The sequence below is a fragment of the Hyalella azteca genome, unplaced genomic scaffold (genome assembly GCF_000764305.2).
Source record: "Hyalella azteca isolate HAZT.00-mixed unplaced genomic scaffold, Hazt_2.0.2 contig16140, whole genome shotgun sequence".
Lineage (NCBI taxonomy): Eukaryota > Metazoa > Arthropoda > Malacostraca > Amphipoda > Hyalellidae > Hyalella > Hyalella azteca.
Window position 1 is genome coordinate 1 of NW_025945967.1, and position 60,378 is coordinate 60,378.

A 60,378-nucleotide genomic window follows, 5' to 3' on the forward strand; every position below is an offset into this window, starting at 1 on the left:
ATCTTCTGAATGATCGGACAGGAACTCCTTGCCGATTACGGCCTCTCAGCAAGTCGGCCCTGTTTGTTTGTTTCGAATTTATTTGTTTTACACTATAGAATTGCTCAATAAGCCCTATATACTTAGAGACAGACTAGCTGAAGCTACTGGGATCTTTATAACGATTTTGAGGAGGACAATTTTTTTTTAAATTGATCTCAAAATCGGCACAAAAACAACGTCTTTCGCGACAGTATTTACATTTTGGGCCCACGGTGACGTCACAGTCGGAACAACAAACGACATCCGCAAAGAGCAGCTGCGCGTGGGTCAACCTTGTATTAATTCAACCATGGTTGCAGTCATGGTTGAATTAATACAAGGTTGACCCACGCGCAGCTGTTCCTTGCGGATGTCGTTTGTTGTTTTGTGACGTCACTTTGACAAAATGTAAATATTGTCGTGATAGACGTTGTTTTTTATCAACTCTGACAGCACTTTATAAAAAATTTACCACCTCAAAATCTTTCAAAAACTCCAGCCTCATGCTGCCTCTCTAAGCATATAGCTCTTAAGGAGCAATTTTATCGTGTGAAATAAATATAAATTGGAAAGTAACCAACGGGGCCGAAAGCGACTTGCTGTCGCTGAGAGGCCATAATGGATGCCTCTAGATCATTCAAACGATGATCAGAAAAAATACAGCTCTCTCCTCAACGAATCCCGGTTGTGTCAAGTGAGTTGATTTTTACATATCACTAATTAATTACGGTAATTCAATCATGGTCATGGTTGCAGTGGTAAAAATTTCGAGGTTCATTGAGATTCAACCATGTAATTTAAACTAACAATTTCGTGGACTATTTTTTGACTATTAGACTCAATGCGTCATCCCCTAGGCTTGTGTTCCTCAAACAACACTGTCATGCTTCCATGTATCAATATTTTGCCTCCATGCATCAATTTAAAGATATTTAATTCCTTCCGTTTTTTTGTGGCCGTTTTACTATCAAGTATGGGTTGGTTAAATAGTGACTCGTCGTAAGCCCTTAATTCTTTTACCAGTGAACGATTACGCAGGACGTCATGGAAACACGGCGAATATATATAAGAAGCACATTTATAGGTCAGACGCAGACACAATATTAGTCACCCGTGGTGCTAACGCCTCTATTGGAAGATAAAGGCGCTTGCGTCACCACTTTACCTATCCCGTTTATTTTGCTTGGAGACATCCTTTGATGTCCCGCATGATCATCATTCCTCTCAGAAAATTTTCTCCCAGGTCGACTAAACTCGGTAATATTTCTAAATCACTTTTTCGGAGGGAAGTATTGTTGCCGAAAGCGACTCCACATATTCATTTTCTCCATAGTTGAACTACATAAGGTTGACCCACGAGAAGTTCTGACATGGTTGAACTACTAGTTCAACTATGATTTTCTTTACGTATAGAAAGATAAAGTCGCTGCCCTTTAGAAGGAAACTCGCTAATTAAAATAAAAGTGTTATTGCAGCGTTCTTGCGGAGACTGACATATGTAACGCTGTCACTCACATGCTCAACTGGAGGCCACACTTGGCAAACCGTAATAGTGATTTAGTAATCAAAACTGTTAATAAACGACAGTTCAACTCCTTAGGTCAAATAGCAAGAAATTTTCACTAAAACAACAAATTTACATTTTAACCAACAATATGTCAAAATATACTACAGCAAGATCGTCAAGCAATTTAAATTAGAGCTGCTGCTCTCCCCTCGGGAATTTTCTTATGATAACATCTCGGTAAGCTGGTTAATCATGCAAGATTTGCTTTTAGATTATTCCCTGCGTACAGATGAGATCTGGGGATGATACAAGCTTTCTTTATAAAGTCATTAGTCTCTTCTGCCAAAGGTTGAAACTTACATTCGGGTCAGGTCAAATCGAAAGATCCGACATTAAATATTCGCCTCGTCACACCACTCCACTCGTGACTACAGCCATGACAACACGTCGCTGCCCCGTCACACCACTCCACTCGACGTCTCGGACAAAAACGCGGCCTGTCTCACGGCCGGTCTCGCGAACTCGTGACAGTTGCCCGGACAACACGTCGCTGCCTCATCACATCACTCCACTCGTGACAGTTGCCCGGACAACACGTCGCTGCCTCGTCACATCACTTCACTCGTGACAGTTGCCAGGACAACACGTCGCTGCCTCGTACACTCCACTCGTGACAGTTGCCAGGACAACACGTCGCTGCCTCGTCACACCACTCCACTCTTGACGGTTGCTCTGACAACATCTCTTGTCGCTCATTGCGTGGTCGCGGACACTACCAAAGGAGTCTGTTAGCTCCAGAGGAGTCTGTCAGCTCCTGCTGTTCTCGGCGCAATTTGGCACCGGAGAAGCACCCCCCTTGCAGTTCACGTGAGGCTAATTGCACTTGCCAGCAAATTAGTTATTTTCATGCTCATTTTAACGCTATCCCTCTTTGAATCCTTTTAATTTGTATCACAAATGTTCCTTGATTTTTCACCTGCTTTCAACGATATGACAACGGACGATAATAATGTAAGGTTTTTAGCTTGAAAAAAAAAAAACTAAGGATTGCTTAGCTGACACCAAGATTGTATTTTTTTATCAACCTCTTTTTCAGTGAGTTTTCACTAAAATGAAGTCAAAGACTGTGTTTGGTGAGGAACCATCACTCACACAGTGAATAATTATAATTGGGAATAATAATTCTGGAAATAATTTGGCACTTTAGAAAATATTTTAATAATACTTATTTAAACCTCATAATGAGAACTGCATCAAAAATCATTCAATGTGTTAACGTAAATGTAGGTATACCGTATAAAATGTTTTTCAGTACCGGGTATCTGCTGGAGGTTCAACATTTTAATTCATATTCTCGCATCGGTTACGCAAGTGTGTATAGTCACGTACATTTAAGTTCAGCAGCACAATATTGCCTTATGTTTTTCAGATATTGGTGACATTTATAAACATGCACATTAAAAATTTATCCTAATCAATTCATAATGATTCAAGCCGACGATTGTTCGTAATACTCGCAATTGACCCACGTATGAAATACTGTCAGAAATAACTTAAATATTACTATAATCGAACCAATTACAGTATTGTAAGCACCAAATAAATTAGCGAAATCTGAAAATAAAAACTGTTAATATGAACTGAAACTTTAAACATTAAAATATTGTAAAATTGGAGACTTCCTGTGAATATTTTTGAAATAAAGATTGTAGGATGTAGGGATTTACTAAAAATTTGGCAGGGATGAGATATTTTATTGAAAAACATCTTAACATGTAACAAAGATCAACTGTACATTATCATATACAAAATGAGCTGAAGTATTGTTTCCTCGCAACGGATTACAGAAGCTACGAGTACAAGGCGTTGAAACGTAACACAACTACCTGTTATGAAAATATTTAATAATTAAAATATTGTATCGTCTTGGGAGTTCCGTAAAGCGAATCACCTATTCTTTATGATCCAATTCATAATTGGCCGTTACATGCAATTTTGTTAGATAAAAAGCGGGGTAAAAGAAAATACTTAGAGTACAGGGTCGAGAGCTCCGTTACCGAGAGGGTCGTAGAGCCAGGGGTAGGCGTTGGGACAGTCCTCACAGGTGTACAGGAACATTCTGTCTTCATTCGCGTGTTCACGAGGAGGCTTACTTTCACATGGGTTGGGCAGCGAGCAGTACGGCAATCCTTTGGGGTCACATTTGTTCTTCCATTCGGGGAAATTATTCAGGGCCGCGATTTCTGTGGGAGCTTCCATCCAGCTGATGGCTTGCAACATGGTCACGAAGTAGACGTCGCCACGACCAGCCACTTCAGCAACCCAATTGGCGAATTCACGCAAGAAGGACTTGCGAGTCAAGAAGTAAGCAGCTTGAAAGTGTAAACCCAACGGAGCACGGTTGGTGTTGTAATGGTGAGCCAAGTTGATATCCAAGAAGTTACGGAACTGCTTGGGATCAACAATGTTGGCACACTGATCGACCAAATGACAACCTGTAAGAGCCTCGGAGAACTCAGGGTCGTCACGACGGTCCAGCTCATTAAGAACCATTTCCCAGGCAGTAAAGTTTCTGGTCGGGCAGTTCTGATCAGTACCCAGGCACTTGTGGGGCATGCGGTGCTGCAGAGTGTACGGCCACAGCGGCAGTCGGCCACGAGGGGCAGCGAGTGACGAGTCGTACAAGAAGCCCCAGTCAATCATCATGGAGAATTGCTCGTTGCCTCCAACACGTCCTTGAGGGACACGCATACCAAGAATCTCTCCTTGACTGATATTAGCGAACTTTTCAGTTATGAGTCGCGCGCCATCGAACTCAGCCTCGTAATCAGCAGCAGTCAAGTTGCTCCAGTAAGTCTTGCTGGCACTGTTCGTGATAGAACCAACAGCGATTTCGTGACCTCGTCGGTGTAACTCCTGTACCGCAGAATAGTTGGTGAATGCGTGCGACACGAAAAATGTACCTTTAGCGGTACAGTCGTTACCCTTGTTCTTGGTAGTCTCTTTGAAAATCTGTTCGTAAATCCTGAAGTTTTCTTCATTGACAGCACCGGAAAATGTGACGAGAATCATTTGAGGAGTCTGGCTTGGTAAAAGATCGCCCGGGATGCGCGTGCCATCGATGGAGCAGAAGCAGCCTTGTTCCCAGAGGCATTGGCGGACGTCGCATTTGGCCGCCGCGTTTGGGTCGGTCTCGGGGTCTGGGGACAAAAAGTGCGTGTGCCCTCAAACTTAAATTCATTCTCGCACAACGAGAAGCACTCAAATGATATATATATATAAAGGTAACCAAGAAAACAAAATCACGGTAAAAAATACGAGCAATTTGGCTCAATCATTAAAATGTGCACACGTTGGAAAAATTTCACTTACCTAGCTTGTGAATGAACCATAAGAGAGAAAAAAAATCTTGGATTGGATTATTTCACTTCATTTAACTACAGTCTAAAATCGTGCAGCATTCCGTGAAATAATGTTTCGTTTAAAATTGGTGCTCAACTCCCTTAAAGTCGAAATTTTACTCAGTTCTTGACAGACGAAGGAAGGAATTTAAGTCATTTACTGCTGTGTTCTATTATTAAGCAAGCCTTGGCAAAAAGCCCCTACCGTCTAACTTGCTGGAAGGGTGACCGGCAAATTATATTCAGTATTGATAACGCAATTATATTTGTTGGTTATAGAAGTAAATGAGGAATTAATGTTCGTCTCGTAAGCTCACCATTGCAGATGTTCTCGTCGGAACCATCACGGCAGTCAAGAGCGCCGTCGCAGAATAAGCGCTGGTTCAGACACTCCTCGCTGCCGCACTCGATCTGGCCAGCGGGGCAGTTCGAGACCTCGTCGTTCGCAATCGGCCACTTGGGCTTGGGCAGGGAATGCTCTGCACCAGAAATAAATGCGTTACAAAATTATAAGGAGAAGAAATGGTTATCTGCTTTTGAAAATCGGAATAAATCATTAATGACATCATTAGGCATTAATTGTTACATATTTATGTTTTGATGAATTTATTTACAGGGAATAAGGTAAATTATAATCTGGTAGATTAATACTTTGTTCCAGAATTATTTTTCATAATTTTTGAGGCAAGGAATCGTTTTAGTCATGGACCCGAAAATAATCAGTAAGCAAGTATGCAAATAAAATTTGAATCAACACTCACTCTGCCAACGGGCGCAGTTGGTGACTTTGCTGCGCACTTCACAGATCTGCAGCTCGACATCGAAGAACATGCCGAACCCGCACTGACTCTTGCTCACCAGCTTGAGGTTGCCCCCGCCCGGCACGCAGCGGTAGTACGTTTGACACGTCTCAGTAGCCTGCACACATTACATACCAAAATAAATCCACAGCTGATAAATAATTCTTTATTGAGCGACTAATCGAGGATCTAACCAAAATAAAGTTCAACTACTACAGCAACCATTCGTGTTGCCTCCAAAATTGATTGATGACCTGGCATCGACTGATGACCTGGACTAGTAATGGTAGTTCCCGAGGACCATTAAAAAGTGCGTTATTAAGTTACTTATTAGTTAAAGAGGAGGCATAGAGAAGCGAATAGTTATATTATGTTTTAGGGGCAGCAAGCCGTTAATAAATTCTATCCATCTTGTCTGGTTTCTTCAACGTAACTCAAAAGTTAAAGAATAATATTTATACGGTAATATGAACTCACAAAAAAATTAAATGTTGAGAAAAACGTCGCAAATTAGAACAAGGTTTTAAATTTTTTTCATGGAGAAAATCATTAGAATAAAGGCATTTAAATTGTATTTAAAAACGCACCTTCTTTTCGGTGATGTCAGGAGGGCTTTCCTTCCTGAAGAACTCGTTGTCGGAGCGCCCCTTGCAGTAGTAGTCTGGGTCCATCTCGGACACATCCACCCGCTGGCCGAGGGCCCCGGCCCCTACAAAAAATTTAGCGTCATTGATGAACAGGACTCATCCTTATTTTATTTGAGAAAATCAGTTTTTATTGATACTCAACTTGTGCATCTTTAAACTCTAGGATATATGAATATATAGTAGGAAGCTCATATCAGTCGGAAGTGTTGCGAGCTAGAATAATAAAGTAACCTCAAATATATTCTACCACAACACTTTCCTATGGGTACGCGAGTATCATCACAAGCGCCATCAATGTTATTTGTATGTTAAAGCTGGGTTTCTATGAGGTACCCCCAGTAGAAAAAGCGTTAAGAAACGATGGTCACCCACATTATTAGATGAAGAACTCAATGATATATGTATGAAAGAATAACAACCAAAGGCAAGTCTTTGTTTAAAATTTGTGCCTAACCGAGGTTATCTATGCTGATGTGATCTTAATCAATGCAGGCACTAATAAGGTTCAGCAGCGATCGTCTTATAATCTGAAAGTAGTCGGGCGCTGCCGCTGAGGCGACACCTCGACTGGTCGCCCTTGAGAGACCGCTCAACTAAAAGAAGCTGCCTGCCACTTTCGCCGCTCACAAACTTTGCCTTTAACTTGAGTCATGTGTTCTAATAATTTGTTGACTTTAATATTTGTATGATTTAGTGCCGGGAATACTGAGGTTAGGCATGCAACTATGTCAATGAGGAACTCATACATCAACGTAATTAAAATAGAACAGTTACCAAACACTGCCCCAGAATTTAGAGTTAAAATTTCACAGGTAGAAAAATTTAATACTAACTAGTCTAACATCCCAAATTTAATACTAACTAGTCTACCATCCCAAGTTAACCAAAAATTTAAAAGCAGAGAAAACGCCAAGTAAATGCATCATATCGTCAATAATAACATTTCGGAGACCAGCTACGAAACAATTAGAAAAATTCATGTCACAACTTCTTTAGTAAACCAGGAAAGAAAGGCCCGTACCGGAGACGACTGTTGTAAATGTTGTGTAATGCACGCGAACATGCATGTAGTAACGGAGGTATTTGTCGTGCCAAAATCGCAGAATTGCCGATTCTATGGAATCGGCAGCCAGTTTGCCGATTCTGTAGAATCAGCATTTCGTTGCTGATTCAGAAAATCGGACGTTAAAGTTAAGAGTTAGAACATAAATCGACCGTTCGAGTTATAAAATGCTAGGTCATGTTCGGTCAAGTTTCTAAATATTTAAATATTAAAAAAAACTTGGCTGACTGACCAAGATTATACAGAATCGGCAAACTGGCGGCCGATTCCATAGAATCGGCAATTCGGCGATTTCGGCAACGACATTTACATTATGACGCTACCTAAATCATCTATTAGAAAATTGGTGGAAGTTCAAGCTAGGATATAGTTTTATCGACAACTGAAATGCATAAAAATTACCATGAAGTTAAGATTGGTCTTTTATTAATTTTTTAAGACGTTTTGGTTATTTAACTACGCAAATGGCTCCACAATAGCATTCGCTATTCATAAAATCAAAGCCCCTAGTGAACATTCGAGCTACAATAAGTTCATGCGAGCGACTTACAAGCGTAGCTTTTAGATCGATAACGCATGACTATAATTTTCTAAGGCATCACTTAAGAATTAGCTTCCTATTATATTGCTTTGTATAGGCTCATGATTCAGCAGAGCACAGATGAAATTGCAGTCACACGCGGTAACTGATATTCAATGGATTTATCATGTCTCACAATGTGTGCACTAAAACAGGGCTCAAAACAATAGTTATTTACTTGAACAACTAGAAAAGTTAGAAATTATGTAAAATTAACGGAAATTCGTCAACCATTACCTGAAATTTATTCGTACCTTGCCGGCATTAGAACTAGTATTTCGTTTGTCATTGAGCAGGACATCAGAAATGGTAAGAATTCGAGCACGCAAGCTAACAATAACTCTATAAAATGGCAAGGGCGGAAGCAGAGAGAACAAAGAATAGGAAGCAATAGGTCGCATGTTCAGGAGAAAAAAAAGGCAAATTTCACTCGTACATTAAGGTCACATGTTCCTCGACGCAACCGCCGTCCGCGATATAGTTTTTGCTCGGCTGATGAGGTGTCGCACAAGACGTTTTTCCGGAGCCATTACAGACATCAAGAGATTGTCTTCCGGATTGTGCACAGGAGCTTCGATGTTCAATGTCTCATGCTGGCAATCTATTCATTATTCTAAAGCTCCCGTTTATCCACTTAGGCAACAAAAGTCGTGATCCGTTTCGAAGCAATGCATCGTGTTCATCAAAAGGGTAATTTACACAATTATTAAACAAACAATAAACTGTAAAAGCTACCTAAAAATTAAGCCCACAGAAGCTACAGCAATTGCTTCAAGATTGCACCCAATTACAATGAATTTGAACTTAGGGAAATAAAATACAAAAATCTATCTAATAAAATCTATCTAAAAAATCTATCTATCTAAAATCTACAAAAAGCTAAATAATCTATCTAATAAATAATCTATATTTTGATGCCAGGTTACTGCATGCGCTGGTAAATCCAGGACGTCCCCAATCTCGCAAAATCTCATTGGCGCCCATCGCTTGCGGTATTTTGCCTGGGCGCCCGAATGGCACCACTTCCCTTTCACTTGAAAGCAAAAACTTCCAAGCTGTGCGCGGGAAAGGTGACCGAATGTAGTACATCTGCACCGCGAATAAGAGCGAGTCCGAAGAAACAGTGTTAATACATGCAGAAACTTAGAAAGGAATCTATAAGCTTGTTTTCAAGAAAATTTTTGGCTTACTTAAAATACCACGCATGAAAATATTACAGGAATAAAAAAATTCTAAGAGGAATAACAAAACCATTACTAGTAATAAGTCTAGAAAGTACTGCTGTATTGCATTTCACGAGACGGTCATTTTTGAAGCAAGCTCAAAATTCTTGTGGCCGATTCTTTACAATCGCTCACGTCAACATTCGTCTCGGGACTTAAAATTAGACTTCCTCCCACTCATCCAAGCTTGGTCATCGTAGCCGATAAGGGAAGATTCAGTTCCTGGTCCAGCAATTGTCAATATAGTTCTGGTCCGTGCTGGCGTCACCAAGCTTTACCGAGTAAAAAATATTGTCTAGAACCATCCGAGTACAGCCATGCACAAATGATAAATGAAAGGCAATCATTCGTCACAGTGGGGATAGGATCGCGATGAATGACACAATCTTATAATAAAGCGCTAGCAGAGAAACTGAGTAGCACGCTGTATAAACGTGTTTTGCTCCATAGCATTTCTGCCACAACGAATCACCGCAGGTGGACACAGAAACCATTGTCTGCTTCAGACGTGATTTATTTTTGGATCGGGCCATGTTATTGTTTTATTATTCAAGTAGCTCCCTATGGCCAGAGTGCTACCATTGTTGGATATTATCTTAATGATTGTAGGAATGAATATATTTTCTCGAAAACTCTCAATTATTCCTAAATATCGAAAAATTAGGCCGATAAGAAGGCACTGCAGCAAGAAGCTATAGGGTTCAAAAGTTATTAATTTTCATTTGCTTAGTTCGGTGAGTAAGTGCTACTTAGAATGCTACCTTACGTGTACTCCAATGTCGTGTTCACCTAAAACTTGTATAATCGTAACAGGGGAACTCAAATCACGGCTCGGACACCTCCTGCTGTTCCAGTTGCTGAGGCTTATCATAAATGATAGTAAAACTAAAGTAACAGATCATTTTTAAGTGATGGTTGTGCACTCATAAATGACATCGACGGCAGCTGTGAAGTGACAGCTTTCATAGCGAGAAGTCACGACAGACTCGTTCATTTATCGTTCCTCCCTTTCGAACTTTCTCTCGCTCGTACTTACGCTCGTTCAAGATAATTATAAGCCTTGACAAAATGCTGAGACATATCATCAAGACATGAGCGTCTAAATGCAGAATCCATCACGCACAGATACATTAGACGAGATGTTACACTGTTATGCAGGCGTTTTGGTCCCGCACTAGACAACTAAAAGTTGTAAGTCGGACGCGAACTTGGGTGATTGCAATAAAACTATTTCAAGCCTGGGTGTAATTTCATGAAACAATTTCTGATACGATTGCACCGATGGTTCAAAATTTCAAAATGCCGAAAATCTGTAATAAAATTCTCGAACACGTCTGCACTGCCGGGCATCGCAGTAGCAATTATAGTTGTCTTCTGTTAGGAGGCAGAGGTCAGCATCCTACCCTGCAAAACCTTACTGCGCCGGAAGGCAGTTAGGCATGCTAGCTCACGTCGACATGCTGCTAGCATCGAGCGACCTATCTGTTGATACAAAAAGGTTTCCTACTGTTTTTATTGTTGTCATTCATTCAAGATAGATACCTATGTGAATGACAACGTGTGTAAACTCAACATGCATAGATATTAATACATTCATATCAAGGAAAAGGACTACTACGTTAGACTGAAACGCTAAATTTTAATGTAACTTTCAAGATAATCTATGGTTTAACTTTTTTTCAAAACCCGGACCAAGAAGTCCTTAGGCATAAAAACAAAACGTCGTTTTTAAAGCAGCCATGAAGGTTCTCTTCCGCGAACGAATGTCGCAACAAATCCAGTTCTCAGGGACAATCTAGAATGCTCTGAAAATTAGCCGTCAAGGTTTTAGACACACTTACCCGGAACCTGGAATTATTTCACGCATGATTAGGATAATCAAGGTCACCAACGAACTCATGAGTAATTTCATCAAGTGCACAATCATCTATCTTTCTATAGGTGTGAAGCTGAAGTTTCCAAACTATCTTATTAGGTTCGCTCAACCTGTTCGGCTGTTCCCACTGATGGCTGCAGTTTTACGCCGTAGGGGAAACACGTTTGCCTCAACAAAACCAACGCTCGTTCGTCAACCCTGCCTGGATGCATCGAGTAGCCTTTTTGACGCAGTTCTTAGAATTGCGCTGTCGCTGAGCGGATCCGAGTCAGCTGAAGGTGACTTTGCTGGAATAGGAACACTTACTCGAGTGCCAGTCTGAACGTGACGCGGCTGGAATAGGAAACTCGTAGGCCGACTTATAAAGTTATTTTCCAATGTCGCCGGAAACCTTGCATATTGTAGAGAGATATCAATGCTCTATATGTGCAGAGCTTGCTAATCACGCGGCACTTGAGGCCGAGCAGTCACCGGCACGATGCTCTCGCAAATCCTTGACATTTGAATGCAGCAAAGCCTGGCAGGCGAACATTTTTTGAGCCGCAGAGGTCAGGGACTTGTCTGTCCGAACTTCAAAGCAAAGCAGGCTGAAAGCGTCTAAAATGTAAATCATTAAACATGAATCGATTTCTAAGATTAACCCCGACATCTCAGAGATACGACGGAACATATACAAGACGAGCGAGGTTGAGAGTAAATTTGTACTCAGGTTTTTAAATAATCTAGTAGCTCGATAAATAGTACTAAAATTATGTCCTAGTCGATAAAGCAAATAAAGAACTATGTCTGATCTGACGGTCCTGCGAGTACTTCGATGAAGAATCTAGCAAGCTGTTGTTTGTCGCACTCGAGCGCCCGCACTTAAAACGCCGTGTGGTTCCCGAAATTTGACTAGGATAAAAATTTAGTCGAGTGTCCAAAGCCGTGCAAAAAGGATAATTCCAGCCTTGAAGGGTAAACCTTGTGAAGAAAGATTTATGATTATGAAGCTTCTATACCTGAGTTACCAACGTATACGTGGCGAAAAGTATTCTAAAGTAAACAAGTATTTTTATAGTAAAAAATATCAATTCCTTTTTATATAATATAAAATCAATTCCTTTTTTTTTTGTTGGAATGGTGAGTATGGGAGGCCTTTATAAAAAATTTTTTATAGTTAATACAAATATCCAGTAGGATTGCTACAATGTGAAACAGGAACGAATTCCCGGGACCACGGTTATTATCTAAAAAAGCGGTTTAACTCAACCATAAGACAACATTACCTCGTAAAAGTGGCAAGTACCAGACTGTCGTTAGTTTCCTAGTTTGAATGTGAATGACAAGTTTTCCTAACTAAGAGTTCAGCGCCTAGAGAAAGTGTGTGGTATGGCAAAGGTTAAATGTGATAGAGAAAGAAAGTGATGGACCCTTTAACGTTCAAATTCCGTTCGTAGTCATCACGCCCTTCTCCGTTCCCTTTCAACTTAGACCTAATCTCTCATCCCTTCACGTATTTATCTCGCCCCCACAGTTAGTTTCCAAGTCTATGCACGTCTATATTATTTTCATGAGTCATTCTCTGGTACTCGCAAGTCCTTGTTTAGCGATGACATTTCCTATCCCAAACGTGACTAATCTACTTAAGTCTCCTCGTGTTTTTCTCTAGTTGTAGTTCTTCTGTCTTTTATTTTCACTTGTCCTTCTTGTCTTCACGTTTCCTCTAACCTTAAAGTTTTCATTTTTTGTTTTGTCTATACTAGTCTTAAGAACGAAATTTTTTAGCTTCGTGAGTCTCTTTCTATCGTTTACGTGCCTCCTTATTCACTTCCATTACTGAACATTCTTAACACTCTGCAACGTTCATATTGATGGAAAAGCATTCGATGACGCGCGCATAAACGCGATTGACCGACATAGCAAAGTTGAGCCGGCGCCCAGACTCTTTTTGGCCGCGCCGAGAGAGAACGGTGAGCTTGACCGCGTTTCTGTGTTGCTTTCTGCAGCACAGCTTTCAAGCACACGAGCGCCCTAGCAACGTTCGAAATATCGACTGTGCATTGATGGTGTGCCCGATTAGAGAGCAGCCCCAAAATCGTCGTGTGAATTAAGTGATATCACGTGTATATTAGCATCCATATTCTTCCCGATATATTTTATTATAAATGTAATTTGAAGCACGGAAAAAGCTATCGAAAATTCAGAATTTGCACACTCCAAGTTACGAGATTTTGACGAAGATTTGTTATCGGAACATGGACTGTACTTCGACACGTTTTGTCAAGTCGCAATTTTGAACAAATATATAGCATTTTATGTTAAGGTATCTATATGGAAAAAGAACGTGCCTTAGACCAACATCGCCATCGTAAGTATCCGCATGATCAATCAGCAGTTGAGCGGCATACAAATCAAGTAAGAGGGTATTATCATCTACGTTCAGAAGAAAAGTAACATTAGAGGTCTGCATCATTTGCAGTTAGTCGACAAGCGTTTGACGTAGGCGTTAGCAGTAAACATCGCAACTATTTTCCAGCCATACAAGAGATCAAAGCTCTCAAACCAGTTTACTGAACAATTTCCATGAGAATGATGTGTGTAGAACGTCAGTACATCGCACGTGTAGCTGGAAAAGACCGCCGAGCGGTTGACCACGCAACGCCAGGTGGCGGTGGAGGTCTCGCAAGAGTTGCGCAAAACGCAACACCTCTGCACGGTTATGTAGCTTGCACCGTCTCACCATTATACCTCCTCACTGCTGCACGATTTTGTGGCTCGCACCATCTCACCATAACCGCATCACTGCTGGACGATTTTGTAGTTCGCACCACCCCACCATTATACCGCTTCACTGCTGCACGGTTTTGTAGCTCACACGGTCTCACCATAACTATAAGCGCTTCGCTGGCCTGGACGTCTCAGCTCTTTAATGCATGAATAAAAAGTATAGTCATTTTAAATTTTAGGCATTGGTAACTTGGCTTAACGAAAATTTAGTTAATCGCGATTTTTAAATTAAAAGTTGAACCGTGAATATGATTGATTGAGAAGAGATGACTGGAAAATTCAATTTTAAATAAAAGGTTCTAAGCAGAAGTGTCATTGAAATCAAAACTCTGCATGAATATAAAAAGGGGGTGAAGTTTTGGAATATTGATGTTACTATTGTTTAATGATGATTTAGTTCATCTTTTTAAATATTCAATTGATTTAGTTGACCAGTTTAAATTTACAGATATAACAGATCTTTTTTAATAATGCATTTGGTGCATGCAGCCTCCCGCATCGGTTAGTGAATGTTTTCAAATGAAGTCGAGGGCAGCGGCTCACAAATGAGCATTACGTCATTGACAGGAAATAATGCTTGATGAATGCTCATAAGTATTTAATATTAAGATCCTAAAGATGATTTTCTTGCAATGCAAATTTGACTGCGACTGCCTTGAAATGAAATAAATTATACTGTGCTTCATTAGAATTGAGATTAATCAAAAGATTCTCTCAAGTAAATATGTGTTGTACGATGTTTAAGCATGATATCGAGTACTAGTAGATCCTACATACATAATGTTCACACAAAGTGGACACGGCAATTCGACGATTAATGTGTGAAAGGTTGGCCACACGAAGCGGTGTGAGCTACAGACAAAGAATACGCCAGCAAACACCGTTCATTTTACGAACTTACCGTCAAGCTGGCGAGAAATTATAATATATCAAACAAGAATTGACTGACACTGCGAAATACATTTAAAATTAATAAAAGCAAAGCACCACCGTAAGTGAAGCAAGAATTTTTGGAAAAAACGTAAGCACGCGGGACACTCACAGAGAGCTAGGAGGCAGCTAAACAGAACGGTACGCTGCATGGTTGCTTCTGAAGCTCCAGCGGGGCTGCAAGGCTGCTTATATACGGCGGCAGCGACGCGCATGCGCTACGGAGAACACTTTCACTGGGTCCAGGGTCACGCTGATGATAGGAGTCCAGCAGAACCCAGCTGAGTCTTGTCCGTGCGCTGCAGACATCACTCAGCGACAGGCGTCACTGAAGGGACAGGCATCCTTCTCCACGTGAAAGATTAAGAAACAGTCTATCATGAAGAATTTATGATTGCTAGGCACACTACAATTTATATCGACAACATAAAAATCTTTGCCTAGTGTGTCTATCATAAAGAATTTATGGTTGTTAGGCACACTACAATTTTATATCGACAACATAAAAATATTTGCCTAGTGTGTCTCATCAAAATGTATGATTGTTAGGCACACTACAATTTTATTTCGACAACATAAAAATATTTGCCTAGTGTGTCATCTGTTTAAAGAAATTGACCTTTCATTTCCTATCATAATATTTATGTAGCAATTCCTTCGGTATAGTACTTCTTAATATGGAAGACAACATTTTACCTGGTTGACTGGCAACAAGGACGCTCATGATGCATCTAACTGTCGAGGACGTGAGACGAAAGTGTGTTTGAAATGATGAGTGAGGTAATTGACGGAGATCTAGAATGAACTCAAAAATTAATATGATTAGTCAGAGTTCAGTTCCAGAATTTGCAAGATTATAATAAGTTTATATTGTATTTAGTTTTGCAAGATTAAAATAAACATTTCCAATGGCATTTCGGACAGCGGCGCCTGTATATAAGGACCATGAAGGTGCCGTCGAAGGTGGCAGGGATCGACCCTTGCTCAGCTGCACTCCCACTGAACAGGTAAACAACTTTCAGCTGAGTGAGCGTATCGCCCGCACACGCTCCAAGCGAGGCATGCGTGACACCAGCCCATAACTTAGCAGGATAAGCTTGTCACCAGCTCATCCAGAGTAATATAAAGTTTATCATATGCATCGATGCATGAACATTTGATCTCCGACCGCATGAAAACGATTAGAAAAAGTTTCATAGACTTTCGCAGTGCCAGCACGAAAGACGATAAGCAGGACTGCGATATACCGAGTTTCACTGTAATGTTACTGATCACCATTGCAGATGGTGGCAAATTAACGCTATTTAACAGCCACGTACAGAAGTGCAGTACAAAAGTTGAGAAGCTGTGCCCCATCATCGAACAAAGTCTATTTATAGGCCCTAGGACTGATGGTGCCATAATATATTGCATATTGGTTCCGATTGAATATTCATATAAATTCATGTCAGATCAGCCAAATTATATGCCAGGAGGTTTCTGGCACACAGACATAGTTTTTCTCGAAAGTGAGCAAAGGAGACAATATCCTGGAAAAAATATGCGGTATAAAGTAAACATGTAAACAAATTACTGAGGTATAACGTAGAATACTGTATACTTTCTACTGTATATTATACACTAATAAAAAACACTATGTAATAATCATGAGTCATTCAAGTTCAGGCGCACGTACGTTTCCAAGAAGCAATTTTACTCGTGAAGAAATTTTGGCGGATGTACATGCGATCGACGCACATGATATTTGGCTTTGATGTGCGGCAGCCGTTATACGTGCACACACGGACACGAGCCTGTGGCAGCCGTTATACGTGCACACACGGACACGAGCCTGTGGCAGCCGTTATACGTGCAACACGGACACGAGCCTTTGGAGCAACACGGACACGAGCCTGTGGCAGCCGTTATACGTGCAACACGGACACGAGTCTGTGGCAGCCGTTATACGTGCACACACGGACACGAGCCTGTGGCAGCCGTTATACGTGCACACACGGACACGAGCCTTTACACGGGCTGCCGCCCAAGGCCGGTGGCCAGAGCACCGCCAGGGGCGCGTTTCTTGGAACGCAGTCCTGACTCGCGGAGCTCATGTAGTCATCCGCAATCAGAAAAGCTCAAATAATCAGAAATCAGAAATTTGGAGCTCTCAACTGCGGGGCTATTCAAAAAGAAAAACTAAAAATTTATTAGTAGTAAAATTTTTTAAAGTTTACGAGAAAAAATGTCGACCGTAATTTGTAAATGCTTGATAACATTCTTTTTGAGAACGGGTTGTAATTTGTTGGTAGAAATGTCGGAAATTCTAACTTTAAGAAGCAACAATGGGAGGTGCGAAACTAAATGGTGAATTTAATTCACAACGGCGTGAAGAAATTTAAAACTTCCAAAAATTTGACTCTGGAACAACGAATGCATGCATGCAGTGATTGAAAATATTATGAATTATCCTGCCATTTCTTTTCTATAAAATCCTTAATTCACTGTGGACGTTATCATTTCATCCATATTTTTAATGACCGTGGTTCAGACGTTTCAAATTGGTCGTGCTGAATATGAAACTATCCCCGACATACGAAAAATTACTATCCCCGACATACGAAAAATTACTATCCCCGACATAAATTACTATATAATAATAATAATTGCGGTTTCAGCGTTATTAGGCCGTAGGCCTGTCGCCGATTCTTAACATCGCAGAACATTCACAGCTTGTTGCGGTCTCGAACTCGCAACTCACTGCTACAATTCTGCTATGCTTAACCGCCCGGTCTCCTTGCCGATTCTGACCAGAAACTGGCGCACAGAGCTGGGATCGAACCCGCGCCTCTCTGCGCCAATCTTGGTACTCTGAACTTTAACCACTGGGCCACCCTGCCCATATACTACCCTCGACATACAAAACCATCCAAATTCAAATAGAATATATACATGCGTGAAACTATGAAAATAAACATTTTATCTTCACCAACTAATTACTACATGAGGGGAGAAAGACGAGAATACCGATTGTTTCTCTTTAACGCAAATTGATAATAAATAATTTACTGACAATTTCAGAGTAATCGCCTTCGACTTAGGTGCGTCCGAACTGCTAAATTTGGTCAGAAAATTTGCCTTATAAAGTATTGCAAATTTTGGGGGAGTAGTGTCGATATGGTGCATGGTTTGAAGAAATCTTTGGAAGCCTGCCAGCATTTAGGCGCCTTCAAACCTAAAAAAAACAGCCTAAGACTGCATCGTGCGCAGGCCTCGGGGTTAATAACTGCAAACAATTGTCATACTTTACCTCGATGAACATAAAGAAAACATACATCAATTGCAATAGTAAAATTTCGCAGAATTTAAGTCAAATGGCAGTGGTGTCGCCTTTTATGTCATGTGGTTTTATTTTCGTATGTAGTAATTTAACAAACGCCAGTCAATTACTTGTTCGGAATTGGCGATTTAATTCTAGCAGGTTCGCCGCAATTGAATTCTCGTCAGCATGTGATCTGAAATAAAGTGGAGGTCGTCTTGCATAATATACAATACAAAAACATGAACATGTGAATTGACAAAATCGTCTCCACGAGAACATCTGTCACAGGAAGGTGAAAATGTAAAGTTAATTTAAAAAATGTTACGTAATCATGTAATGTGCTTCCACCGGTGATGCACCGTGTTAATCTCACACGACAAGGAAGCATCGTTTTGTAAGAACAACTATAAGCGTATAATTTATCCGCTGTGTAAAATATGGACTCTGAAATAAAGTTCAACATCGACTGCATTCCGTCACATACGGTAGTTTCATGGCCCGAGGAAATGCCACTTTTAGGCTATCAATTCCCAGCTCGTACTAATTTGATTCGTTTCAACACGCTCATCAAATAAGGCTAACGGAGTTTAGTAGCAGACCAGTTAGGTGAGCTGGGCAGACAAGGTGAACCACTTCCATGACACTCGACGCGGTCTGCAGGTGGACAGGCCACAAGCGGCGGCCCATCCAACGAACGGCCAACTAAAGGCCACTTGGAGACTCAAGGCGGGTCAAGTCCAACATATAGGACTTGACGAGTTCGCATATAGGACGTATAGGAGATCAGGGGACCTCGCTTCCAATGTGCCGTTTATTCTGAGTCTAAATAGGATGCCTTCTATGGGGAAATAAGAAACTCAAATAAAGAAACCGATTACGAATTTGCATTTAGCTGGAATAGATTAACTTAGCTGCACGGCTTAGGTCACAATTAAGTTCATTGAATTCCCTAAATAGTAGCGAATAATTTCAGACTGAATTATTTATTCCGCTAAAAGCGGCAGTATTTTCAATATTTCTGTTTAGGACGAGCGTTCTTGAAACGTCCTACTAAGACGAGCATAAGCAGTGGGTCCGAAACCCGCACTTATAGATGTTCAAATTCTATGATGCTTAAAATCGGCGACTGGACAAAAAAAAACTATTGTTAATTTATCCCGGTTACGGTCATGATTTTTTACATGAAATTATAGGTATATATGTATACAAATTATACAGACATTATCAAGTTGGTGTAAAATCTGATTCAGTCCAGATTTCAACATGACCCTACGGCTTCTGAGGTGCATTTATTAGAAGCAAAATGAAAAGTATTATAGTCGTCAAAACCAAAGAAAATCGATAAAGACCGCGGATCGAGGAAACGTAAGCTGGCTCAAGATATAAGTTACTATTGATAAATAGTAGGTAGTGTCGATCTAATATATGTATTTTGGCGTGGAGTTCCGTCTGAATGTTTTCATCTCAAATAATAACTAAGCGACCATAACCAAGATCTAGATTTATCGCTAACCCTACATTAGCCATAACTCGGTAAGTATCCTACAGCCATAATCCTTCGATGCCATGTAATTAAATTACGGAAGATGGAATACCAACCTGATTAAGTTAAGCCAAGATTGAAAAATAATCACGTGATGTCAGCCCTAAAGATTGTCATGTGTTACCTGTCACAGATCCTCGCTATCGCAGAATTAGAACAGTGAGCTGCGAGGCTCGAGCCCGAAACCCGTCGCTTCAATGAGGTGCGTATCTGTGCTTAACTACTTCACCACCTCGCCGATTTTGAGAATTTTCACAACTGTCTGCGAGTCTCAAACCCCGAACTTGCTGCTATTTTACGATTCGGCCACCCAGTGTTGTCAGCGTCTGGGTTAAGTTCGCGAATTTTAATTTTTTATTTTAATGAGAATCATGACCACGTGTAAGCGCTCTACAAAATATAACCAAACTTGTGGACGCAAGAAAAGTTTTAATAACCGCTGATTAAAAAGAAAATAAATGCTGGTAAAAGGTTCATGTAGACACTTTTATAAATTTGCGTTAAGAGACACGGAGGGCAGCTAGAGTGAGCTTGTCGGTCGATCTGGTAGCAGTGGACAAAGTTGGCGACATGAGATTATCTTTATTAACGTGTCGCGTGAAAGTTAGGCAGAAACCCGAGGTCTACGAGGTCGCAGTGCGGCCTTCATATACTGGAGTCGCGGCCAATTGTCAGCCGCTTGAGGAATAAGGCGTCTAGCAATAAATTATAACATGGAGTCCGCCGGTTTTAGGAAGTTGCAAATCCTGATGCAACTAGAGACTACTACCGACTATGCGCATAATTTATACAGATGAGGAAAATGTATTCCACCATGCGGCTGAAAAACTCGAAAAACCGTACTCTAACTACATAACATCGCTGCCCCACATACCAAATGTCAATGGTGGCGCGAGTTGAGCGGAGAAGTTGAATATTTGATCTTTCCCTGACCTGATATTATTACAGAGCTAGACTAATATTTACCGATCAAGTTATTTTACCTACTATTTATATTTTACTTTTCCAATAAACTCGGTTTTGAGAGGTTGAAACGAGTGGAGAGAATTTGGAGCTTTATTTCTACTCAATACAAAATGACACTCGGGCGACTACACAACAGAGAATTCAACGCAGGTTTGGCTCTAAGCTTCCAGAAAAAGTTTCTGTTGTCCTGGGTACGAAATTTCGTCCCAGAAAGGTACGATATGAATCTTGCATGCAAGTAAGGCTGACGTACGAACCATTAAGGAAATGAGACATTAGCACCTAGAGCAATGATAAATTGATAAGACTTCATAATATGAACTATAACAAGGAAAGATGCGATACTAGTAAGCCTGCACACTACTGTACTATAATACATATATCTCGAACTAGCGATAATTCTGTTCTAATGTCCGCGAATCAGGCGTCAGATTACATCCTCGATGCAATATTGTGACCAGCATTGGTGTGAGATGGAGCAGAGCGTGGCGCCATCATTTGCACACGTTACACATTAAATTCTGGCTGTTCTCCACACGCGACCCCCGCGTAGACTTAACACTGACGCGCGCTGCCACCTTTCATCGCGGCAGCGCAGGCAATGCGCAAGATACGAAGATAATAACTGGTTGTGCATTATACTAGAAAAACGCATTAACTTCTATTCGTAGTAAAGCTCTCAGTAAAGTTGTATATATCATCAATAACAGAAGGGTAGATACGTTTATAACAACTCAAATAAACTTCTTTACAAAACAACAATTTTAAAAGAGAGGTAGAAAGTTAATTCTTACCACAAAATACAACGAAATACTAATCATAAATGTACACTACGCAGTTAACAATTAAGATGCTTCATACCTACTCATATATGAAGAAGACTGGCTGAGAAAAATATTAAGACTAGAATAATCACGGGTATATAAGGAACAGAGAAAGGAATGTGCAAGGCAAGAGTAATGTGCAGCAACGCGCTAGCAGCAAAAGAGAATGTTCGCAGAAAACAGATGCTCGAGAAGGGCGAGTTTTTTAAGGAACCGCGGGAGGTTCAAGAGGCGTGTTGTACTCGCAGCCAAATGTCACGTGAGAGCCGCGGCGCTGGGCTCTGCCGGGCCGTCCTTGTAACGCTTGTGTCTGCACGCTCAGATGGAGCGCTCACATGAATGAGTCATGTCGACGAAATAGTGATGTTGCTGAGCCAGACTAGGTTAGGTTGACCCATACAGGGGGTTTAGTGCATCGCTATTTTGACATCGTCTCACTCATTTCTATGATTGGGATGCTGAAGAAGTATGATCAACTGCAAAACCCTTTTAAAGCCAAAATAATTTTGCCACTCTATGCCCCATAATTTCAAGCACATCTAATTTCTTCGACAAAGAACTAATAGAACAATGGGACTGTAAAGTACTACAATCTGGGAGGAAGCTATGAAATGCAGAATCTATGAAATTATTTACACAGAATTTAATTTTAATTTGGAAAAAATATATCAGTACCAACAAATTGATACACAAAAGCTGGTCATACCTCAAGCTAAAAGGTAGGAATGTACTATAATAAGACGTATTATTATTCATGTAACGAACGTATTTCATCTTTAATTTGTGCGTTCTCTCCACAAGCCCTAACTGGGAACTACAAAAACATCCTAAAATTGGGATGGTCATGCAAATAGTACACCATCATTCTTTAGTCGGCTGCAATAACATAACACAGGTGGGATGTTCACCCCACAAATACGCTCCTTCGTTTCAAATGAACCATGTCATTATCAATAAACCATGCACATGGAGATCAATCATAATCTGCATACAATCACTCGTGCTTCTTTCTCCTCGTGTACATCCGCTAGAGGAAAAAATTACGAGTAGATTGAAATTATTCACAACGCACCTCCAAAGTCGAATAGGGAGCAATAATGGGACCGCAATGTAAAGAAATTACAGCAAACGCAATATAAGCTCGAGCTTTTCATCAACTTTCGCAATAGAAGTAATGAATGTTGAGACTGCATATGCACCTGCTTCTAGAGTATGTGCTAGTATGGCACAAAAATTACTCCTCACGACATTGTGCGACGTTACACCGCAGGAAAGATTACCAGACGTAACAATGAGTCCTAAGTAGACGAGGCGAGATGAAAACTCTCCCGGAAGATTGCACACCGCAATCAACTTTCCACATTACCACAATTAACAAAGAAGGTATAAGAAATGCCCCTACGCCGATCCAAAACATCCTCTAGTGTAAATACTATTCACTATTGACATCTGACGTTGAATCAAATTTACGTTGAATTAAAAGCGTTTGGTAGGATCAACATTATTTCAACGTTATTTTTTTATGTCAGATGTCTGGTACAGGTAAGGTCGATGCCAGAACCTCTTGATCGCACCGGAATACATCGTTAATCTCATTGCAGGACACGAACAAGAGATTCTGCTTATACCGTGTATCCTTTTGTTCACAAGCTCATTGCTCAGGTTACAAAGTTTTGGTATCGGTGCCAGGAGAAAATTTGTGCTTAGACAAGTTAATAGACAAGAAACGAAGAAAAATAATGGACACGATACTTAGATAATAAAAAGAAATACGGTATGCACCTTGTGCAGCACGCATGGTTCGTTTTCGGCCTTCAACGATCATGATGCACTTGATGGGTACAGAAGCTTTAAGACTCACAATTATAGCCAAGATTGTATTCTTATAATTCCTAGCGCGCAACCTAAATAAATTTGTCTTAGTTCGATCATTTTCTGCGTGTTTAACTCAACTTCAGAGTGTTTGACTGATAATAAAACGCAATAAACTGAATCAACATGACTCATACGAGCAATAATTGAATCGCTATTTGGACTAAATCTCCATATTCCTCTGAGTGTAATCTTTGTAATCTTCAGCAGCAACAAAAGACAACATCAATGACACGGATATACCGGAACCTGACAAGAATCAGCGAACTGGCGTGCATTTTCCTGATCTTAGAATGTTCTGAAAGAAGAATAAACAAGTTTCGTGGAGTTGTACGAGTAGTTGTTGTGTAGTGGACACATTTTTCTGTTACAGAACAATTTTAAAATGCAAGGCCTAAATATATCTATTGTTGATTAAAATGTTTATATATGCAAGGCCTATCATAAATATTAATCAGCAACGGGTGGAAAAAGGCGGCAAATGGCCATCGCGCTGAGGCTGGCGAGTATGAGTAGCAACGAAGATGCTTGTACTGTACTTAATGTCGCAGCAGCGCCAAAGAGACGAGAAGGGAGTGAAAGAAATGCCAAGTGAATAACAACTGAGGCCACCCCTGGGACTCGCCGTTAAGATACCGCAAGCTCTGGCGAGGCGCTCAGCGTCAATGCCTCAGTTACGCCAAAATTCATAGGTCTTTGGAAAAGATTAGATACGTGACAAGAGACCTCAAGGTTTCGTTGGGATTCAAATTTTTATGAGTTCAGATTAGAGGTTAAAAGCAGCAATAGATATCCAAATGAGTATTTATGTCGCACAATTTTTTTCTAAAATAATCCCTCCATCTGCCCATTAAATCTAGCAAGGTACAGACTAACATATTTCGAACAGTTCAGATATATAATATAGACATTGTGAACACAAGGTATAGACGTACACATGACGTGGCTCAGCCGGGAGAGCCGTGAAGTGATCACAGGGCTAATATGTTAAGATTATCTCGTCACTACGCAGCAACAACGCTGCCTTACAGGAATATCCCTTAGAAATAAAACGAATTCACCGTAATTAAAGTAATTTATACATGAATACGATTTGCACAGTAAGTTTAAAATATTTAGAGCGAGCTAATAAATTATAGGTTAACAAGAAGACGACTCGAGCTAGACCAGATTGTAGCGACCGTTGCGCTAAACGTCATCAGTGTGCGAAATAGCCAACCGATTAAAATTGTCCGTGCAACATGCCAATTTGTCCCAAAATATGTATTATTTTAATCCGTCCACGATTCAATGTAGTTGGACTTGTCTTTCTAGCTTCTTAACACACATCCGCTGAGAACACAACGGAGCGGTTGTTAGCAGTGTGGTAAACGTTACACTGCTTCACAATACGGCGCCTAGCGAGTCCAGCGTGGACAACCATCATCACTCAAAAAATAAAAAAATAAACTCCAAATAACAGTTAAAGAATCTCTAGACTCAGCATAATAGTGAGATATAATCCCGGAAACAGCTAAATAGAACTTTATCAATACTGATGAACCCAATTTGGTTGGTAGTTTCGGTGAACCATTACTCACCATTCAGAACGAACTGGGCTGTTGCAAGAGCGGTATCGCGTCCCGCACATCCGCCCAGCGTACAATGCCAGTCGTACAGCACCAGAATGAGCGAACTATGTGCCTCAACACTCATCTTGTGATGCGACCTCTCAGCCGCAGCGTCACTATAAGTGCCATCTCAATATGGATGGACCGAGACTAGCTATGGTAGTTGCGTGGAGGTGATCGCAGACGTTGTGCGTGGTAATGTTATCAAGCAATTCATATAACTCATTGAGAAGTTTACAAGTGAATAGTTGTACGTTTAAAGAACATGCTTGACGAATATTGATATATACTTACATAAAACAAAACGACCACTGCGTAACTGATAAGTTTTATCTTAAACAAACCCACTTGTGTTGGGAATATTGCATTCTGTCCATGGTTGTAGGGCGTCCCTCTCTCTTCCGGCACCTCTGCTGGCTTGACGCTCGGGCACCACCAACACAGCTGGCCGCACTTCACCAGCATGTGTACCGAGGCTAGTATGGCCGATGATATTTCACTAGTACAAAGTAGATTAAATTCGCTGGTACGAAGCTCACGACCGAGATTTGGTGCAGGAGAAAGATATGATGAAGGAGATGCGGGCATAGAAAAGTAAGGCATATGAGGACATAGCATATAAAGGGCAACCGATTCGTGCAGCTCAAGTTTTACATAGAATAAAACTGCGAGACATGGCATTAGTAAATCTATGAAGATAAGCGTAGGTTTGTAATGGGCAATTTTATACCAGTAAGCAATACCAATTCAAACCTTAAAATGCAGCTGGCCCATAACAATCAGACGAAATATGAAATACTGTTAAGTCCTGCAGAAAAACTTGATAGAAACTGACCCCACTTCAAACAGAGGCGAATTATTTGAAGACTGAGCGCTAGTAATGTGAGAAGTGATCACGTAACGAAGATGAGGTTTGTCTCTACATGAAGATTTGTCAGTGGTTGTAGAACAGACGAAACGACCTGCGAGTGCTGGAGCGCTTCTAGTTACATTCTGGCTTGCCTTCATGCCGTCCAAGCACGAACCTCGCATCTTTGCTTCACCTTTACGCTCCTGATATCTACCTACGTATTTAACAATTATTACGGGGGAAAATCTCCACTATCATTTCAGAGAAAAAATCTTACAACAAGATATTAATATAATCTGTACATGTTTTGCTTTTGAACGCTGGGTTGGTATTAAATACATTGTAAAAATAAGCTACGAATGATTTCGACTTCAGCGAGCCTCTTGCGCCAATGCCTACCTACAGACTGTTTAAGTTCCCTGGAATTTCTGCTGCTTTATAATATAGCCAACTAATTTTAAATATGAGGAACATTTACATTTGATGAAAATTTCGTGAAGTGCCAGTATGCATTTAGTTCATAACTAGCCATCTTGTCCGAGAAAATAATCTATAGCCTTAGCAATAATAGTAATAGGTGCTATAACCGCACAATTTTACTACCTCGGCCGCCCACTCTCTGCCGTACTACACTTAGTTTCATCCATGCAATTAATGCTAATGTCAAGTAATGCTGAGAATACGGCGGATTATATTGGGAAATTCTGTGCACCTACAATAGTTAGGGCAGAACCGACCCATTCTGGTTTGCAAAGAAGGTGAAGGAAAGACTCGCAGCACGTCACTAAACTGCGACGCAAGGCCATAAGCCAAGACTTTAGTCGAGCCATAGCGCTACCCACGATTGCGCGCGCCTCTATCAGCGATCCCAGATCCTAATTAAAGCTTCTTCTGTTACTATCCTCAAGAATCCTTCTTAATTATTCCAGTTAGAAATCACATATGAAAATAATAATTTTTTGTCAAGTTTTTTGTTACGAAGATAACCCCAGCCTAATATACTCAAAGAATACAGAGATCAGACACGACCATCAACACGCAACATCTCACAATAAAGATATTTTATCAATTATTTGAACAAAATGCCAACAAAAACTAGCTTGTGGTAGATGATATCTAAGTAAAGACACAGACACTAACTATAATTGAGATAGCAAGTGGTTCATAGAACCTGCCTTCAAAAGACAGAAGATATGAGCTTGAGATTTGAATTACTAGTGAAACTTCGGTGACAACATTATATAGAATTACTTTAATTAACAATGAGTCAACGGTAAATACTTGCACGGCTAATAGCTTAAATAAAAATATTTTACATATGCGGCATTTGACATCGCAGCTTTTGAGTTCTCGACTGAGGATGATCCTGCGCGGGGTCAGCAGAGACTACAGCTGGTGTTGCACTTCCAGGGACTTGCCTAATTCTAGCAACACCAGCCTAGAGATGAAGAGCAACACCTAAGAGTTGTTGCCTAAGAGCAACACCGGCCTAGAGACTAGAGCTGGTGTTGCTCTTCCAGGGACACGACTTCCAGTCGGTCAGACGCCGTGCGCCGCGCCGTCTTCAGACACGAGGACCGGGCACACGGAGGAGGTGACAGTTGGTAGTGCTCGGTGCCCGGCGGGGGCGAGGCCTGGTAAGGGGAGACTGGAGTGCTGATCATGCCCTCACTCCTGTTTGGCTTGCACAGCGGGCTGGTCACCGCACTCTGTATAACTGAAGGGCGTATAGAGACGCCTGCGTGCGTTTCTAGTCCATTGAGCTCAGCAGTAGAGCCATTCTGTACGACAAGGTTTGGGTTGCTGACGTTCGTTTCCACTTCATGCGTGGCCAAATAATCATTTTTGGAGTGCGAATCGTGAGAACTGTCAGACGCTGTAGGGGAGCTGACGGTTATGAGAGGCAAGGGAGGAGAGTGGCAGGGGATGGGAGGGGGATGCAGGGTGAGGGGTGAGTGCGGAGGGCGAGGAAGACTGCAGTCCAGAGGACCCAAGGGAATGGTGAGCGGGTCGGGCAAGGAACTCGACCGCAGTGAGAGCCGGTGATGGTGGCGGCCGGTGAGAGCGTGGTCGCCTCCGTTGCTCGTGTGGTTGCCAGCGTCTTCACTGACGGGCGTGCTGAAGTGGTGGTGGCGATACCACAACCGCCGGCGTCTACATGCTTTGTCGTCCTCGGGGACGCTGGCGTCGCGCAGCACCGAGCATGGCAGAGAGCCTCCTTCAGATGCCGACCTCTCGTGATGAAGCGCATCTCGGGCAGCGGAAACGAGATTAGTTTGCTCTGAGCTTAGATTTGTCAAGCCGCTACAATTACTGACTTTAGAGGGACAGCGGAACATGGAGCTCTCATCGAGCTCATCACCGAATACGCTGTTGGTCTCGCTGTCCTGACTGTCATCGCGAGGTGCCCACTCCGTCTTACGGTGGCCACTACAGTTGCCGATGGTCGGCGAGCCATCCACGCTACGGTCACTCGGGGAACCTTTCGATGGTTGCACAGACGATGGGTAGGAGGCCGGCGACTCCAGTGAAGAAGAAGAAGGATCGTCTCCAGCTATAGAGGGAACAGAGTTGGCGCAAGAGGATGACTGTTGGGGCTCGCCTTCGAGGCTGAGAGAGCCCTTCATATTGCCACGAGGTGTAGGCAACGCCAGCAGCAGCACGTCTTGCGTCATGTTGCCGCTGTCGCTGTGGCGGCGCCGCTTACTGGCGCTACTCATAGACGGGTCATCGAGCTGGCGTTTGAATGCGCCCAGACCAGCATCACTCTCGCTGCTGCCCACGTCAGACTGGTAAGAGTTTGCCAATTTCTTGAAGAGAGGAGGCAGCGTCCCGCCCCCGGCGCTGCGCCCGTCGTACTCGATGCTGTAATGATCACCTGACTGGCTCAGCGCCTCGTGAAGCAGCGACAGCACCTGATGAGAAGAATAGTCTTCATCATATAAGAAATAGAGAGAGCAACGACTTGCATTGTCCCTGCACATCAATGACGACAACTCCATGAAGGAAGTTATTCTAGGTCATATATACGAGCCAATAAATATTTATCACAATATATGATATGCTAAATTATTGAAGAAGTAATCATATTAATGATAAGTCAGGAGTCAAAAACATTTATGGTGGATAATAAAACTTGAGTATCATTATTTTTTGATGCACCCTTGGATGAAGCCACTTCAAAAAATATGAATATAATGGCATCCACAAGAATGAGATTTATAACTTCATGTTTTCTGCAACCTTCAAATGCATGAGGAAGAAAAAAAAATGTCGCTGCTCTTGTCTAGCCAAATAACTGTGATAGAAACAAGACGACTGCTCTCGTCTAGCCAAATAACTGTGATAGAAACAAGATGATTATTGGGCTGCAGTTGCTGCAGGTGGAAGCCCCTGCCCTAACATAATTTAGAGTCGCCCCAGCTTCTGGTAATCCAAATCAGAAGCTGAATTTAGAGTCGCCCCAGCTTCTGGTAATCCAAATCAGAAGCTGAATTTAGAGTCGCCCCAGCTTCTGGTAATCCAAATCAGAAGCTGCCGCGTATGTAAATTTTCGCGAACCTCTTGCTTGGAGCTGTTGGCGGGTATGACGTTGGGGTAGACCTTCCTAGGCCGGAGGTAGGCTACCATGTCGAGCACCTCAGAGCAGCTCGCGTGCATAGACAGCAGCACGCGGCAGAACGTTCCGCCCTCCGAGACCTGACAAATCTCCTGCAACACAAACCCAAGCTAATGTCAACAGCACGCCACTCAACACACAATTATCATACAATTAATCACCATATTTTGTTAACCAGTGCAAATTTAACATAATAGTGGCTTTACGAAGACTGAGAATATTCCCATCATCAGTTGCTTGATTAATTTATTATCAATTATTTTGATTGAATAGAACACATTAGGGGGAAATAGGTAATTACCTAAAACTCTCCTGGGCACAAATTAATTGATAACAACCGAGTTTGATGCTTGGCTGGCCATGCAGATGATTAAAAATGAATGGAGCGGCTATAAATTAACTTAGGAAATGGTTATGACTATTAATTGGTGGCCCTATTAAAAAGTGATAAAAATATAACTCAGTACTCACTGCAGTGAGTGACAGAGAGCGCATTTTCTCGTCAACGAAAACATGAAGTCACGGACGGACAGGCATACAGACGGACATGGCGAGCACAATAGCGCCTTTTTTTCATAAATGAGAAATAGCGCTAAAAATATCAAGACTCTGAAACTGTTTAAGCAGCAAATAGATAATTCATTGATTTGTGTTCAAAAACTGTTGAAAATGAAATAACTTTGTAATTGAAGATCTGCTTCTATCGTTTCCAACAAATCAGTTAACTTAATAAATATTCCCATTACTGTTGCTGGACAAGCTATTCTCATCCATCTGGAAGAAGAGCAGGTCAGCACGATAATGAACTTGAACATAAATGAAGACCATTGAATAATTTCAAATATTATTCAAAGCGTCAGATAAAACTGTAGCATGGGCTAATAAATGCGTTAAGACTTGCTTTGCTATCATGATGAGCAAAAGCCAATATTAATTGCAAGTAAAATTGGTAATTCTACAATCATTCAAAACCGAAGTAAGATGGTGGCAAAAAGAGACCTACCCTCCAGTCGCAGGCATGTATCCACGTCTCCGTAGCGTCAGTGGTGAGACTGTCCTGAATCTCCGGCACGGTGTCGTACATACGGTACGTCCAACGGTTCACGTGGATGCGCATGTTGAAGCGCTCATGCAGACTCCGGTACACAAACTCGTAACCATACTTGGCTGCAAGTTCAGAATACATAACATCAATGACATGCTTAATATTTGTCATAATTAATTCTGCACCTGAGATCAGAACATATAAGATTTTTATAGTCAATGAGGCATACGTTTTTTGAGACAGCATTACACTAAATATTTGTAAAGTTCATGGGTTTGAGTGTGTTTGAAACCTGACACCGCAAATATGTAGGAGCTGCTGGGACGCGTATCCAAGATACTTTATTTATTCTTAGAGAGAGAATATAAAAGTTTTGCAAAACTGGTAGTAAAGGATTGGATCAAAAGTTGAAATTTGATTTTTGAATGGATTTATTAATAGGTAAATTCAAATTCAACGATGCTAAATATAGTTTTACTACTTTGATAATATGCGTTTAAAAATTAGTTTTTAAAGCCAGACTTCTAAAGAGGTCGGTTGTCTCCATTGTTGCAAGTGTATTTAAGGGGACCGACTACCTTCCGGAAAAACTTCTACAGTTATAATCCGATCATCATGAAACTTCACATACATACGTAAAATGTAAAAGTAAGAACATTTTGCTTCTATGAATTTTTCGAAAAAATTGATAGAAAACGTAAAATTCATAGTAAACGGCTAAAAAGGGGTACTTTAGAAAATCTATCTCCTCCTACAAATATCATCCTACAGCATCGAGACACGTATCATTCGGTTCGTAAGGACCATACCTAAAAATTTGATGATCACTTTTCTCATTTTCCCCTTAGTTTTTTTATGCGCGTTTTAAGAACGTAAATTACATCGGTTTGACCAGCACGACTTTGAGCCGCCGCCTAACATGCCACCTCCAGACCGGAGGACCGAAGAACCACATGAGGGAGGCTCATAATGAGACCCTCACTCGCGCGACATTGGAGACCCACACCAGAATCATCATGAGATGCCCAGACGCCTCAAGACTGGCCATAGCTGAGGCTCTCATCATCAAGCAGCAGTCTCCAGCTATTAATTTACAAACTACCGGATTTGTCAGGACGTTGAAACTGTTCTCGTAATTTGAGCTTTGAATTCAATCTGTGTCCATAATACCCATGTTTGTACTAATGTCATTTCAAAATTTCAACTTCAAGCGTTGCAAAACAATTCATTTTCTACTTGATAATGAATGAAGTTGCATTCGAAACGTCGTATAGTTAAAATTATAATAAAATGACCATTTGAAACCTGATATTTGACTTTTCAGTTCATATCAAGAGCTCAATTCGCCGAATAGAGAAAAACAATGAGAAAATTGTCAATAAGAAATACTCTCTGGTCTTCAATGAAACCTGCATTAAAGAAAATCTGCCAAACTACACCAATGTCATACATAAGTATATAGTAGAAGACCAGATAGTATTTCTTATTGTAATTCAAATTCGACAACACCATATATAGTTTTACTTCTTTAAAAAGAGAGTTAAATAGAAGTTCATGTAAAGTCGGCGTTCCCGTTAAAATGTCGATTGCTTAAATTAGCTTTATCATTACCGTGATTTAGGATAAGAGGAATCTAAAATTGCAAATATTTTCAACCCAGACAACGCCGGGCAATCCGGCCGGTTTCTCATAGAAAAAACAAACAATGATATTAAGAACGTCAAGTTGCTGCGCAGTTCCTTTTTTGATCCTCAATAAAGCTAGTAGGTACAAAACCAAAATTGTGAAGGAAACACTTGATTTTCCATCAGTGCTCCTTGTGTCATGAAGTGTTGAGTATTCTACCACTAGTAAATATATCCTGCAAGAGATATTAATATAAATAAAAACTTGTATGTGATACATGAAAGATGGAAGTATTAAATTCCAAAAACCCTCAGCCAATAAGAATCAACCTCATTTGCATTAAAAAAATAAGGCATTAATGCTAAAAATAAATGAACTTGTGACAATAAATGCTGGAATCTTTATAGATGCAGCCATTCTCTTCCATTAAGACTAACATGCAGTAATGATCAATTGGCAAAAGAATTCAAAGAAACTTGCGCCAACATTCCCATTCATTAAATAAAAATAAATAATTACATTAACCAAATTAAAATATTCAAGCTAAATTTGGAAAAGATTTCATGCTGACCAGGACAGAGCAGGTGGATGAGATGGTTGTTGCCCTGAGCCAGCCACTCCTCAACCAGATCACCAATAACTTGAGCGCTGTCCTGACGTGAAGGGAAGCTCAGCACTCGCCGGTGACAGAAAGTTGTGTCGATGTGCAGTGAGTGCAGAGTCTTGACGGAGCCATCAGCATTGTGCAGCGCGCGCAGCTGATTGCTCTCACCAACAGCCAACCGAAAGTCGCCGGTGTAGAGCACAGTACCTCCTCTGCCTTCCAGCAGCAGCCTGCAAATCAATGAAGATCAATGTAGTGAATATAGGGAGTAAATGAAGCATCCCAAGAGCCCCTAGAGGAATTCTATAAATAATATCACTATGATACACTAATGATGGCTAGAGGCAAATTGAACATTATTTTGAACTTGTTGGTGCAAGAAAAGTTTACTTTTGATAACAGAAATCTTCCAACTTCAAACTTCAATGAAGTCTAGAAATTTAAATCTTTCAGAGGCATTTTGCTCCAAGGATCTAATACTGCAATTGCAAGTTCTCTATCACTGGTTTTTGTAATCAGTTTCCACTTTCTTAATCTAAGCAGTAGCAACAAACAGCTTCAAGTTGCTCACATGACAGAGCCTGGGCAATGGCCTGCAGGAATGAGCGTCACAGTGAGGGAGTGAGGAGGCTCGTTGGCCACAGTAGGAACAGATATCTTGACAGGCTCGTCAGGAGGAAGTGGCCGCAGATAACTGCTCAGTGGCCGGTGTCGTATGGAGGCTTGCAGGAAGCGTGCCGTGATGAAGGAGCAGTAGAGGTAAACTCCTTGGTTGCTCTCCAGGTGGTCCAGGAATTGGGGGGATGACAGGCCCACCATGTGGTCTGTGCATACAATTTTACATTTAAAAGAAGAATTACAGTATATATTGCATGAAAATAAATTAAAGAATGTTCAAATATGATGAATCTAGCTTGATGCACAACTAGAATTAAACAATTTTAATTCATTCAGATGATTTTATGAGATCAATAGAACAACACATTGAGATATATCAATTATATCCAATATTATTAAAAAAAGGTAATATTGCTATTCATTTAATTTTTTCAACAAGAAAAAATGACTTATATTGGTAAACCTGTCACCATTAGACAAAGACAGCAAACAAAAAATATTTTATCACACAAGAATAGAGCAAAAAACCCTGAGATAACATATCATCCACATGAACAGAGTTTACACATTTTAACTACTGATTTGAATGATATTTCATCTATAAAAGAACAAGTCACTGTGGTGAAGCCTATAATTTTAATATATTTCAATCAGATGAACTGAAGATTGTAATTGGTTGATTCTGCTTGATGAGACAGAAGCAAGAGTTGTTTTCACATGTGAGACAAGCTTGATCACTATATTCATTTATGACAGTTATTTTTCTAAACAGAATGTGAATTGCAACATAAAATGTCATATCCAGAAGATGATCAATATTGTGGACTCACCAGAATGTGCATGACTGAGGAAATAAGCTGTACTGGCCAGGTTCCTACCATCAAATCTGTCCACTGATATGTGAGGATATTCTTTGACTTTCCCAGAGAAAGAACTCATTATTGGAAATTTTCACTTAATATATCTGGAAAGTATTGAACTTATTATTATATTATAGATTAAACTAAACATGTTATAATTGTTTCTATCATATTATGACAACCAAGAAAACAAAGAGCAAATAAATGTAGTAGCATTGACTCACACCACAATTTGTTTTTATGTCACTGGCCATAGCTGTTACAAGCCAACTGAACATTATTAGTGACTATAATTCACTAATGTCAGGGGTGGATACTTGCAGCTCAAAGCAAAGATGATGTATAAATTAAATACAGGCACTACGCTCATTCATTTAACCTTCAATGCCGTCCATAACTCTCCCTGTTATAAGTCAGTAGTACGCTGGTTCAGTGGCAATGGATCACAATCACAATTTCATAAATTAAAATAAATTATTATACTCAGACTTAACTTCATTAAATCACTTCACAACATTTAAAACATTAGGCATTCAACTGTCCCTTTTGCACAGCATTAAAGCACATAAATCAGGAAAAGCAGTGGACACTGACTGTAGTCAGCGTGACAATAAGGGCAGCCAATGTAGGCAGTCAAAAATCACTGCCATCAGATACTAGCTAGTCTGCTAGCATAGCACTCAGCTGACAGCTCATGATCAGTTAACAACCTGCCTAACCAAACTAAGGCAACTGCTGATCTTGGCTAGCTACAGCACATCCAGCAGCCCACAGGTTCAACGGTCATGTGTTTGACTACTTGATGCGTGCAGTCTCCTACATTTTTGTGAATAAGAAGGATCCAGCAGATAATACATTTCAAAATCCTACATGTGAATAGTTAAAAGCAAGTAAATTTTAAGATATGTAGTAGTTTCCCGTTTGTTAATACTTACAATAATACACGTTTAAAAATTACTTTTTATAGAAAACACTTCTAAAGAATCCAGTATCTCCAGTGTTACACATGTACAATGAATTTCTAATTTTATTTTCAAATATTAAAAAATTAATTTTTAATTTTGTTTTAAAAATTAAAAATTTTGTATAAAATTTTTAAAAAATGATTAATTCTGTCAATTGATTCATGCATTGTCTCCGACTTTACGCAAGTGTGCAAAATTTCAGATCGATTGGAGAGGTAGAAGTGTGTTAAAAAAATCCTAATTAGTTTGTGACGTCACATGACAGACGAGTAGTGCGTAGGTAAATAGCTCACAACCGTCTTAAATAATGATTATAAGATTTGTAGCAGACAGACAAACAAACAAGAAGTGAAGTTAAAGAGAAGTGTTGTAATATATAGTCCAATATTGCACAGAATATCTCGATTTTGCTATGTATGAAAGTTAAGATTGTTTCCCTTTGAAATTATGTACCTATATACATTTTAAAGTCTATGAAATAAGGAATATTTTGACCAAGGTAGCCATTAACTGGAAATTAATTACTGCAACTTGTGACTTCAGTACACAAAATTCTAATGAATGCACTCAGGGATATACATCTTAAAATCTATTATTATATATCAAGTGCAAGTTTGTTTGAAGACTGAAATGAGAAATTTATGAGACCAATCTCACTTCTGTCGCCAATTGTGAAGATCCTGGAAAGAGTTCTATTGAACAAAATTGAAAGAGATATCCCCAACATCCAACACTAACATGGATACAAAAGATTGCATTCAACAACATCAGCACTGCACAAAATAAACGATGTCATCTGTGCCGGTTTTTATGAAAAGGCGCCTCCCGAACGAACGATAATGGTAGCCTTAGACATGAGTAGTGCTTTCGATACGATCAATTATAAAAGCATGATAGATAAGCTATTGCTAACACCTATACCTAAACAGATTGTTAAGTTCCTAGCAAACTATCTAAGAGGACGGAAAGGTTATGTGGACTACTACGGAAGCAAATCAAGACAAAGAACTTATCATGGAGGAGAACCTCAAGGGGGAGTGCTGTCCCCAGTACTGTTTAACATATACATGTCGGACCTACCAATGCCGCAAGAAGGAGTGGGAATTGAAGTGGTGACCTATGCCGACAACATCACGGTATTGGCAAGTCATAAAGATCTACAGACGGCCAAATCCAACATCACTACATACCTTAACAGCCTTACAGAATGGATAGAGAACAACCACCTGTTGCTCAACACAGAGAAAACTCAAGTCACACTATTAACACCGGATCCCAAGCAGTACAGTGTCAACCTGGAGCTCATTGTAAGAGGAACAACGTTGGGAATGGTAAAACATCCAAGAATCTTGGGAGTGACTTTTGATCCAAAGATGACCTACTCTGAACATGTAAGAAACACTGCAAGCAAAGCAAAGAAAAACATTAACATATTAAAAGCCCTATCTGGAGCTGACTGGGGAAAGAACACGGAGACTATTGTGCAAACCTACAAGGCGCTGATACGTCCAGTTCTGGAGTATGGAAGTAGTATATGGGGTCCCATAACATCGGAAAGTGGCTGGCAGAAAATACACACTGTTCAGAACTCTGCCTGAGAATTGCCACAGGACACACATGCGACACCAATGCACAACATCTTCACAACGAAACATCTGTCCTGCCCCTGAATAACCATGTGCAGATGACAGCCTCGCAACTGAGGGAGAAGAGCAAACTGGAAGAACACCCACTGAGAAGCCTGATGAATCAAGAGCCAACCAGACTCATGAAAAAGACCATATACAACAGTGAGTATAGCATAAAAGTGTATGACTGCAACAACAAAAACAGTGATAGCAGCGTGGAGGTGAATAGAAACATGAAGACATTGCATACCACCGCAGTCGAGAGATACCTAGAGTCGAGAACACATAACAAGATTCTAAATGCACCTGCACCTAAAGTAAATGAAATAGAGAGGACTTTGGACCGAGGCATGAGGCGTACATTGGCGCAGTTAAGGGCGGGGAAATGCCCAATGCTTAGAGAATACCTTAATAAGATCGATGAGGCTAATTACCCAACACCATCATGCCCTCTATGTCAAAACCACACCCACAACACACAACATCTGTTTGAGTGTGCTGAAATTCCAACCAGTCTGTAGCCTGAAGATCTATGGAATAAGGCAGTGGAAGTGTCCCAACTGATCAGAGCGTGGCAAGACCGGCTCGGCGCTCCGGAGGGGGGTGGGCCTGGGCAGCACTCGACTCAGTCGAGTGATGTTGTGGTGATCATCATCATCATCAGAAATTTATGAGGATGATTAGGGCATGATTCCATGATAGTGTTAGCATATTAACTAGGCCTAATATTTAACAATTACCAAGTTATGTTTTCTTTTTGTCAGAGCTAAGTTCATTCAGAAGTAAAGTAAAGTAAGATTTTTAGTCAACTGAAAAAAAAAATTGGATGCAGTTCCATGCTAAAAGTGTGCTGGAATGTGACTTTGATTGGCCTCCTTCAGTTTCAAAAGCCAGACTAACAACTACACTGAAACCAGACTCCTATTAAAAAATTCATTGGAAATTAAGTATCAAGCAGAATATTATCAGGCATTTTATGAATTTTGGTGTGCTGAAAAAAATAATAGGGTAAACGCGGTATATTCCGACATCGTGGGTAATTCTGTCACCTCTCTAGTTTTTCCTTTATATTAAGCTTTGTTTTAGTTCCATGCGTTTGTTGATGGTTGAAATGGTGATGTCATACATTTGCGCGTCGAACTACTGCCAAAACACTAGGTCTTGGCCATCTAGCGGAGCGCACGGCGCATTTTTTTACCAACGTAGTACGGCGCACCGCGCAGGTCGTTAAAATGACAAAATAAATTCCCACGCACCTGGCACATCTTCCTGACCATGGGCCTCCTTCAGTTTTAAAAGCCACACTAACAACTACACAGAAACCAGACTCTTAGTAAAAAATTCATTGAAAATTAAGTATCAAGCAGAATATTATCAAGCATTTTATGAATTTTGGTGTGCTGAAAAAAATAATAAAAACAGAAGGAACCTTTGATGATTTGTCAAAAAATACATAATTATATTTGAATGCACTAACATTACCTACATAAAATTCTATTTTTGCTTGACATAATTTTTAAACAAATTCAAAATCATAATTAGCTAAAGCTCATTAATTTATATCCATCAGTACATTCAAGATGCACTGATTATGACTGATACCTATACATTAAGCAAGTTCTAATCTAGATTCTAGATTAAGAACTTGTACAGTTGTAGGCCTACTCTAAAAACTTTATATTTTTATGACTTTAGCTCTAGATTAATAATATAAAGTGTTTTTAGATTTAAAGTGATAGATAAATTCAACTTATGACAATTGACAAGTCTAATTTAATTATCATATAGTTCAAGACTTAGTTTTGACCAACCAAATTGACCAAGGTAATAAGTTGACAAATTTATAATAAACTCAAATTAAAACCAAATGGTGTGGGGACTGGGGAAGAAAATGCCAACAATTCAAAATACTTTTAAGTTTTAACTAAAATCAAGATGATCTATTGCCTATTCAGGCTATTGGTGTTCATTATTCAACAGTGTTTTCAATACTAACACTAACTTGCTTAAGAAACGATAAATGTTTGTATAAACACAACACAAATTTCAAGTTAGGCTACACTCACACAACTGAATCAGTGAATCATGAATGTACTGTACCTAGCAGTAACGGTACATCTCAATAATTTTATTTGGTAAATAATGAAATCAAGAAATCTAGCAAGTTTAATCAATGTTGAATAGAGAATGACTTGCTCTTGATAATTGATATACAAGTGTGATCCATTGTCCAAGAGGCCCTTATTGTTGAAGTTGTTCATCTCCGCCTTTTGAAAAANTTTGTTATAATCTCTATCGACAGAAAAAATTTAAGTCACATATTTAACTCTATCTGACGTACAAATTACCTATTGTCCAATGAATTACGTAGCGTGACGCGACGCTTTATAGATAATTCCGCGCTTTGGCGCATTTATGGAACATCTCCCTGGTCGAATTTTTTTTCAACCTGTTTCTCTTGTCTCTTTCGTGTTATACAGTAAAATGGACCATTTTCATGATGTGGCCTACCATTATTTTAGGCATCATAAAAATAATTTTGTTATTATTCAGAGATGTCTATATATCTGTTTTTTATCTGTCAACAATAGAATTCGTAGTAAGGTACCGGTAGTTGAAGAACCATCAATCATATAGACGGCGATAAAAAGATTTGTTATTATTTACAAAGAAATTTAATTCCATTAGAGATTTTTCAATGAATTGAGCGCGTCTTGAACCTCATAAATTTATTCGGATATAGGGCTTAGCTATTTGAAGTATGATCAAAGTTCAAGTGAAACTACTGTATCGACCAGCGTTGCAGCTAATATGTAACAAGAACCAAGCTACTATAATATAAAATTGCGGTTTCAGCATTTATTAGGCTGTAATCCTGTCGCCCATTCTTAACTACGCTGATTATTCACAGCTTGCTGCGGTCACGAACACGCAACTCAATGCTCCAATTTTGCTGTGCTGATTAACCGCCCGGTCTCGAAACCGCTGGGCCACCAAGATCACTGAACTTTAACCACTGGCCCATGACTATTACCATGACTAGGTAAGACAGCAGCGTGTTTCCTGCTCGGACAACAGAACCGGCCACATTAAGAATGAAACAACGTCACCCTCTGATTTTAAACATCAGTAAAATCGTGTGTGTGCCCAAAATAGACCGTGTGCGCAATAGTGTGTGTGCGCAAAATAGCCCGAAAATTACCATAGAAGAAGAAATGTTATCAACATCGATCTGAGTGGTGGAATTGAAACTAAGAACCGACTTTATACAGAGGAAACCGTGTTGTTATTAACCGTTTAGCTCAATGTCATTAAACCTTCATGTCAATGTCATTAACGAATAATTAACCGTTTCGCCCAATGTTAATTAACCGTTTCGCTCAATGTCATCATCTTCAAGCTGTTTAGCGAATCAGACGTAGGTTCTAATTCTTACTTATCATGCTTTCTGCAAGCGTGCAAGCTCACATTGCGCCCACATTCTTTAATTAATTTAGCGTGTGTAATGAATAATTTTGTACACTAAGTATCGAATGCCACGCACAGTAGCGGCAGATTGCTGAATAAACAATTACCAGTCCGACAATATTCCAGTATTATACACAGCCAAACTTACCTACTTCTCTTGATCATAGATTTCGACGCTATTTATTCTTAGGCCACGTTTTGCCATTGTATCTATGTTATTACTCGTTGAAATATGGTAGCTCATTAAAATAACTTCGTCTTCATGAAACGTCGGGTTAGCCTAACACATAAACATAAATTATTAAAAACTAATTTGTTCTAATAGATCGAGTTGATGTATACCAGTAATATGAACAAACAAATTTCCAGTATAATACGCTTTTCACGACAGCACTATCCACAGCCAAGCTTTGCAGCGATTACACGCCTTTCCTTCTGAATTATCAACACATAACTTAGAAGGGTTCCAGTTTCGGTATCAGCATCAATTGAAACTATTAATAATAGGTGAGTTATCAAATTTTCGGATCACGCCGATATTTCTTGGAGTTAGGCAAATTTAAAATACAGCAAAGGAGATGAAAAATTTTCTGGTTATAAGTTTTATTATATTAAAATATTCTGTACACTATCATCTTCGTTTCTTGGCTGGTCTTTTCATGGGCATTTCTATGGGGAAGAAGACATTACAAGTGGAGCAAAGTGGCACCGTTTTGCAGTATACGGAGAGGCAGTTGGAGCAAACGTTGGCCATGTTGACGAGTGCGCGGTGACAAAAGCAGGCTGCTCTGTAGTCGACGGTGTCGGGGGGCGGTAATGCCACCACACCCCCACTCCTGCCTCCCTTGCCACTACCCCCGCCCCAACTCCCCAAGCTGAACAGCACCACGAGCGTCTGCAGCAGTGACTGCGGCTGGAAAGACACAAACATCAATATCGTCACTAGTCAGTACCAAGATGTTGGTGTCAATCAATACTAGCAAATATGGTTGAGGTGACACGTTTGTTTCGTCCTAGTAGAGACAGCCATCACAGAGAGCACAAACAGCATCTAACGATGATCAGCTAGGAAGTACATAATTTTCATTCGTGTAGAACTATGATGAAATGATGAGTAAGTGAATCATTTCAATCATAGTCTCGTAATAATTTAAAATAAAAAATAACTAGAGACTTATATTGGTCAAACGCATATAACCCGCCACATGCCACACGAGATGCGGACCTCGGTGAGTTTGTGGTAGTAGCCGCCGGTGATGTCGGCGCCCTGCTGCAGCAGTCCGCAGTCCGTCATGAGGCAGCACACGTCTACCGGCACGCCAAGCTTCTGCGCCGTCAGGTACACGTTTATGTAGTTCAGGTACTGGCCCACGCTCTCGCCTGGGGGAACCACAACTACAATTGCTTACAAGAAAACTTTATTGGGAAAACAAACAAGGCATTAAGACCTTAATAAAGTATTTCAGGAAGCGTATCAGAAGAGCATAATAATAGAAAAGCAAATAATTTGAATAGATAAGGTCGTTCTTAATAAGCATCGTTTCAATTTCGATCTTGATGATTTGGATAGGTCATGGCCTGCCTGTTCTCTTTTAAATGGCTTTTAACCAGGAAAAATAAAAAACTAATGATAAAATAATATAATTACACGAATTTCTGCAAATAAAGGTGAAGGCATTGCGGCTCTAGAGCAACGGTAAATGTTTCCTCAACGAAATGATGAGCTTTAGCAGCGCACCTGCCACTTTGAGGACGAGCATCCTGGCGGTGTTGGAAGCTGCCTTCGAGGAGCCGATGTGGCGACGCAGGAAGAGCAGAGCGCGGCCCATGGCTCCTGACAGCAGCGAGTCTGTACGTGGGATCACACTTGCTCATGTTGTGGTCCATTATTAGATCATCTTACGATCAGAACTTTTGTGCTAGGATTTTGAAGAAGAATATATAAATGAAGTTATTAAGGACATATAGACTGGAAACTTGTGGACAACTTGAAACAACTTACCGGTATCCATCAAAGATGAGAGTTTTCAGATTCAACCTAAATGCAAGAATTATCTGTAAAAATCTTCATTATTTTCATTTGAATTCACATATTTTTGGATAATGGTAGTGGCGAGCATAATATCATAACTGTTATTATTGAATTAAATATTAATCACCATCTCCACAAAAAGCAATGTCACACATAGTAATGTTTTTCAATGCAGTATTCATAAGATGATCTGACCAGGAGGTTGTGCTGCTGAAGAACATCCATTGGCCTGACCATTAACAGGGTTATGCTGGTGCAGCATGAGCTCCTTAAGGCGCTTCTCAACACATTCGTCCAGGCACTGAAGCTGCTCCAGACGTCCATCTTTCTGACGCACTCGCTGCACAAGTCAAATAATGGCATGAATAAAATTATTGCAATTCTCAGGGGCCTTTTCTAATTCTTGCTGCTGTCAAACTGAATTAAAATGTATGACTTGCAGAGGCTGTGAACTTTTGCAAATCAAAGTAGTCATTGAGAATTCGTTCAATTGCCATTCATTGAAATATCCACCATATTTTTGTAGGATTTTGTAGGAGCATAAAATTCAGTACAACACAATGAGATGCAATTGATAAGCAATATTGATTAATCAAAATAGTTATATATAGGTAGATATCATACGGCTTTGCACACTTGAGATAATGGACAAATAGAGTAATTTTACAAAAGGTTCAAGATACCATTAAAACAGTGAGCTAATAAGAAACAAATAATAAAGTCTTGGTGCTGAAACAGAGTTTTTGTTGTAGTTTTCAATGCAGGTTTTCTCTCAAATAATGTACTTAAAATAAGTAAAAATTGTATTACAAATGTGCCATGAAGGTTGGAGAAAACAAGCAGTTTAATTCCATTCATGTTTACCTGATCATCAGGGTAGAGGGGTGGGTAGAGAAACTCTGTAGTTGTGTGGGTTGCTGCTACAATGCAGAGCTTCCTGTTGACAGATGCTCCCAGATGTAGGTTAGCAAAGGCTAATACAGAGTTAAGGTAGTGATGAGGCCCGCACTCCAGCAGCATCAGGTGCGGAGGAATGTCAACTACAATAGCCAATAAATTGGCAGGACCTTCCAAATTTGAACTATTCAGTGACATTTTTTATGATTGCCTCCAGCCAAGTCATAGTTAATTAACCAATTCTGAAAATCAACATTCACGGTCACATTTAAAATATAGTAAACATTTGGGACTTATTAATTTAAGAGCACAAATTAAAATTCTGAAAGAAAAACTTGCACATGTAACTATCATGCCTGGCTATGCTACTCAAAGGGGGAAGATGTTTTGATTGAGTAGGTTAGAAATTCACAATTTTTGTGGCACACAAAAAGTGGGATGAGAAAAATGGGCCAATAGGCATACAAAAAACTGGAGGAATTTTAATTTCTTGTCACCTGTTGAACATTTTTCTCTAATTGCACTAGAGATCAGGTTAGAAACTGCACACCATGGGCATGACAGGTGGTGTTATGGCGGTTTGGAGGGATGACCGGGAGAGGCAGGAGATGGACAAACGACGGAAGAGGAGCCAGAAAGGCTGCAAACTGGACTGTACCACAGTGAGGAGACAGAGCAGTCTGTTGGGAATGGCAGGCAGAAGACGTGCTGTGTGAAGTGTCGGAAATCGCTACAATTTTAGCAGGCCGCCCTCAAGAAGCGTCCTACCATAAAAGAGTAGGGAGCCAGGTGTCAGCAAAAGCTAAACTGCAGCTGACACAGAGCAGAGCATTAGGGGCTTCCTCAGAAGCCTTGGGACAGGAAGGGATGAGCCAAGGAGGAGCCCACGTCAGGGAGGAGCCCACGTCAGGGAGGAGCCCACGTCAGGGAGGAGACCCTGTCTCTTATACACATCTAGATGTGTATAAGAGACAGGTCCTACCCGTGGCCGAACACCTCTCTCTACTCTGCTCGCAGTTCCTGGCCAGTGCTCTACGTCCACACCACCCCAGCTACCCTATTGTCACCCAGACATCAGGGCCCCGCTCCATGAAGCACACGCTTCAGTCCCGCTTCCTCCCTTCCGTCTCTCACCTGCTGGTAGAGGGATCCCTCCCCCCCCCCGACTCCTACTCCGCTGCCCTCAGCACCCTGCACAGCTCCGCTGTCTCATCCTTCCTGGCCTCAGCAGCTCGCAACAAGGTGCTGCTGACCCCTGCCCCCACTGTCTTGTCCAGCGAGCTTTCCCTCCCCAGGGGGGCCAGAAGCGCCCTTTCCCAACTCCGCTCTGGCTACTCATCGCGGCTCAACTTGTACCTTGCCCGCATTGGCGCAGCCAACAACCCACTCTGCCCTGAGTGCAGCGCTATAGACCACACCACCCATCACCTCTTCAACTGCCCTTTGCATCCCACCTCGCTGACCCCGCTGGACCTCTGGTCTAACCCTGGGCTGACTGCGGCTTTCCTCTCGTCGCTCCCATCCTTCGCCGACATCCTTGGAGTGGAACATCCGCTCCCCCCTCCTCCCCCGGAGCCGCCGCCTCTTCGTGGGCGAAGCCGAGCAGCGGTCCCGGGCAATTAACAACAACAGGAGACCACGTCAGGGAGGAGGCCATGTCAGGGAGGAGACCACATCAGTAAAGAGACCAATTTACAGCATAGTTATATTTATATGCCATTCAAATTCTACAAGTTAGAGTTTTGACTAGTAGCATAGTTGTTGTTTTTTTTATAAGCATCAAGTTGAGAGCCATATATAGTACCAAAATAGAAAGTGGGCAAAAGTAACCTGTCAATGATACAAAAACTCCTAATAACAATTTTGCCTGCCTAGTAACCCTTGCTTAGTTTCTTGATTTGAAAATTTTTACATTTTAGACAGTAATTTCTGAAAATCATCAAGGAAATGTTCGTTTCTCCCATAATTTTTGTAAAAAATTTGCACGATATTCCAAAGAGGAGTACCGTATATATCTGCTCAATTGCTCAGTGGTGAGTGCTGAATAGCAACTCAATCTAGAATGTTGGGAAAAAAATTCTAAAAAATGAGGTACAAAATATTTTCATACAAAGCAAGCAAAAATTTGGCATTTTTCTTAATTTTCACCAAAGAAATTATTCATTGGCTGTAGGAACTAGGAAGTAGGAATGGCTATAGGAAGTAGGACCAGGTAAAATTTACCTTGAGCACACGTGTTTCTGTCTTATTCACAGGTGGGCACTTGCTTTTGCTATATTTTCTATTTAGGTTTTGAGCCTTTGGGCCAACTCTTTGCTCATCTGTCAGTAACTCAGTGTCACTCAGTCACTGACACTCTGACAGCAGATAAATTGTCTCTTATGTCATAATTATTTGAATTACACAATTGAGCAATGAGATTTACAATAGTATTCTTATTGGAATTGTCTCTTATGTCATAGTTATTTGAATTACACAATTGAGCTATGAGATTTCCAATATTCTTAATTAAATTTGATAAATAATTGTAAAATTATCAAATTTTAAAGAAAATCCAAATTTTTGGGTAATGTATGGCCATACCAACTGGCACCATTGTGACCCATAACCATTGTGACCCACAACAGTATGGCCAACGGGCTACCCACAACTTGGGAGCACAGGGGATAGGGGTTGTTGTTGTAATTGCCCATCCTGGTAGTGGTGACAAGGGAGGGGGGTGGGTGATAGGCCAGTTTTTTGTGCACTTAATGCCACTGGTAGTTCTACGACCATCACTGACTTGTTGACCCGCCAGAACCATTTTTGCTTTACACAACGCACTAGACAAGCCAGGTTCTCATTTATCAACCAGAATTGGGTGAATGGCTGAGGTGACCATGAGCTGAGCTTCCTGGAAAACTTGTCCTCAGTGGGACTCAAACTCGGGTGCTGGGTGCAAGAGAATGAGTCTCTCACCCCTGCACCACCACAGCTCAAGAAATCGGAGTTACTCAGGTTAGGGCAAATTGCAAACAGCAAATAGAATCTACAAAAGAGCAAACAATTTTATCCCTTGCGTAGGTAGAGTTTGAGAGAGCTGTGAGTGAGCGAACTGCTGAAAAGGAGTAAAACAATCAACTTGAATCAAGTACAGGGAAATGTTGGTTTATGTAGCTTAACTGTAAGTGCCTAAGAAGTGTCGCTAAGAATAACTATAGTACCTTCAAACTTGGTAATAAAGGACATTTTTGAGCGTTTTTTTCAATTACTTCTTACCATGAAACATTTCATAAATTAGTTTAGGCTCATTATGAAGATTTCTGTGGAGGCTATTGTATGGTATCCCCCAAAAAAATTAAATATCCTATTTGTGAGGTGCCAGAGGCAAAAGAAAAGCATTCCAAATTACCCCTGAGAACAAGGTATTTCAGGATACTTGATATAAAACTTAATTAAAACGTTTTTTAACACGTTTTTCTTAGCTTAGCTTCGCGTTTGTTTGTTTATTTGTTTGTTTGTTTGTTTGTTGTTAACATTGACAACAAAAATTAGCCCACTTCTGATTGTTCTAGAGATCTAAAATTCGGCATGCAGGCTATTTTTGCCTAACAATTTCAGATACAATCATAAAAACTAGCAATTAGAGACCGAAATTAGTTTAATTGAGTAAAGTATATATATAGTATGACGTGCGGGCGCTCACGTTATAGGCGAGCAGGCGCTAACGCTGCGTATCATCGATACGTACGTCAAGTCATGCTTTTTAGTCCGTGCAGCACGGACTAAAAAGGAGAAAATAAAATACTTAAAAATACTTTTTTTAAAAAACACGTTTTTCTTGTAGACTAAAAAGTAGAAAATAAATTTTGGCTCGCCCCAAAAAATGTGTGTCGGGCAGATTTATGATTAAAGCGAAAAGCACACAACACACGAATTTTGGAAATTTGATGTTGAACATACAGCCTGACCCACGTTTTTTGGGGCAAGCCAAAATTTATTTTCTACTTTTTAGTCTACAAGAAAACCGTGTTTTTTAAAAAAAGTATTTTTCATCATAAAAATCATAAAATCATAGTATACGTTACTACGGTTAATTAGGTACTCTTCATTCTATGTTGCCCAGTGCACAATTCTATTTCTAGCTAGCATATGACATTACATGCACAATTTTGTGATGACCAATGATGCATAAATTTTTCATTATGTAAATTTTTTTTGACAACCTAGGTAAAATGGTAAATGTAATAAAAATTCTTTATTGCTAATCAATTTTTTTGTTAACTGTAGCCATTGCTAACCAAGGTAACAAGGTTCTACTCACTCTACTGTAAATGCATTTTTATGGCTATGGGTATCCATTTAACTCCATGTCATGATGTCCATAAAAACCTAGGTATAATAAATATCCCTCAGGCCTCATTGTAAGAGACACCCCGCCCCCATGGCCCTGGGGGGGGGCGGCCCCTGGGTGTATCTTAAACCTGTCTTGCAAGTTGCGGGAATGCCAACCCTTTTGTTTTGGATTGAGGTAAAAAAAATTAGGTAAATGAAATTTTAAAGCCAGCAACAATCTGCAACATATAGGAAAATAGTTGCAATTTACGCCACTATTTTTAGTTTTGCAATATTTCAATTCAATTTGCTGCTATAACATTTTTAAGCGGTGTCGGAGGACTGTCCCAATTTACTCCGCTTCAGCTGAGGGCGCTGAAGCATAGTGGCAAAGCAGAGAGTTCTTTAGACTCTCCCTCAAGTTCATTTTTGAGTCCTATATGTAGACCATTAAAGTATCATGGATACTAGCATTATCATACTTAAGAAATAGGTTTAAATCATGAGTAAATGAGGAAATTAAAAATGAACTGATTCTAAATAAGCTCTGGTTTGCCACTATGCGCTGAAGTATTTTTTTTATAATTGGTTTTTAAGACTTGGGGTGTACGAAGCACCTCCCAGCCTGTTCCCTGTCAAAGAGAAAGAGCAGAGCGCAGAGCACCGAACTTGGTACTCTGCTAGTTAGAGTGCTGCCTCTGGCACCAAAATGCAGGTTTCCATGGGGCTGCAGCAGGTCTAACAGCAAGAAGTTTCTCATATCTGTAGACTGAATCTGAGAGTAAGTTAGTTAGAACAAGACATAAATCAATTGTTTATAGCTCCTTTGGTTTCACAGTGAATCCAGCATGCCAGACTGCAACAGAAATTGTGACAGGTTAGAAAATACACAAGGGCGCTTTGCTGCAGGGATCTCAGCTCCCAAGACTGTGCTTAGTCTCCAAGGTACTCCAATGTCTGCCAGTGCGGCAGTAAAGGCTGTTCTCTGCACTGCAAATTTGGAACATGTTAGCAAAAAGTGTGAGATTGTATGGGTAACACTTAAAAGCTGAAGACGCCGAAGACCTTCCTCGGGGCATACCTACTGGATCCTGGGCCATCCCAAAACGAGCGCGGTGAGCACCAACGCCTGCATGACCAAGGCGCAGTCGTGTTACAGCACATTGTATTTTCCTACTGAGACCACCATAATCAGTATAATTAATTGAGTCCTCGGGCGCTGAAGTGCCTGAAGAAGCTGAGTGCGAAACATATGGCGAACAATGGATCGTTCGAATGGGGCGGATAATCTGGCAATTCCGTAATTTTACAATCTGTCGCCCCACTAGAATATCACTATATATAACTGGTGCCAATAGAAACATAACCTTTAATATTATATTGAATCGAGAAATTTCAACCATAGCGTTTGAGATTGATATACACGTTTTCTTTTTAAACATGTTCCAAGATATTATCTCATTCATTTTTAGGTAAAACTGCCCATCACTTCAGGTTCAACGCTTGTATATCAGAAAATGTTCAACCCAGAGTGTGCGGAGCGATAAAATAACTTGAACCTATTCACTTATTCAATGTAAATCATCACTCCGCACTCGACAATAACATTTAGCACTCGCCAGGCAGCAATGGCCGCGTACGGTTCAACTGGTTCAACACTTGTATCTCGGAAAATATTCAACCCAGAGAGTCCGTAGTTATGAAATAACGTGAATAAATCACATTGTGAATCAAACCGCATTAGAAACGCTTTTAGCTGTAGCAACAATTCCTTGCTAAATCTGATTAACAAATTTTTCAATTTTACTTCGCCCTAGTATAAACCGTCGCCAGTAAGCACTTGTCAGCACCGCATACCAACTACTGGTCATCCGTGTCGCACCAAGGAACGTTAAGTTCTGCTCTACTCAAGCCACCTCGCGAAGCAATCAAACAGATGTTAGCCGATGTAATTATTCGCCCTAGGTTCTCTTCTACATATGGTCCCATGTGGGAAATTTCCCACCGTTCATTAAATTTCTACCTGCTCGATGTGACGATCCCTGGGGAATTGGAAGACCAGGCCAGTGGTGAAGGCCGACGGGATGTGCGATGTCTGCGTGGTGAGTGGAGATACGCGTGGTTTGCTTGGTGTGACGCCGTGAAGACTTTGCACAGGCAGAGATGATTTAGCGTTGACAAGACACGAGAAGAAGCTACCGGAAACACATGGTAAAGTTGCGCAGGCACGTGATCTTGAGTTTATACGGGCACGAGATGGCGTCGTTGAAGGCACGTAATGTTACCGACGTTGTCCTTACGCGGGCACGCAATTATGTTCCGGAGGCACGTGGAGATGTTACCGGAGGCACGTGGAGAAGTTACCGGAGGCACGTGGAGATGTTACCGGAGGCACGTGGAGATGTTACCGGAGGCACGTGGAGATGTTACCAGAGGCACGTTCTTACTTAAACGCACCAATCTTCGACTATTCTTATTTCAATTCCTTCCGAAGCATCCACCTTCAAATGATTTCTTCTTTATTCATCCAATTCAACTCTCCCAAAAAGTGCGTTAGCACACTGAGTGGTATTTAATCTCAGGTGAATATATTTAGTTTTCTCTAACGTCATTTAAATTTACTGCTTCAGATTACTTTATAATTTTACCTTGTTATCTATGAAATTTACATTCAAAGGAACTCAATTTTCACAGTATGAACCGTAAACCTGGAGCGTAGCTGGTGGCGGAGCAGCAGCCGCGACTTACTGTTACCGCTTCACTTGGCGCGGTCCAGCCATTCATTATCTCTTGGCTTGAACTTATTGGCGCAATTGAAACCGTCTCGGCTCCAGGAATTCAAAATTGAAGATTTCAAGCTAAAAGTCTATGTTCAGGCTACTGAATTCAATAAAATTTCTTTAAATTATATTTGCTTCACTGTGATACGATTGTGAGAAATTATTCATACCTCAAGAAAGATAATCCCTGGATGCAAGTGGGTGACTATCTCGCGCTTAACAGGACCACTAATCCTGATACATAGACATTAACTTTCCTAGCAGATTTCACTGCCAAACTTAATGATTATAAAAAATTTCCACGTGTCTATCGAAAATTTGCCTTCTAACTAGTGCCAATTCACCCAGATGACATTATAATTGTGACCACAAATGTCACTCCATTTGGATGACATTATAATTGTGACCACAATTGTCACTCCATTGCGAGTTCTTCAAAATGAATTTTGGCTTGTGTTCGCCAGTCAGACTTAACAACGCTTTTTCGATTAAAGTGATTTGTTAGTACCCCTGAGCGGAGGAGGATTTCATTCAGGAAATTTGAATGAAATCCTCAATCAACGACATCTTGGTAGCATCAGACTACGATGAACAGCATCTAGAAGACTAGAAGACATGCGTACTTTATTCATACGTCTGACTCACCATGGCCTAAAAATCAACCCGCTGAAATGCGAACCAGGCGCGTCACAACTCGACGTCCTGGGCCACCGTATCACGAGCAAAGTCATTGATCCCTTGCCAGAGAAAGTGAAGGCAATCCAGGATTTTCAGCGACCTGAGAAAGCCAAAGTTCATCGTTTCATTGGGCATGATCAATTTTTACCGATGTTTCATGCCTCGCGCCACGCGATCGACGCTTGCTCCCTTTTATGTAAAATTGGCAGGCATTGCAAGCACCAAGACAAACCCAACTCTCTCCTGGGCATCAGAGAAATTGAAGCCTTCGAACGCTCCAAGAGCTTACTGGCTGAAGCAACGATGCTGTCGCACGCAATTTCTGGCGCTGAGATGTGTACGACCTGTGACGCATCCAACACTGCTGTGGCGTCAACAGTCAACGGAGTAACTATGCCCATATCTTTTTTCAGTCATTCTTTCACTTCGGCTCAGAGAAGTTATTCAGTTTTTGGCAAAGAACTTCTTGTCATCTATCTGGCTCTAAAACAGTTCAAATACTTGATTGAAGGTGTCGATTTCTTCGTAATCACCGACCACAAGCCTCTCGTTGGTGCCGTCGAGAACCCTTCACAGAGCGATAACCAAAGAGAAGTTCGTCAACTGCAATTCATCAGCGTTTCCGCCTCGCGAATCAGTCATGTCTCTGGAGACAGCAATACATATAGTCGCGGATGCTCTTTCACGTATAGCCAGCTTGAATCTCTTGCTTCTGAAGCCAGCTTTCCTTATCTGGCACTCATTGTTCACGAAGATGAAGCTAACCTGGCTCCTGAAAAAGAGAGGGACGAAGAACTGAAAGTTTTAATTAAAGAAAAACGCCAATTTCTCTGTCCCTGGTACATCGTAATGCGAATTACGATGATAATTATTCACAATTATTTGCGAATTTGATGGTAAAATTGCATAACCGTACATTCCTGCATGCTTAAGCCGCAAAATTTGTGAGCAGATTCATATCGTGTCACATCCTGGAGGGCGATCTTCATTAAGGCGAGTGTACGCTCGCTTCATTTGGCCCGGCATAAATTCCGACATAAAAATATAAACAAAATGTTGTTCAGCTGGTCAGCGTGCCAAAGTTACCCGACACAACGTCTCTGCTGTCTCCGCCATTCCTACTGAAGGTGTCAAGTTCGATCAATTACATTTGGATCCCGTAGGCCCGCTTCTTTATAATAAGGGATATTCCTACATATTGACCATGATTGACCGTTACTCGAGATGAACAAAGGCGATACCATTTGCAAACATCACCGCTGAAACTGTCGAAACCGCCATTCTGCACAATTGGATCGCTCGCTTTGGCGTTCCATTACCTATCAGCTCTGCTAGAAGAGCCCAATTTGAGAGTAGTATAATGCAAAGCCTCATGCATACACTCGGATGCTTGCAGATAACAACAACTGCTTATTATCCTCGCGCTAATGGCATAATCGAAAGATTTCACAGACAACTGAAAGATGCCGTAATAGCGTCAGCCGATCCGCACCACTGGGTTGACTAACTGCCTCTAGTATTGCTCTCGCTGCGCACAGCAATTCGCGATGACTGTCAGCCCAGCATGCCATACATCGTACACGGCTCTCCATTTATATAATAGATTAATCTTTGTTCACTCTACAGTACGAAGTGTGCAGCAGCGAGTAGTCTACTACAGTGTGAAATCTGCAACAGTAAGTAAGGTGCAACAGTAAGTATTCTGCAGCATTAAGCAGTGTGCAAAAGTAAGTGGTCTGCAACATTAAGTAGTCTGCAACATTAAGTAGTCTGCAACATTAAGTAGTGTGCAACAATAAGTAGTCTGCAACAATAAGTAGCCTGCAACAATAAGTAGCCTGCAACAATAAGTAGTCTGCAACAGTAAGTAGTCTGCAGCATTAAGTAGTCTGCAACATTAAGTAGTGTGCAACAGTAAGTAGTCTGCAACAAACAGTAAGTAGTAACCTGCAACGAAAGAATTGATTTTAGCAACACATGTACATTTAGTAAGTAATCTGCCGTACAATTCGAAGAAAAAAAAATGTTCTACATTAAATTTTAGTTTCACTTTTTGTTTAAAGTCATGTTGCTGCTTATGTTGCATATACTTTATGTATAACTCATGAATCCTTAATGTAGAGAGCCAGAAAAAAACGAAATGCTTATTTTCAACGCTGTTAATGGAGTCAGCCTGATGGTGTCACGCGGGAGTTTGATTTTTCGACCTAACTTCGGCAAAGGAAAAAATGCACGTAGCCTATTCATGGCAGGAATATTCAAATTATAGATTTCGAATCAAAAAATATATCATTTAAATTGGATTAATATCACAAATTTTGAATATTTGATGATCTATTTTCTTTAAACTTGCAAGGAATTGCATTTTTTCTTACAATAGAAGAAGAAATTTAAAGAATGCATCTGATAGGAAATCAATCGCATTTCCCAACTGTTGCATTAAAATAAAGCATTCAAAAATGTATTGAAGATTTTGTTTGTCCGAAAAGAATTGAAGAACGTTTTAAGAACAGTGACAAATTTTAGTTAAAGAAAAATAACATCGAACTGTATAAATATTTATTCACTCTTTCACTAGTAACGGGTTAGGTACACTGTTAATCTTCATTCATATAGTGTACCCAAAAATATTCTCTCAAATAGGCAAATTTGCTGAATAAATTTAATAAGCTGATACAATCTCAATCGAAGGATCTACGCCAAATCCCGAATTTAGTAATATTTTTTAAAATACCATAACCGTTTCGTAATTGAGTTTTGAATCCGTGTCCTTTGCATCTGATATGTGCAAAAAATTCATTTAAAACACAACATGAATATTATGTCTTAAACCAAAACCCCACATGGGTACTTAATACTTATTAGGTATAATATTTCACCGGGTGCGCGTTCAGAGGCAAGACTCTATTCATTCAATATTTGGAAAATCGTTAATAAGACAAGGCATTTAATTACGCGAATACGCAATATGCAAGTGCTTAATATTTTCATTTGAGATATTGCGATATATTGCAAAAAGATGAGAAAAATGATCATTCATGTTTATTTTAGATGATTTAATTTTTGTTTAGAAGAAAAATTCAAGTAATTTTTAAAAGTAAAAGTGGTAGTTTAATGTAAATTTAACGTTGAAGGTTGGTTTTGACGGCAATTGAATAAAGGCAACAGGCTTATGGATTACGATATTAGGGATGGTATTACGGAGAACTGGATTAGGAATTATGGAATTTTCAGCAGCGTTGTATTTGCAAAATTCACTCATTATACCTGGTGAAGCTGCTAGTCTTTTACACAGGGTCCGCCATATATATGGCAACGCATATTTTTTTATTATTTCTCAATGAAACAAACAGGTGCATTGTTTTTTATTGGATGAGCTAGTAGCCAAGAAATACCTAAACAATTTTCACACATATTTATTCAATATGACCACCCTTATTTCTAATGACGGCCTCCATTCTACGCAGGAAAGCTTCACAGCAGACACGCAGCATTCTCGTATCAATTTAGACTTCAAACTATCCAAAGAATCATGAGGTGTTCTGCAGACCCTACTCTCTAAAATAGCCCACACAGAAAAGTCGAGAGGATTCAAATCAGGGCTTCTTGAGGGCCATTCATTTTTGCTAATGAACGCTGAGATGTGACCCTGAATCCAGTTTTGTGTCATGTTTGAGCCTTGTGATGGGGCAGAGTCTTCTTGAATACTCCATGGTGAGCCGTTGAAGTGTTTACGGGCCCATGCAAGGTAACAACACAGCTTCCAAAATGTCCGAAATGTATCGCTGACTGTTCAATTTCACTCCTGAGGGGACAAAAACGAGTGGGGACCTCCCAGTGGCGGTTACCGCGGCCCAAACCATCACGGACATGGGATTTTGACGTCGTGTTGCTGTTCTGGTTGCCACAGATCCATCCCGACTCCAAACTCTGTCATTTTGACGGTTAACGCTTTGTTCAATGTCAAATTTTTAGCGCATTTTCTCATTCATGGAAAAATGCACTATTGTGTTCGCCATGTCCGTCTGTCTGCCTGTCTGTCCGTCCGTCCGTGACCTTAAGTTTTCGTCGACGAGAAAATGCGCTCTCTGTCACTCACTGCAGTGAGTACTGAGTTATTTATTGGTGCACAAAATTGGTAGCGCACGGCTGCGCTCCCCTGAGTTATATTTTTTTCTTGACACTGAACACCAAGTTGGGCAGCGTGCCATCCTCAATGAGATCCAGAATGTGCTGGCATCTTTCGAGCCTCATTCGTTCATGACGGTCTGTTAGTTCATGCCTTGTTTGCATCTTGTAAGGGGAGGTTTTGAGGTCAACTATGAGGACTCTACGCATTGATGTCTGACTGATTCCTGCTTATGCAGCCAATTTTGCAGCTAAGCGACGAGGGTTTCTCCTCAACTTCTCACTCATGTTTTTGACCAATTGTTTTGTTCGGACACTTCGTTTCCTTCCTTGACCAGGTCGATTGCATGTTTCACCAGTTTCCTTGAATTTTTTTACCACCTTCCACAAGTTTCACGATGAATTTGGAGCTTTTTTGCAAGGACTGAATTACTCTCGCCCTTTTCATGAAAGTTTAAAATTGCATTTCTATCTACTGCCATAAATGATAGTAAATTTAGACACCTATTAGACTTCTGCAATCTAAAATAAATGAATTAATAGATGATATCAAGCTTCATTATAAGAGAAAAGTCTCCTAGAAACCAACTTATTTTTATATAACAAACATCCGTTGCCATAAATATGGCGGACCCGGTAGAGTAAATTCATATACACAGTTAAAGAATATCTCTAATACTGATAATGTACAGGCAAATTTTTTACGACCAGCGCAACAAAATCTGTGGTGGTATATGTAGGTTCATCTCTGTAGAAGATGATGCAAATTTTATCCCCTGTATGAATGTACCTAACAGTAGAATGGCAGAGCCACTGTAACACTTACTTTCCAAGCGGCCCAATATGGGGTTCTTCTTTCGCTAGTTCTTTAATCGGTAATTATTGGTTTAGAAGGTCGTCAAGAAATTATAGTTAGCAATTTCTGAGAACGCTTTAATCCGATCCGTTATTCTGAATGCATTGCACTGTATTACACCCATGATTTTGATACTGTGATATTCATTTTAGAAAAGAATAGCAGTGTCGTCATATGTGTAGGAGCTTTGTATTTTATTATTAGTATATGTATTTGTAATTTTATTTGTATTCATTCTCCCTAATTTAACAATAATTTGAGCTGATGTGCTAAATTTCAAATGAACTTAGATCGCCTTTGTTATATTGTTCGCCTTTTTTGGAAGGAATATTAATAATATTCCATCCTCTTCTGACGGCTTGGTTCTAAGACAAATGTTAATGAAAAGCTATTGAAATAATTACAGTACATTCGAATTCATTTTCGTTCTTTGAACTTCTGAAACGATAGTTAAATGTTAGGTAGCAATTAATTAGTTAAACAATTTTTTAAGCAAAGAGAGGAGCAAATCATCACTGGCAGATTGACTGCTACGGAGTACTGAGACTTTGGGCTCCTGAATAATAAAAAATTATCGAACATCATATGAGTTTATGCAGTTTCCCAGGATACAGATTCATTAAATAGTATAGTTGAGTATAAATGTATCGTGAGACCTAGCGAAGATCTCCACCTGCTGTAAAATCTATGAACGCACCTTGGAACAGTTGGCAACAGTGACGGTCGGAAGGTAAGCTGTCGAAATCTTCCGCCAACAGTAATATCGAACCCGCTGCGCGTGCAAGATCCTCCACTGGTAAGTTGGCATGTCGTCTAGTATATCTTGTTAATACGTTTTAGGTGGATATCTAGGCTTCTGTAGGTTTTAATATGTGGCAATGTTGTAGCAGAAGGTGTGCTAGCTTACGCATAAATGTAGGATATGTGTCACGTAGGAAAGTCTTGCAATGTCTATTTATTAAAGGTGCGTGACTAATGCATCAAAATCGGTTGTGGTAGGTCATGGGGTTCGTCTATCGAAGATTCTAGTATTTATATTATCCGCGGCATGTGTAAACCATGCATAAGTTTGGTGATGTTGTATGACCATTGATCATACGATGCTGTGTGAACAGATTTTAATAAGCGTGCCATCTAAACAGCTGAGTAATATGCTGCGCGTGGAGGTAGCGCACGCAACTGTGATAAATTCATATTCGTAGATTATTTAGGAAAATTGTTGCAATTGTGCACGAAATATGGTAAGCGCTGAAGTGCAGCCATGTCTTATTGAAATTGAAACGGCCATAGCACAATGTATTGAATCTTTGTTCATGTTTTTGCAGTTGTGACAAGACATAAAAAGTTCATATCGATAAACGACATCGGTAAATGCCTGACCCGGCAGCAACGAAGAAGGCTGGTGCAGGGCGTGGTGCAGCTGCCAAGAAGACCTCTGAAGGTGATGGAAGTCCGAAAAAGGGAAAAGGACGGGCTAAGGCCCCTGCTAAGTCCGCAGACAAGCCCGCCGAGAAACCTGCGTCGAAGAAAGGCGCCGAGAAGCCAGCTGGAAAGGGCGCATCAAAGGTAAGCAGTCTGCGGTAGTAATTATGGGATTCCATTACAGTATATTTTCCAGTAATTTCTGAAGTCGCCTTCGCAACTTGTACTCATCGGTTCACAATATTCAGTGACCTCGTTTATTGAGAACCTAGTTTCGAGCCGTACGTCTTAACTCTTAACGTTAAATGACAAACTAGATTTCGGCTTCTTATTCTCCTCGCTTCAGAGTGATGAATCACTTTTTGCAAAGAATCGTATTTCAGCATGCCGACTGAGACTTCTTTATTCCTGCAGGGGCCTGCCAAGCCGAAGAAGTCCACCAAGGAATCTGGAGATGAAGAGTAACGGTCTCCCTCGCTTCTACGTCACAACCATCAATTTCTCCGCAATATTAGTTTGTAGTTGAAATAAAAGTTGGTCGAAGCGTAAATATGTTAAGAGCTAGGTCATAACATGGCCAGTACGGGTACCATGAGTTTTTTTAGTTTCATGAAATTTTATGCTTATGAAGAATAGCTGCGTATTTTGGCAAACTGCACATTTCATAACTCAATACTCAGAAATGGCTTGGTGGCATTACCTTCGTATTATGAATAAGGGGTTATGCCGCATTCGGCTTCTTTTACTGTTCGAAACATTGTTTTTTAATTCTGCGAAATTCTACTTCTAATAAATTATCTCTAGTCTCTGCGTTTGAATTCTTGAGTGAGAGAACAGCCGATGCCCGATACAGTTTTCTAGTCGGATTTTATCAACGGTAAAATTAACAAGAGTATTCCAGTCATGCAAGGAGCGATGAAAGTAGTGAAACCATTTCTTCGATGGAAGTTTGAGATAACATTGAATAATGTTGTTTGATTTGCGTTGCAAATGAACGAGTATTGATGTTGAAATCGTTGGCGCTCCAAGTACGATCGCGTTCAAGAAGAGACTAGGTAAAGCTACGGAAATATATGTTCAGATTTGATATGCCTAGCACCATATCGAACCCGGTGGAGGTCTAGTAGCTACTTAAACTATCGTCAGTCGTAAAAGTTTGAGATAACATTGGATAATGTAATTTGATTTGCGTTACAAATGAAAGAGTATTGATGTTGAAATCGTTGGCGCTCCAAGTGCGAACGCGTTCAAGAACAGACTAGGTAAAGCTACTGAAAAATATGTTCAGATTTGATATGCCTAGCACCATATCGAACTCGGTGGAAGTCTACTAGCTACTTCAAACTATCGTCAGTCGTAATGAGAGATCCGGTCAATTGACACGATTTTAGATCTGCTGTGAGCAACGCACGAAAAGGAGAAGAATCGGCGACAGGCCACATCAGGCCTACACTGCAGCGCCGAGATCACTGTTATGTTAGTATTGATAGTTTGATCTGCGCATAAGAGAACTATTTTCGATTGATTGGTCTGTCTGTGCTGAAAGCCACCAGCTGCACCTTGATATACACGTTTCTGTCATTGTGATTAAATATTTAATCAGCCAAACGATCATCAAAGCTGATGGTGCTGGTCAAAAACTGCGAGTGTGGGACTTTCGTTCGCATGTGATGGTAATTTAAAATCGTGGATTTATTATTGATAAACTTACCTCGATATACTGATGGGTCGCCGCAACGAAATGTGGACGAAGCTAATAGCTTTCGTATATATATTTGAAAATCGCTACTAATATTCCGCGTGACTTACATATGAAACTGGCAGTATGTCGGCATCAATCGTCATGGACAGATTAGTGGGAGCCTAATAAACCATCAGCCACCAAACGTTGAATTTACACGACGTTCATTTTCTTATTGATAATTCGGCCCTCTTATGCTCTTCGTTATTAGTTCATTCGATTTTTCGATTTCGTATAGCGTCGGTAATTCATTGAGCTACAGAAATGGATTAACTAGCAATATTTATAAACCGCACCACAAAATTGAAGTCAATCAAAATCCCTGTAGCCACATGAATGTTATTTTTCGTGTCTAAGTAGTTAACATGCCAGTCTATCGTAAAGAACGGGATTTTTGAAGGTTGAATATTACTACAACAGTACTGAAGAATATAACTTGAATCAATTATGAGATTACTTCGCTGCGGATTGTATGCCGTATGGGTAATGCCGATTACCGAATTGACAGTCCTCTGAGAAACTCACCTGCCCACTGGCCACTGCTGGAGCAGTGGCCAGTGGAGCGGGAGATCAAGCCGAAAGTTGGGAAGATGGGGGGGCAAATATCCTGATAATCGACAGTCGCGAACGTGAGGAGCTATAAATTGCCCTTAGGTATTCCGGTTGAAACTGCGGACGCAAGTTGCTTTGCTAAGAAAATGAAATTGTGAGAAACGTGATGAAGACAACTAAATAACTATTGCTTTCCTATTTTGCTTACCGGTAGGTAGTCCAGGTGTTACAAGCGGTCAACGTGCAACTTCTTCTTCACCTACAACCCACAACCACCACCACCAAGATATGTAGCAGACAAAATTATTTTTCAATTTTTTTAATATCATTGATACTTTTTTTTAATTTTTAAAATTATTCTTTCAATTGATTCATGCATTGTCTCCAACTTTATGCAAGTGTGCAAATTTTCAGATCAATTGGACAGGTAGAATGTAGAAGTGTGTTAAATATTGATTATAAGATATGTAGCAGACAAAATTATTTTTTTATTTGTTTAATTAAATATCAAAAATAAATTTTTTTAAATTTTAAAAATTGTTTATTCTGTCAATTGATTCATGAGTTGTCTCCAAGAGACTCCAACTTCATGCAAGTGTGCAAAATTTCAGATACATTGAAGAGATAGAACTAGAAGTCTGTTAAATATTGATTATAAGATTTGTAGGGTAAACGCGGTATATTCCGTCACATTAAGGACGCATCGAGAAATGAAAAACTATAAAAAAAATAACCGTATGCGTTACTCAAGTTCTGTTTGCTTTA

At 40.4% G+C, this 60,378-nt stretch overlaps 4 protein-coding genes across 4 annotated transcripts; 1 reads left to right on the top strand and 3 right to left on the bottom strand.

Annotated features, from left to right (window-relative positions):
* Nucleotides 1-3,267: 3,267 nt before the first annotated feature.
* Nucleotides 3,268-15,000, bottom strand: LOC108669603 (chitin deacetylase 1). Its single transcript, XM_018156981.2, has 5 exons — nt 14,927-15,000; nt 6,317-6,438; nt 5,691-5,847; nt 5,247-5,408; nt 3,268-4,728 (listed from the first exon to the last, which is right to left on the bottom strand). The coding sequence occupies exons 1-5, from the start codon at nt 14,964-14,966 to the stop codon at nt 3,557-3,559; spliced, it is 1,653 nt and encodes a 550-aa protein (XP_018012470.2). The 5' UTR covers nt 14,967-15,000; the 3' UTR covers nt 3,268-3,556.
* Nucleotides 15,001-20,700: 5,700 nt separating this feature from the next.
* LOC108669600 (protein artemis) lies at nt 20,701-39,147 on the bottom strand. Its single transcript, XM_018156978.2, has 9 exons — nt 39,094-39,147; nt 34,123-34,256; nt 33,246-33,498; nt 32,642-32,904; nt 30,403-30,566; nt 30,146-30,173; nt 29,606-29,610; nt 29,342-29,491; nt 20,701-28,695 (listed from the first exon to the last, which is right to left on the bottom strand). The coding sequence occupies exons 2-9, from the start codon at nt 34,229-34,231 to the stop codon at nt 27,277-27,279; spliced, it is 2,391 nt and encodes a 796-aa protein (XP_018012467.1). The 5' UTR covers nt 34,232-34,256; nt 39,094-39,147; the 3' UTR covers nt 20,701-27,276.
* Nucleotides 39,148-40,805: 1,658 nt separating this feature from the next.
* On the bottom strand, nt 40,806-43,920 carry LOC108669601 (general transcription factor IIH subunit 3). Its single transcript, XM_018156979.2, has 5 exons — nt 43,110-43,920; nt 42,441-42,585; nt 41,952-42,062; nt 41,439-41,593; nt 40,806-41,126 (listed from the first exon to the last, which is right to left on the bottom strand). The coding sequence occupies exons 1-5, from the start codon at nt 43,338-43,340 to the stop codon at nt 40,845-40,847; spliced, it is 924 nt and encodes a 307-aa protein (XP_018012468.1). The 5' UTR covers nt 43,341-43,920; the 3' UTR covers nt 40,806-40,844.
* A 12,702-nt stretch (nt 43,921-56,622) lies between these two features.
* On the top strand, nt 56,623-58,125 carry LOC108669602 (late histone H1). The gene is made up of 3 exons (XM_018156980.2): nt 56,623-56,694; nt 57,224-57,464; nt 57,735-58,125. Exons 2-3 carry the CDS (start codon nt 57,270-57,272, stop codon nt 57,783-57,785), a joined length of 246 nt encoding a protein of 81 aa, XP_018012469.1. The 5' UTR covers nt 56,623-56,694; nt 57,224-57,269; the 3' UTR covers nt 57,786-58,125.
* The last annotated feature ends 2,253 nt before the right edge of the window (nt 58,126-60,378 follow it).

What these genes read in the sequence shown, in the direction of transcription:
- LOC108669603 (XM_018156981.2), bottom strand. Translation starts at nt 14,966, where the DNA reads ATGCAGCGTACCGTTCTGTTTAGCTGCCTCCTAGCTCTCT. An exon ending in CTGACATCACCGAAAAGAAG is followed by an intron (nt 5,848 to 6,316) that starts GTGCGTTTTTAA and finishes TAATGTGTGCAG; the next exon opens with GCTACTGAGACGTGTCAAAC. An exon ending in CGACGAGAACATCTGCAATG is followed by an intron (nt 4,729 to 5,246) that starts GTGAGCTTACGA and finishes TTTTGTCCCCAG; the next exon opens with ACCCCGAGACCGACCCAAAC.
- LOC108669600 (XM_018156978.2), bottom strand. Translation starts at nt 34,231, where the DNA reads ATGAGTTCTTTCTCTGGGAAAGTCAAAGAATATCCTCACATATCAGTG. An exon ending in CATCCACCTGCTCTGTCCTG is followed by an intron (nt 30,567 to 32,641) that starts GTCAGCATGAAA and finishes CTGAACTTGCAG; the next exon opens with CCAAGTATGGTTACGAGTTT. An exon ending in CCAACAGCTCCAAGCAAGAG is followed by an intron (nt 28,696 to 29,341) that starts GTTCGCGAAAAT and finishes TCTTCTCATCAG; the next exon opens with GTGCTGTCGCTGCTTCACGA.
- LOC108669601 (XM_018156979.2), bottom strand. Translation starts at nt 43,340, where the DNA reads ATGTCACTGAATAGTTCAAATTTGGAAGGTCCTGCCAATTTATTGGCT. An exon ending in CCCTCTACCCTGATGATCAG is followed by an intron (nt 42,586 to 43,109) that starts GTAAACATGAAT and finishes TGACTTGTGCAG; the next exon opens with CGAGTGCGTCAGAAAGATGG. An exon ending in TTCAGCAGCACAACCTCCTG is followed by an intron (nt 42,063 to 42,440) that starts GTCAGATCATCT and finishes TCCCACGTACAG; the next exon opens with ACTCGCTGCTGTCAGGAGCC.
- LOC108669602 (XM_018156980.2), top strand. Translation starts at nt 57,270, where the DNA reads ATGCCTGACCCGGCAGCAACGAAGAAGGCTGGTGCAGGGCGTGGTGCA. An exon ending in CTGGAAAGGGCGCATCAAAG is followed by an intron (nt 57,465 to 57,734) that starts GTAAGCAGTCTG and finishes TTATTCCTGCAG; the next exon opens with GGGCCTGCCAAGCCGAAGAA.